Source organism: Pangasianodon hypophthalmus, chromosome 3 (assembly GCF_027358585.1).
Source record: "Pangasianodon hypophthalmus isolate fPanHyp1 chromosome 3, fPanHyp1.pri, whole genome shotgun sequence".
NCBI classification, from domain to species: domain Eukaryota; kingdom Metazoa; phylum Chordata; class Actinopteri; order Siluriformes; family Pangasiidae; genus Pangasianodon; species Pangasianodon hypophthalmus.
This window is the reverse complement of record NC_069712.1, coordinates 30,626,870-30,698,958: the sequence shown is the minus strand read 5'-3', so window position 1 is coordinate 30,698,958 and position 72,089 is coordinate 30,626,870. Positions and strand designations below refer to the sequence as shown.

General features: G+C 38.6%; 1 protein-coding gene and 1 long non-coding RNA gene across 2 annotated transcripts in view; one reads left to right on the top strand and one right to left on the bottom strand.

Annotated features, from left to right (window-relative positions):
• Positions 1–22,223: 22,223 nt before the first annotated feature.
• On the bottom strand, positions 22,224–50,336 carry LOC117596843 (uncharacterized). Its single transcript, XR_008301397.1, has 3 exons — positions 47,673–50,336; positions 46,798–46,874; positions 22,224–23,325 (listed from the first exon to the last, which is right to left on the bottom strand). It is a non-coding gene; the product is annotated as an uncharacterized LOC117596843 (long non-coding RNA).
• A 12,927-nt stretch (positions 50,337–63,263) lies between these two features.
• Positions 63,264–72,089, top strand: part of runx3 (RUNX family transcription factor 3) — a 53,286-nt gene continuing 44,460 nt past the window's right edge. Inside the window, exons 1-2 of the mRNA XM_026939142.3 lie at positions 63,264–63,697; positions 63,935–64,053. Coding sequence (XP_026794943.1) covers positions 63,999–64,053 — 55 coding nt within the window. The 5' untranslated portion in view covers positions 63,264–63,697; positions 63,935–63,998. The remainder of the gene's footprint in view (positions 63,698–63,934; positions 64,054–72,089) is intronic.

The following is a 72,089-nucleotide window of genomic DNA, read 5'->3' as shown; positions in this document are numbered from 1 at the left end:
TAAAAGATTTCTCCACTGACTTAACCATGAATCAATACATAAACTGAACCATAAGCCCAAACCAAAAAGGAAATTTCTTTTAGCTTTTTAAAGTAAAACCTCCATTACTGTGCATATAAAAATCACAGCCAAAATAGTCCATAAAGACATCAGGGCTGCTATTTTCATCCAGCATAATGGGTGGCTTTAATTTCCTCTTCCAGGCATGCATTATGATCATTTTCATATTTGCACAAACCTGCAATCCCTCACTGTGGACATATAATCATTGGCAGCCAGGCCAGAGGATACCTGGCTAATGTGGTTAACAGAAAAGTACCCGTTTAGCGCTGGACTCTGTTTGAGAATCAGAAAGTGCTGATGGTCAAAATCAATTTCCTCATGGCCAAATTACTCCCTCGCAGGCTTAAGGTTTCATCTAAATGGCCAAACCTGAAAACACTGATACTAATAACATTAGCTTAAAGCCCCAGTCATATAGTTCAAGTTATGCTTAATGCTATTTGGTTTATTTATTGATGTACCAGGGGAGGCCGGGAGGCAGAGTTTGTGTGTGTGTGTGTGTGTGTGTGTATCCTTTCAACAGACAAATGTGTCAGTACTTGCAGTGATAGCACCCTGCCTACAAGCTTCATTAGATATTAAGAAGTCTGCTTGGAATGGGAGAGATAGAGTTCATTACATATCGAGACAAGCTTCACTTACTCTTAAAAACACACAGAGGGATTTTTGCAGATAACTCAGGAAATTCAATCACATGAACTGCGTGAGAGCTTCTCTGCTGCTCCAAGAATTGTCGCTTTTCAGTCAAAATATTCCATTCACTTCTATGCAATTCATTACTATTCCTGTATAGTCTTTTTTTGTATAGATATTGACACCAACAAGACACTTAATTGACTGAAACCTTTTCTTAAGTTATAACAAAAACCGATTTAACTCAATCATTATGCTTTTGGGAATACACCATGGAAGGTAATGCACCATGTATACACACATTCACACACTCACTTACACTTAGGGGGATTTAGCTTAGCCAATCTACTGGCATGTTTTTGGAGGTGGCAGGAAACTGGAGAATCAGCAGGAAACCCACGCAGACACGAGGTGAACATGCAAAACTCTGTACAGAGTGTAAACCGAGCTCCGGATGAAACCAAGAACCATGAGCCATGGAGCTGTGAGATGGCACCACAGTGCTGTCCCTTTAATTTTCAGATTTGCCCAAATAAACTTCATATAAAGCACACACATTTATGCATTCAACTCCTGTTAAAGAGGGATAAAAACATATAGCAATCACTTTTCTGTAATTATAGAAATTAGGAAGCTTTTACTAAATAATCAAATGATTCAGCTTTAGATCATTAATGGTAATTGCTCCAGTAGTCCAGAGAAATAACTTGGTCTTGTTGTGTGTGACTCCACATTGGAAAGGAAGCTATAGATCTGTGGGAAATGTGGGCACTTTGCAGACCAACTGACCAGGCCACACTATAAACTACACACACGCCTGTCCCTTTAGCCTAAATGAATGACAGAGAAAGATAGCATGAAAGACACAAAGGAAAGGATTGGCTTGTCCTTTTAGACATACTGAGTATTCACATTCAGAATGCTCAGTATAGTTCATGTAAAAGAATGATCAGTATTTTTGATCGTATGCCTTTCCTGCAGCATCTGTGAACACCTCAGCGATAAGCTCGATTAAAGCCTGGCTCGATGGCCGACTGGTGAAACGATCTCTTCCCTGAGGAACGACTCCTGGGTCACTATAATCACCTCTGACAGCTCTTCAGGCGCGAAGAGGGTGTTGGGTGTCCAACGTGACTGGCTTTCCCGCTCTCCACTTCATGTACGCACACATGCACACACTCACACACACACGTGTGCTAAAGTGACATTAATGGGGCATCGATGACACAACGAGGTGAGCGCAGGGGACCACTTTCCCGCTTCTTCATGCTTAGCGCTGTCGCCTCGAGTTTCACCGTGCCCTCTATCTGCCATGGCCCGGCTGGGATCAGGATGTCCTGGCGCGGAAATGGTCACGTGATTTACTGTTGCTCCGCGCTCCAGGTGCTACAAGTGGCGGGGATAAAATGACGGAGGAGGCCCTGCACGCTCTGGATCTGCTCCTGCTCTGACAGGATTGGGGAATATGCCGTCACCTTATACTCTGGAAACACACTCTGGGCGGTGGTTAATTATTAATGGGAAAATTAGAGCCTGAAAGCCCAGTGATCATTACAGGGAGCATGAAAATCATCACAATCAGTGAGATATTTGAAAAAAAAAGTGAGTAGGTTAATTATGATTTATTTGGGTTATGTTTAGGAAGTATATTGGAGTGAAACATTTAACAAAAAAAAATTCTTAATCCCTTACACGTAGTGTGACATAGAATATTTGATATTTGATTTTAAAATTTTTAAGTACATAATTAGACCTTAAAGTCCACTGTTGTACCTGTAATTAGCAGACTAAATGCACCTTCACAGGTAAAAGGTACTGTATATACTGTATACACTAAAAGGTTATATATAACCCCAGAGACAGTTGAGGATTTTTTTCCTGAGCATGGACAGACCTCTTTGGTTTGTTTTGGCGTGCTATTTGCACATTATACATCATCTTTGGTTGTAGGCCATCACCATGACGACTGTTTCTGTTGTCCTCACAGTTCTTCAACGCTCACCATGATCATCCATTTACATTAATTCTGAGCCGTTCATTCAATTCATCAGCCTCAAGCCACATTGCATCATCTGATACACCGAAAAGGCCACTGTGGCCTTCATAATGAAACCAAATACCGATATGTCTTTCTCTCTCGTCCAAGCCTTTTGGTCAACCAGCGCAGTCCGAGACCCAACTCAAGCCAGACATAAGTGCTTCATTTGTGATGTGTGTGGCACCACGGCTTCTTGGATAAAGTCGAATGGTATTGGTAGACCAGAGTGTGGGTATATTTAACAGAACGAACCCACACAAACACAAACCTCATGGTACTGAGCCACCTCTCAGACAACATCGGAATTGTAGTATTAGTTTAGATTGTAGTTGGCAAGATTTCCAATGTCTAAAAATGTATTTACCAATTATTTTTAGACAGTGTCTTCACTCAGCCCTAGGAAGCCTCACAAATGGACAACAAATGCAGCCAAAACCTACTGCATCTATTGGTACATATTTTGAAAATTTACATGATGCTTTATTATGTTACATGACCATCTAAAAATGTATGCATTTAAACTATGCTGTTCTTTTTTATGTTTTGCCCAACATATCACTTATCCAATAATACACTGCAGCAGGGACTGTCTGCACAGTCAAATACATATTCAAATGGCTTCAGAGACATGAAATGGATCCTAGCTTTATTGGTATAAAAACATATGCAAAGCCAGAACCTTGGCGCTGCAGAAGACTCGCTTATGGAGATCTCAACATTGGTGTCATGGAACAAGTTTTCAATAAATCTGTTTATGTCCTAAGGCCTTCATTTGACTACAGTTGCACGATCAGACCTTCATTTTTCAGCCTTCTTTTGTTTATACATTATGGCATCAAAATGATATCCAAATATATCCTGATTCTCTTCTGGTAAAGATACATGATCCAGTAAAACTAGCAATAATAGTAAGTTAATAACGGCACTGACTCTTTTTTTTTTTTGCAAAAGAATTCATTTTATAATTATAATTCACTATTATATTTTGTTATGATTTACATGATTTCACTGAGCTGATTTGCTTTCTATATACACGTGTATAAATACCGAAGGTTTTGTTAGGTTTTGTTGAAAGATTACAGCTGTAACACTACAGGACAATATATCTTGTGTATGACTGAAACAAGTTCCTCTTTACAGAAAACTATTAAAAGGTCATGAAGAAGATGTAATTGACAGGGCATCCTGCTGGTGTGCCCTTTGACCCTAACCCTAACCCCAGTGCATGTCAGGGATAAGCAGTGGTTTCAAACAAGTTAAAAAATGTTCGCCGCTTGAGACACGCCAAATACAATACATTTAATGGATTCTGGATGATTGCACCAATACGTCTATTAATGCTGTGTCCAGGCAAAGATTGAAACTTCCTCTCTCTCTCTCTCTCTCTCTCTCACACACACACACACATACACACACATATCCATTCACATTGATCTTTAGCAGATTCATTTCAGATCCTTGTTACAATATATCTCATTGATCCTCACATCTCCTTTGATTAGACTTTTGAGCACAACACATGGACGACGTTGGTGGCCTTTAGATAAACATCCTCTGGAGGGAGAAATGAAGGAGGGAGTTTTTAAGGGTAGGTTATTTCCCATTTTACTTTTGGTACCCATTATAGTTTGGTTGCTACATTGCCTTAGATCTTGCCATACTCTTTCACCATGAACCTTTTTCAAATCATTTGTATTACTCACTTTTCCATGATTCCCTCAGGACCTTCTTCTTTTAGGATCGAATAGGCTGTTAATGGCAGCGGTTGGCCACCCCGGGGGCAGACAGAGTTCTGAGCCAGACCTGAAAACTGTTTTCATTTCAAGCACTGCCAGCAAGTGCATGTGCCAGGAGAAGCAGTATATAACACACACACACACACACACACACACACACACACACACGAGTACGTACCAAGTCCCTTAGTGCCTGGCTTCAAAATTCAATCAGCCAAGGCAGGAGGAAAATAAATAGAGGTCATGCATGAATTCAGAGTGAGTGGAAGCTTTATCACCCTGTCAAAGTTACAATGACAACACCTGCATCAATAGCAAACCAAAATACTTTGAAAATAAAAATACTTTAATTATATTAACCTCCAAATAATATCATATCTTGCTTCACAACCTGATCAAATCCCAGTTATAAAAAAAAGTTTAATAATTCATTATTTGGCAAAAGAAAATTACAATTTATTTACAAAATGTGTGTTAATGATCTTACGTCTTTAAGTAAACCATGTTTAACTCCTGCAGCCTGGACACTAAAGCAGAAATTTTTTAATAGTTTAAATATTTTTAAAATTAACATGTTAAATGTTAACAAATTGTTAACAAAATGTAAACAAAGTTTTATATAATTTATATTTACAGAGTTTATTTGTGGGCTATTTTGACAAGTTTATTAAGTGTATATTTTCAGATAGTGATCAATCATTGTCACATTGGAAAGTTGATAACTTTCTACACTTCCAGACCTGTACACCTTAAATAGGATGCTGCTGCTGAGAGGTATCACTCTCTCAAAAAGCGCAGTCTTCTTTTTTCTCACAATAACAGTGGCAGATGAGCCAATCGACTTGTGACTCTGGAATGATTGACAGCTGCAGGTTAAATAGAGAAAGTTTAGAGATGATCAATGTGAAATGAAATCTATCAACATGTTTGAAGTAGCTAAACATTAGACGAATATATAGTTAATATTAATTACCTATATTTTTTAGGGATAACACCGAAAAAGTTCAAAAATGACACTTTTTTCATCAAAAAAAGAGGAACTTTTTCAGCTGATAGAGAAAATAGATGAAACAAAAAACCCCAATTATGACTTACAATGAAGTGCACAATCTAATATTTTGTAAATAATTGATAATTAGAAAGTGATTCAAAACACTGGTCAGCATAGCCATGTTCAGACATACAGTATACCAGGTTTTGCTAATTTTTGTGATTATTATTGTAATAATTTATCTTTTCAAAAAGAGAAATACTATACTTTAAAAAATATATTTATACACTGTAGTACCTGGTTTTACAGGAATTTACTTGATAGCCAGTTTAAACAGCCTGAATAGTTATAATTCTCTTAATTAAATGAATTAATACTCAGATTACAAATGTATAAACAACAAGGCTCTGCTCAGACCACCATGCTCAGGACTAAATAATTTCAATTTAAAGAAACCGTAAAGAATCTACTGTTGACTTGGCTAGTCTAAAAATGGAAAACACACGAATGTGCACCTTCAGATGTGCTGAAACAACTTTCAGTGTTTTGGTAGGTGCATACACACACACACACACACACACACCACACACACTTGTAGGCAGTGTGTGAACACTGGTTTTGGGGGCGCCATCGTGGCCGTACAGAGAATAGTGCTCCTCTCAGCTCTTCTCTATGGGTGGGCCGTACTGTCTGGATGTGGGCATGAAAGATGGGCACTAGGCATACACACACACACACATGTTCCAAGTGACAGACACACACGCACACGGCGCACCCACAAATCCTCATAGATGCACACCTTATAATTTTAACTAAAATAAAAATATTTTTTCTTCCTCTTTCTCTCTCTCCTTCTCTTTGCTGTGGTTATTCGACTCCTGCAGTTCAGTAACGGTCACTGTGTGGACATTAAACAGATGCTGAGGGGATTTTTTTTCATCAGTTTGACCTTTAAGTTTGAGGTGATTGCAGGGTACAAAATGTCAGAGACCACTATTTAAGTATTATATCTTATTCATCTTATTTCATTGCACTATTCGTCACTTATTATCTTATAATTAATAATTGTTTTTCCTTCCTTACTTATACAGTCAAATCAGATTTGATAAGCCCCATACTGTATTTCCTACAACTGAAGTGCATTATGGGTATTCTGTATTGCTTAAGCTGCCTTTGCAATGCATTGTGGGACTTCATGGATGTGCATGTTTGCAAACAAGTCAAACATGTTAAACCTCCTAATATGCTAATAAAGTGCCCTATATAGTGACTACGGTGCGATTCCAGACACTGGAATGTAATCAGCTCGATTAATGATTATCAGCTAATCTATATTAGACTTTGATTAGCTCTTGGTTGTGGAGCCAGACTTTTGAATCTTTTTTACTGCTGAATATCAGCTCTGACTCACTGGCCAAATATTTTTGTCGCCTTGCATTTATTAAAAAGAGAAGTGATTTTTATACTATACCAAGCGGACTATTTATTTCTGTTTTGGAAAATGTTTTCAGGCAAGCTAGACAGGTTTTCTCTTTAACTTCTCTCCTGACTTTTGGGTTTGAGATGGTTTGGATGAAAAGGGCCATTGAGTGGCTGAGCATCAAACACACTGTAGCTGTGTTCAATGGGCCTCTATGGTAATGCAGGCCACCTCTGAAATTAGACTTCTACATTCCTCACATTCACCCACTTCCCTCTATGCTAATATTCAATATTAGCATATACTAAATACAAAGATATCTGTTTAAGAACAAGATCATATGAGTATTATAACGGGTGACATGTTGTAGTGTCCATCCGTCCATCCAGCTGTTTGTCAGTTTTCTTATCCACCCACTCAATCACTGATTCATTCATACATCAATAGGAGAAACTATCCTGCTTTCTTAATAGGTTAATGTTGCTCATGTGGTTGGTAATCTACACTACAAAGAGTTGCCAATTGGTGATTTTCCTACATCTACATACACTTAGCCAGAGCTGCTTTCATTACCATGTAAACTGTTGTCTTGGGTAAAAAAAAAAAAAAAAAAACTTTTCTCACCAATCACCAGCAGAAATTGATTGTCCCTCCCACACACCTTTATTAAGTGCACCTTTATTAAGTGCTGTGACTCGCCTCATCGAGTCTAGCAAGCAAAATCAAATTAGCAAGTGAAAGATAACCTGGCAACCTGGCTACTGTAATAACTCCAATATAAACTCACCAGATATTTGTATAAAAGGTTATAAAGGTTATGATTAGCTTCAGGGGCAAGGTATGGTAGGAATTATGTAAGGAATAAAACACTTGGGGTGTGTTATAGGAAAATAATCAAAAATGGAATGGTTTGATTAAGCGGAATTACTGTTACCACCTCAAAGATTATTATTTTCTGATGACAGTGCAGCATGCTTTATTAGTTTCCATAGTGCTATGATCCCCAGCCCCTAAGCCTAACTTTATCCCTTTATTCCTCTTATTTCTAACACAGCAATATGTCAATGATGCAAATTATTTATTTATTGAAGCACGTCACAACATCCTTTTATCCATTTATAGTAATGTTTGAAGTTTTACTAATGACTGTGTTGACAAAGTGCTGACACTGGAGACTCCTTCCATAAATGCTATATGTCTCCTTACTGGAAGCTTAATTATACCAACCTTTAAATAATACTTTTTGTAAAATCTGTTTATTGTTATTAGGCTTAAATTATACAAACGTCTGCCATACAGTCCTGTGTAAGTTGTTACTATAGAAATGATATCTTATTAGAACAAGCTCATTAATGTAAACCTGTGATCTGCAGCTGGAACTGCTGTAAGAGCTGCTGTTGTACAAAATTAATCAACACATTCTGACCAATCAGAGTTGAGAATTGAATAGCGCTCTATATGTAACTATTTAAGGGAGTAGGAATGATAATATGTGCAATTATATATGATGAAGAAGGAACACTATTTATATTCTGTCCATTATATGCTGTCCAAAATCTCCTATCAACAACTTTTGGAAGCTCATTTGAAAGCTCTGGAACAATTTCTGTCTTATTATTATTTGATTACATGTAATGACATTAAGCATCGCTTGAGTGGTATGTGTGAGAAACCAAACACAACGGCACTTCCATCAGAAGACGAAAGAGCTATTGGCCGTCTCCAAAAAGAATTGTGGGAAACCACCTTCTACAACCTCACCCACCACTCCACAGCAATCGTTACAGATGCTCCTGGTGACTTGAGTGTCTTTGCGTCTGCAGCCGGCACTCAGCTGTGGTTTTCTGAGGCACTTACACTCCTCCGAGTGGCCATAACTGCCCGAGATGATACAGTCCTCGGCCGCTTTCTTCTCTTTTACTGACTTCCTGCGATCGACAAGCCTGAAACCAAAGAGAACTGGGCAGGAATCGTGGCTAGAGAGACTAACCTCAAGGAGATCCTAATGCAGGAAAAGCTCTTCGCCAGATGCCTCGACTACCAATGGCACGCTCGCGTAAAAGGCAATGGCATCAATAATTAAGCGCTGATTGGGTTTAATATTTAATGGTGGCGACATGTAATTTACACTCACGGACCAGAAATCACAAGGTGCACACCCTGAAATAAACAAGCATGTTGGTGCATGTAACATGAAGCCTTTTCACTGATTTCCATTCATCCTCTCTCTGTCTCTCTCTCTCTTTTTCTGCACACATAGACGAAGGGATATTATTTAAAAAAGGGACATTTACATTTGCATGCATTTCCATTTATTCATTCGCCAGATGCTTTTATCCAAAGCAACTTAGAATTGAGAAAGAACAAATATAAACATGCAGGTGAGGTTTAAAGGCCTTGCTCAAGAGTCCAGCAGTGGAATTTGAATTTGAACTCACAACCTCCTGCTTACTAGCAAAATAACTGCCTTTAATTTCTGCATTATTCTACAAGATTATTAGAAACATCCAAATCAAACATTTAACATTATTATTTATTTTTTTCTATTGTGTCTAAAACCAGATGATGGACCAAATTTAACACAAATTCCAAAATGCAAATATGCAGTTCTACAAATTCCCTTCCAAAATTCCCCATCCATCTTTTGACCTACTTGTCCGATCTGTTTCAAACTGAAAGAGAAAGTATTTTAAAGCAGATGATGCATCTTCCTGTTACATGTTACACCTTCAAAATGTTTATCTGAAAGACTTTGAAAGCTTTTCATTTTTAAGTCTCCTTCAGGAGTAAAACTGTGGCATACTGAAGTGTTTTCTAAGGAACCACAAGAGGATGGTATTGAGTCTGCGATCAGCAAAGGCAGATTATCCTGCCATGTATAGGTTTGAAACTGGGAGAAGTAGAGAGTACGTTATTTTTAAATGTTCGGGTTAGTGCATGTTACTCTTATGTCTCAGCAGTTCAGTGTCTTATCTCTTTACACTTGTCTTATACATCTTTATCAGTTTGTCAAATGATTTTGTTTATGTGTCACCACAACCTTATCTTCAAGTTCTGTTTAGTTCACTCGGTTGAAATAATGCTGTCCTTTAGTTTAATACTTCCTTTGCAGACCACAGTGGACACACATTTCATGCAATTATGATAATAATATTGTTAGTAACACATGAACTTAATGCAAGTGTAAAAATAAAGTGACAGCACTGTGTATTCTTGGTATTAGTGACTTTAAAGATCGATGTCTGTAGCCATAGCTATGGTGACAAATGTGTGAATTGGAGTCCTGCCACCAAACCCAAATCGGCCATAGTCATAAAACATGAGGTTTCAAAGCATATTCTTTTTAAACACACTGGACAAATTAATCAATATTTCCTATTCTGGTGAAGCTATGTCATCTAAACCAGTGATCTGGGGCTGTACCTATATAAGTCTTTTTAAAAATTATTTTTAACTTAAGTAAAATGCGGCAGCAACATTTAAATAAAGTATAATGAAGTGTTAATTAAAATGAAATTCACAGCCATCCTGTCATGCCATCATGACAGCACCGTGTCTCTCATACATGCAGGTCAATAGCTGTGGATAAAGTTAACAAAATGGACAAGTGTCCTGTAAGAAAAAGTCCAGTCCTTCAAGTGAAGTCCAAAATCCTTGTGTGTATGTGTATGCACCTTCTCAGAAACAGAGCCCAATGTGTCAAATTTTAAATTTTGTTTGTGTTTGAGTTTTTTTTAGATGCTACTACAGTGGTTTTTAGTTTTTGGATATAATGCAAGAGAATAAGTCCAATGATAAGCTGGAAAAAAGAAGGCTGAAATCGAGAAAAAAACAGGGATCCAAGAAAGAAAGAACATGAGACGGCACCAGACATGGCAAATATAAAAAACAAAACTGAGGAGAAAAATAGATGTACAGAAAAAAAAGTGCAAAGGAGCGTGCATGAGTTATGGCTTTACTGTGTGTGTCTCTCGCGCACTCCACTTTAAGGTACTGTATACCACTTAAACCTAGAGATCTGCATTCAAAAGCCTCTGTTTCCCCAAAACTCAGTCCAGCTGTGAGAAATATTAAAGAAGACCAACGGGGAAGTTAAAGTCTGAGTAAAAAAAAAACAGGGTGGATCTCTGGAAACCTGCTTCATACACCTCTATTCATTTTGTGTCAAGTTTATCAGAAGGTCTGGAGTTGTCTAGGAAGATGTGGTATGAATAAAAGTTGAGTATATTCATGCTTAAAAATAAAGGGGCTTCAAAATGCACAAAAGCTGAAGGATTTTTGGGAAATTCAGCTGCAGATGGTCAAATAACAATTGAAGGTTACTTAACATTGTGTTTTCCTGAGAGACTTCCTTGTAATAAATCTGTAAATTGTCTGAAAGTGAAAGCACTTTAAAAAGTGACAATGGATGATTGTTATATTTGTACAAGACAAAGTTAAAGAGGGTAAAGTGGAAGATATTAAAGTAGGAAGTGAATATGGTTTAAAAACCACCCGATTCCCCATAAACCAGCCCAAAATTGTAAATTTGCTAAATTACTTCTACAGCCCAATGTCATTTCTTCCACTTCAATATGATTAAACATTTCCCAATTAGTAGGAAAATCCCAGTCTGGAAACAGATCAACAGATCTTTTGTTCAAAAGCCAGTATATGACAACCCTCTCATCTCAGGCCCAACATGTGAGTCACCTAGCCACCACTTTTTATTTTAACAATGACAATTTTGTCACATTATTTTCCCAAATACAATTCTTCACAAATACTAGTAAAAATAAAAGTGGTACATAGTGAATGGAAAGCTGATAGGGATGATAATACATAACACACAAATGACTGTATTAAACTGTGATCTCAAACTGCTGTAAAATAAACTGTGTAGAAAATGTGCAACAATGCTGTCTTAAAGGGCTAAAGTGTTAATTTTGCATTTGTATTCTATTAATTGGTGAAAAATAAAACGATCGTGCACTCAGACTGTATGACTGGGACAGGCCTGACTGGAATACTGATTGGGCATGATGCTTTTTTTTCCCCCAGAGTAATAACTATTGTTTAGAGAAACCAATGTGGCTGCTGAGGAGACAAACAGAATAGCAGTGTCCACTTTGGCCATATGAAAGCGACCAAACTCTAAACCCAAAAACCCCAGTAGCATTCTCAAAGCCATCTTCCTACTTCTGGTCACATGAACAAGGTCAACAGGAAGTCAAGTTGTGGGAAGCGGTGGTGTCCATATTGGCTTGGGGTTCTTCTCACTTGCATGTGATGTTCATTTACAACCACAAAGGCTTCACTTCCCGGGAGGAGCTTTTGTGTATGACATTGGATTGTAGGGTTTTGAGAGGCCGTAGCTGCTGGATTATAGGCTTTCTTTAAGATTATATGTTTATGTGCGGAACGTAATTTGGCCTTTGTTGTCTTAAAGAGTGAAAATTGACCAGTAATGAATAGCTTGGTATTGCCTAAATAAACTTGCAATCATTTTGCTGCTTTTGAAATCTGAATTCTGATAAGCCTGTAAACTGTTAAAAAATGCAGAGGCTAGCAGTTCAATAAACTATATTTCAGGGCAGTGGTGGGAACCAGGATGATGAAGGGTAGAAAGGAGAAAGGAGAAGATGATGAGGATGACAGGATGGAGAAAGAGATGAGAAAAAGAAAGTGGAGGAGAAATGAGGGATGGGCTTCAAAGCACACTAATAATGCTCCTAATCTCCCCATGGTTTCCTGAACATCAAGTCCAGAACCCCTACATTTCCTTTAAAGTCTCTCTCTTTTTCTCTCTCATAGGTTTGCCAGGTTCTAATAGGAGGTTGTGTGGTTAATGCAGCTGTTATGATGCTGCAGAAACTCTTGTATAATTTGTGTGTTTGTTTAGAGAGAGAGATGGAGAGAAATGGCGATTTAGAGAATGACAGAAGAGGCCTTCTCATTCAGCTCCTGTTTTATTTACTATAACCTAGGCTTCACAACACAACTGTTCTACTTTATAATTATAACCAGGAGAACACATGATGCTGTGTTGTCATCAGTGCTGTAGTCACTGCAAAGTCTGAGTGCAAAGTCTGTAAACTGTTAACCCAAGTCCCAAATCTAAGAGATACACTGCAACCATTCATGATTTTAATTTAAAGTTATCAGGGGTGCCGGTTTAGTAATTTCCAGTTGGGTATAGTTGCTTAGTTTGCATAAGTAAGGAAAAAAAAAACTTAGGAACATGATGTTATTGGAAAATTAACAACCATGGGGTGGTGTTATGCATCCCCATGTGAAACGGAGTGTTTTATTCCTCTTATACTACAGCAAATTTGCCAATAAAAATGTGTTTTATTTATTATAGAATGACTCAGATGATCATACGTTTCCATTGTTCCACAAGGAACTCTTAAGGAACCCTTTTTTTCTGTAAGTATACAAATAAAGGCAAATCCAGATACAAAACTGGGACAAAGTCCAAAATACAAGAAACCAAATACCAGGAGTTAGGGCACAAACATGCAGTGGCTTGGCAGTGGTATACATTTCATCCTAGGTGAAATCAATAATCAGGAGATATAGTGTACGTTAGATGATTTCTTGACTGTTTATGACCTGGAATATCCCTCTCATGTCACTATTCATCACATGGCAGAATACTGATATATAACATTTCTTGGAAGAAAAAAAAAACCCCTACAGAACCTTAAGGACAATGCTGAATAGCGATTTAACAAAAAGCCCCAACTACTGAGGTTAGGACTAAACACTGAGCAACCAGAATAGTTGGGGAATTCATACCAGCTGACTCTTTAATGCATTCATGTAGGTCTTTATGTGTATATTATATTCTTTTCTGATTTTCCTGTATTTTCTCTGTTAACTCAATGCTTTACAAGAGGACTCCTGAGGGTCAATCAGGCTCTGATTCAGATGCTGAGATTTGGATGTGATTTAGGTTTGGAAAATACGTTTGCAGTATGGAAAATCTCTAGTTGGCAAATCTCACACTTTTATTTAATTAAGTGAGAGATTGACAGTGTTTCCCCAGCATGCCAATCAGAGCGTACAGAACACAATGAGTTTACAGTGTGATGTTGAAAGATCAAAGATCAAGTATTCCTGGGTTTCTGGATATGACAGGAAAGTATACAAACCATCTGAGCATGGCTGCTGTGTACAGTGACTAACACACCAATCACACCAATCTCGTGAGAAATTTGTCTGAATTCGATTGAGTAAGAGGGAAACATTGAAACAAAAGCATGAGGAAAGGTATGAATGCTACATTCTTATACTACAGCTTATGGCACAGAAACAAAAACAAATCTGAACCTTTCCGTATGCCGTATGTCAATTTCGCATCACCACACCACACCTGCCACGCCATCCAGGGTGTATTCCCACCATGTCCCCAGTGTTCCTGAGCATGAGGCAGAGTGAATCAAAAGCATAAGGAGTTATACATTTTTTGTGGCTCCAGTGCCATTCTCTGAATGTAGGGCATTAGGTAGGGTGTTCTGTATCATTCTGTGATATCCAACGTAGAGCATAAACATAAAAAAGTAAACAAATTTTGAGATTTGGATTTATTTGAAAATGAGATAAACCAAACCCTAAATCAAGCAAAACCGAAGTAAAGTATCGTTCTACACAGAACCTTTATGGGTTCCCACCAAAGAACCTTCTCAGGTTAACCTTTCTTTCTAAAATGTAACCACTGACCCTAACCTTAACCTTTGTAATGGTTTACACAAACCAAGTTGTTCTTCCATTGTGCAGCTGTGAGGCCATGTTAAAGACTCACACCCTATTTTTGGCTTGTAATCCTTGTTTACTGGCCTGGAAAGTTCTTAGGGTCTGCAGGTAGGACAGATAGTACACTGGACAGGGTAGCCACACTTGTTAGGAACCTCTGTTGATCCCATGCTCAAAAATGAAACCACTCTATCGCTATGCCCTACAGTGGAGAATCAAGCACACTTTCTAGTGTACCATTAATTTGGAACTGAAAGATTAATCTCCTTACGGTGATGGAATAGTCACATCCTGTCCAAGAAACACCAATGCATCTGTCTCACCATCACCAGCCTATTATGGGTGTGTCCCAAATCACATCAATCCACTGTACAGGCAACAATGTGTCCCCAAATAGCACAGTATATGGGTGGGCACTGCAGGAGTTCACGATGCTTTTGGCTATGGCTATAAAATGACGCTTTTCTTTTTTACTGTATAATGAATTTGCCACAGATATTACTTTTGGACATACGGTTAGATGATAGCTGATATTACAGGTCAATTGCACATTTGGTCAGACATTACTGCTACTAATTATTGGCTCAAATGTCTGCTTAATAGTGTAGGCTGATGCTGAAAGTGTGACCCCTCTTTGGCCACTAGGGCAGAATAACAGGGAGACTCATTGTCTTCAATGATGTGTTTCCTCTCTCTAGCAGCTTGTCCATGCCACGTGTCTGACCGCAGGAGCATCAGGAAATAGGCACACATTGCTTTAGGACAAAAGCAGGGGTCATGACCTCACACTTGCCCAGACGGACCTGCGGTCTGCCCGGTAGACGTGGACACCCCTGCACAGCTGGGACCTTTTTCCCTGGAAATGGGACCTTCAACCCTTGACCTTGAACTTGACCTTGATGCATGTGTCTGAGCATTGCCGGACCTTTTCGCGACCCCAGAAGTGAAGATGCTGGACCTGGGGAAGAGTGTGGCAGTAATGGCATTGATTAGGACAGCGATTAGGGCGGCATGTCATTTGTTCTTTCTACTTTTTCCACTGCTGAAAAGATGAATGAAGCTGTGTGGAGAGGTGAAGGGCACAAAGTGGGCCTCTGAAGTGAAGGGGCAGGGTGTGAGGTGATGCTAATGATTTTTAAAGAGCAGCTTGAGCAGGAGCAGACTGCTTTAGGGTCTAATTTCTTTGGGTCTTGGGCGAAATGCATACAAACTCATATAGTATTGTAAAATTAGAAATTGCATGCATGTAATTTCATAGTTTATATTAGAATTCCTTGTTGTCAGTGTTGGCGGAAAAACTGCAAAAATGAGCATTGTCCTACTCCAAAATTCCTATTTAAGACCAGCAGGTCATTTCAAGCCTTGGTACACCTATATAAATCCATTTTTGTGGCTGTTCACTGGCTGATTTATAGTCAGTGCTTCCATTGTCCCTGATGGTTGACATATAAAGTAGATAAAGTAGTAAGAAATCTTTAATTGGTGCTGTCCAAAACATTTTAGCTATAATTTAACAGTTAATTTACCTGGATATTCATTTTTCATAGTACACCTGAGTATTATGATATAGTAAGCTGAATACATAATTTATGTCAACATTAAAGTAACAGTGGTTCTCATTTATTTAGCTGGATTTTAACTAATTTATCTGTAAATTGTTCACAGGAGCATTTACATAAGAAATGTGGTATTCATGAAAACACAATTAGTTGGGAAAGAAATTGTATCCTCCTGAGTTTACTGAGACTCAGTAATGTGAACCTAATGTGAATCAGCTTCTAATTGTATAACTGCTGATGAATTACTGAGATTTTATACATGGAATAGGCTGTCAAGTGTAAATCGTTTATTTATTTCAATTACACACAAAATACAGAAAAAAAATTGTGTAATCTAAAAGAAATCCACAGATTAAGACAAATAAACCTAGCTATTCAAATAGAACAAAAGCAGGAAGAGTTAGTGTGTATCTATGGTACCTGACACGCTGCAGTGGCTGAGCTGCGTTACTGGAAGATTTAGCACACATCATGCTCAGGTGGTGCTCTTTTACCTTATAGTCACCATTTTTTCAGCTTTTTGTGAGCTTTGCCTTTTATGGAGTTTTGCAGGTGTCACTAAATGCAAATCAGCTGTACAGTGAATGTGGATTCAAAATTCGGATCCTGGATCACTACCTGTTTGAAAATGGGCATCTTGAGGATGTAATGTCCATGCCAGTGTTTATTAGGAGTCGGGGGATACTGCAGCCTTCAAGCCTCATTGGATTGGATTGTCTGTCGCATTGGATAAAAGCACCTGCTAACTGAATAAATGTAAATGTACATGTAAGAGGACAACAGGGGTTCATAAACCATCTGAATCGTCCCGAAAGTGGGTGAACGATGGGTCGTAACGTCCCATACGCACTCTCCAGGGAGTTCCGCCTTAATTGGACAGTGCAGGACATTAGGCAGATGAGGACTGATGGCGTGCATTAATATTTAAAAGCACACGCTGGGATGAATGTGTTTATGACCTCTTTGGCAGAAATAAAATTGAATAGAAGTGAAACTAAGGCCTAAATAAGTACATAAATGCAATCGTCGCATTGTCGCATCGTCCAGAAATACACACTTGGGAATGCGCTTTTTTGTTTGCTTGACTATCCTTATGTTGGTTTATCTCAGAGTTCGATATATAAATCCTGATAATAATAATAATGTTTTATCTATCCTCACAATGCAGACGCTTTACTAGGCTAGATGCACCAATGTATGGTCAAGAAGAGAGAAAATGATGATGAACAAAATAAAAACAACAATCTAAATGCCTCAATGAAAAGTGGTGGACAAGTCATATGTGGTGTAGATATGATGACTCAGCTAACAAGCTTGTGTTTTGCCAAGACTGTTGGTGTTAATCGAAACAATAAGGTAAAATAAGCATGCTGTTTGTAGTTAATGTGGCAAACTTGTGGATATTTCACATTCAATTTACAAGAATTACACATTCACTCACATCCACCTTTCACACACTTGTGTACACACATGAGCTGTATTCAGAATTGAGTTAAGTGCTCACAGTAAAGATGCACAGTTGCTTGGGATTTTAGCACATGGAGTGGAGTTTGTGTCTCAGATGTGTGATTCTGACCTTGGACTTGCATTTTTAACATAATTCTTACAGTTAGATCTAGCTACAATACGTGATGTTGAAATTTACGTTTAATATTAAAGACATAAATATGACACTATTAATGAATTAGTAGTATCGTTCCTTTAAAATCATATGGAAGACACTGCACAGTTAACTGTAGCATATAAAAAAAAATAAAATGAACAATAATATGCTCAAACATCAAGTGCTATTTATAAGCTTCTGAATAATGAGAGTGGAAGCCATTTTGTTAAATTAAACCACATGTGCATTGATTAATGTGATCATTACCACTAGATTATTCATACAGCAAAATATCAGCAATACACTAGACTCTTATTAGAAGTTTATTTCAATTTCAATGTCATCTTCTCATTCATATTTCATTCTTTTATGATACGTCGTATTACATTTGACAACCCAGAAAAAAATATCTGCTTATAGAGTCCACATTTTCTATCTCTCAGTTGTTTTTGTTCTTAAAGGTAGTGGTTTAGCTTCTATTTGCCAAACCATGTCTTGGTCATTTCTACTCAGTAAACCTCAGAGATGTGAACTACACACAGGTGATGTGAATAATCTGAATTTAGACATGAGCGTAACCTGACTCTGAATATGGGAATACTCTGAAAAACTAAATTTGGAAAACCATTAAGTTAATTAAAAAAAAAAAAAAAAAGACTGGGCCCTATTCCACCATTGCTCTAGGTCATTGTTGGCACCCAGTGTAGATGTTGTCTAAGATGAACACACACACTTTGTTTTTTTTTTTTACCAGTTCTACCAAACATCGAGACAGCGGAACAGACGTTGCCGCTTCGTCTGTAGCGTCTAATCGTTTCCAGGAGTTCCGCTTGATGCAGGATTTAACAGCTGAACTTATTTTTCACTTTTTCACATCAGTGACATGCGTGCCCTCCCTCTAGAGAAAAGAAAAAGAGCATCACTTTTGATGCAATTAACACCATATGCCTGCAAGGGAAGATGAAATGAGGAAAAAAGGCAGGAAGTATATGTGTGTGTGTGTTTGTTTGTGCATGCGTGCATGTGCATGTGCCTCTTCTTCCTTGCATACTGCTTTGATCAGTCCAGCCCTTTCAGAGATCCAAGTATGCGTGTGTGTGTGTTTGTGTGTGTGTGTGAGATAGTAGTTGATTCCAGGCCCTTGTGCAGTGGTATTAGGGAAGAAAGCATTGTTTTTTTGAAAGCACGGCTTTTCACTAAAGAAGAAAGATGAGCTGTAACCTCACTACAGTAATCCGTCGATGCCTGGATCAGTTGCCTCGTGGACACGTTTATGGAGAATCAACAATACCAAAAACCGCAGAGTGTGCTCGCAAAATCCCACAGAACTTTTATTTCATTGTGGATTTTTTTCTCATCATAGTGGCTCCATATAAACTGCTTCATGGGTGAAAGTTTTTAAAACTCTGGTATCATGCCAAAATCCTTAGACAAGTTAACAAACTGCTGGCAGCGCAGAGAACGATCCAGGCAATTGAAACACAAGCCAAAAAAAAAAAGACCATGGCAATCAAGAAACAACCTAAACCACAACTTCTGTCAGAGGTAAAAAGGAGCAGGATCTGTTACTTATGTTGATTTAATCTTAAATCAAATCAGAGAGTAAAAAAGTGGAATGTGAACAAGCAAATGTAGATATCACACAGGTCGACCAGGCGATTCACCACACACACACAGTAACCCGAGCACAGGCCAGGAACCAGGGACTAGGAACGCTGTAGCTTTGAGGTGGCAACGATACTCAATGCACCAGTGAACTGCCTGAATTTGATCATTTGTATAGTGGAAAGTTTTACAGTACAGTAAATTGCTACCACGCAATTTCCATGTCATAGCCAATTGACACCCACTATTGTGTGGTAGCTACCAAGCTGGATGTTCATGGGCTAACCTGATACACATGAAGGGCAGCGTCATGGGCAGCTGAAAGTGCTTTGAAGAGAGCACTAACTGCCTCACGCAACATACATGAGCTAACAGATGTCCATAACTGATTACTGTCACTCTGATCAACATGAGTTGTTACAGATAGGAGAACATTCACATATAATTGTGGCATCACTAGGATGTAAACCTGGGATAATATCATTTGGGAATTGGCTCAGCCTCACAAGATATGAGGTCATTTATTTTTGTAAACTTTTCTGGCCACAAGCTTCGGGATCTTGAAGGTTGCAATCTTAATACACTACCATGTGTATGCATTTCCGTGTGCCAGTTTTGAACAGGCTGCTGGAAAAGGTCTGTGGATGGTCATCTCCTACACATCTTTCTGTCAAAGTAGGCAGCTTTTGGTTTTTTTACTGACTAAACATGCTAGAATCTCTAATCTAGCTACAGGTCTGGACTGCGAGACTAACGTAACTCACAACACAACACAGGAAGTTATGCACACTTCATGTCTTTGAACTTCTGGCCATATAAAATGACTGATAAATGAGACAGGACAGCTAGCCTGCTGATAAAGCACATCAGCACTGAGTTTGGTTTCAAGTCCTAATAAAAGGTTTCGTTATAAAGAATAGGTCATATGAATCAATACATTTGGGTTTATATAGACCATCCAGCAAAAATGAGATTATACCATTTTAAACTATATTTTAAACAATTGGCTGAAATATGTTTAGTCTCATGACAATGTTTGCTTCTTTGGTATTGTGCTGGAGCTACCAGGCTAATATAGCTAAAAGGTAATGAATGTCACACACACTTGCTAAACATGAACACAAATTTACAGTACAGATAAACTGTGTGACGCTATTGGACTAGACTCCACCTTCCAAAGTTTGGAGGCTGGTTTGTATGGGAAAGCAGGAAGTTGATCAAAAAAGATGCTTAAATACTGATTTTTCTAAGAAATTATGCAGCTTGCAGATTTTGGTTGAGTGACTTGTTCACTTTATTAGCCTCATAGCTCATTATCAAGTGTGGCATGTTAATACAACATGCTAGGTTGAGGCAGAAGTTATTTTAGAGATGCTACCAGCCAAACTAATGCACAAAGCCATGCTAGTGAGTCTGTAGACAGGGAAAATGCCCCATATCAAGCAGAGGCCCATCATCAGCCATCATCTTCATTGATTTATTAATGCCAGTGCAGCCTGCTCCGCTAATAGAGTTTAGATCCAGGAAGTGAGTTAATGTAGCTGACAGCGATACAGGAATGTAATATCCCTGGTGTGCGGAATTATGACTGCTTTCTATCTGTGCTGTCAGCGAGGCACAGAGTAAATCAATCGACGCTTGAACGCACCACGGATAGTGAAGTGACTCTTTATGAATTTATAATTAAATATTTCTAGAAAAATTTATGTTTGCTCATGTTACATTTAGATCTCTTTACCTGCTTTTTATTCTCTTTCTACTACAAATGCGACCTGCTCATGTGTCTCGTGACAGGATTTAAACAGTTTACTCTGCTAAGACGGTACAGATGTAGATCTGGTGTGTGTGTGCTGCAGCACATGGTGGATAGTATGTATACATTTGCTTGGATGTAAATGGCTGATGGTTGGTTGGTTGAAGAAAAGCAGAGATATGTTGTAGTGGCATTCAGAGTCCATTCATCAGAAAGCTTTTCAGCATTCACACTAGTGCACTGACCGCCACCCAGACATGCTGAGCAAAACCACCTCTCTAATATACACACACACACACACACACACACAAGTTATAGAGGGCTCTATTTTTACACCTGGGTGAACTTAATTTGCTGGTTAATGCCGGCATTTTGCTATTTGGTTGGGTGCCAATAAATTTGTATATCTACATTATCAATATTTTAATTCTGTCCACATTTTACATTTTATTATAATTATGCTGTGATATGTGAATCTAAATTTCTTTATGTCAAATCAATAAAGTTAGTATTGGTGTCTGGGAAATCAGGGTTGCCAGATTGGATTTACTTTTTCAGAAATCCACAATTGCTATAAATTAAATCTGTAAATTAAATTAAAACACAATCTGGCAACCCTTTAATCAGTATTGCAGGTGCAACCTTCAGAAAACGCAAACTATGCAGAATGAAAAAAATGTGTGCACTTTCTTGAAAAATAAAAAAAGAGATATGATAACTAGAGTTACCCAGTGACATACGTCTGGAGTAAATTTAAATATTTAATTATGGCATGTGGCATCATTGGCACCCACCTCCTCTTTTGAATTCTGTTTGATCACTGGAGACACATGCATGCAACACAAACAAGCAAAGTCGTACAGGGAAAAGGAAGGAAAAAAGTGAATATAAATTGAGTGGATTAAAATAGAGAGTAGGAAAAGGAAAGAGGGAGACTGAACAGGAGACATGAACACACACACAGACATGCTGTGCAACTAAATGGCCAGATTCATGTGGTTTGAGCAGGGGGAAAGCTTCTCCTTTTTGATGGTTCATAAATGCATGAGTTATACATTTATTTTTTGCCTCTTTCATCCTGAAATGCATTGCGCACATTGCCAAGGCCATCCACAAGTTTCCTACTGCCCCTGCCAAAGGACACGCGTGGCAAAATAAATACGGTGCTGCTAAAAACGTCCCTGCTTTAAACGACTTCCTCCTCTTAGCACAGCTGGAAGTGAGCAATTAGTGATAAATATTTTGTCTAAAACAGACCTTTGTCTAAAGGTTTGCACTGTGTCATCACGTCTGTGCTGAAACCACAGCAAAAAACAAGCTCTCTGAAGGAGACTGAAGCCGCCGCCATCTTTAAGGAAATGGATGGTGAGATGGACACTGCATTAGAGGACTAAGATTCGAGACCTGTGGTCTCTCTGCCTCTCTCTCTCTTCTGAGTGCTTAACTGGCCGAGGTAAAAGACCACACTGGCCGCAGTCAGAGTCCTTGTGCCCCGAAAACCACATCTGACCACCAGGACCTCAGGGAAACCACCGTCTGATGGAGGGGAAAAAAGCATGGAAAAGAAATAGAGAGAAAGCGAGAGTGAGAGAGGTGAGGGCACTGGCCCCATTGCAGACTGATGGAGGTATTAAGATATTAATTGCTTTTTGACATGATTTGGTTGTGGGAAAGAGGGGCAAGTTGCGGCTTTTACACTCATAGCCACAGAGATTATAAAAGCAGACTGCACATTAAGGTCAATGTACGGAAAACGAATATTTATTTATATAAAATTTAAAGCAAATTTGTGGAAAATGTGGGTCAGCAATCTGAAAGATATCACAGTCTAACCAGGCTAACTTATTAAGGTATGGGTGAACACACACACACACACACACACACACACAGAGTGAAAGAGAGAGAGAGAGAGAGAGAGATATCCCAGAACTGGTGATTAAGCATCTCCACTGCTCTGATCCCCCGGCTAAAGAGAAGGAACAGATGAAGAACACAAGTGTTTATACCCCTGAGGTGCACACGCACACACACACACACACACACACACACACACACACACAGAGTGAAACATTAAAGGATTAGCAGAAATCCATGTGTTATCTTCTGTATCCTCAGCATTACAGATGTCTCTAAATCCTGCAGATCTTCTAAACACTCAGCTGAAGCTTTTGGCCTTGAAGACATTTTCTGAAAAAAAAAAGAATTAATATTATAATTTCAGAATTTCAGGGCACACAAGGACACTGTACAGATACATTGCAGATCATAAAACCATGTAAATGAATAAATTGAATGACTGAATAAAAACAACAGTAATAATAAAATTAATACTAAAAGAAAAAACCCAAATACAGAATATGCAAATATTATATGCAAAAATGCAAATATTGAACCTGATATTAATTGATATTAATTTTATTATTAACATCATCATTTTCATACTATTTAACTTTCCCAGACCATTTCTAGTGTATGAATCAAAGATAAAAAATGTTTTCAAAGCAGCAAAATAAGTTAACACAAATGTGTTATAGAAGGAAGAAAAAATAATCAGTTTTGTAGGATCAACTATGAACCATCGTTATTACACATCAGAATGAAGCACAGAATAAAATTTGGCTGTAATGTTTACGGCTAACTAAAATCTCATCACATGGCAGTAACCCCTCCTAACATTTACTTGTCAGATGTTTCCAGCTGTTTATAGGATCATTCACAGTTTCACAAAACAGATGTTTTGCTCAATGTAACTGAAAGGTATTAGACATTTGCTGTTTATATCATCTAATTTCAAGGTTGTTTTTTTTTTAAATAAAAGTAGTTCAATCAAAGTCTTACTTTCTCCTCCATCTATCTTTCTGAGTGTACGAGATTCAGAGACAAGTTAATTAGGGCTTTCAGCTCATTTGATAGATTACACTCTGTCTCAATGCAGCCGCTGTGCCAGATGAATAGTGCACCTAAAAAGATGAAGTGGAGAAGACATATGCCTATGCTACTGGGAAAGACACAAGCCTTCTCTGACAGTCCTGTTCAAGTTAGAGAGGGCCAGCAAAAAAAAAAACAAAAAAAAACCACAAGTTTACATCATAGAGAAAAAAATCGTCACGAGCACATCACCGCCAAAACATGTGCAACTAGCAGAAATGTAATAAAAAAATGTTATCCATGTTATCCATTGAGGAAACAGTTTTGAGGGCTCAGTTCACACTTTTTAAAATTCATGCACTGAAACAGTGGGCCTGATTTCTCAAACTGGAGCAATTTATTAGTAAATTGTTCACATAAGCATTTATCCAAGAATGTGGTATTCATGAAAATCCACTTAGTTTGAAAAACCTTTTGAACTTACAAGAGTTGGTGAAACTCTGTCGTTTCATATTAATGATTTGAAAGAAAGTAATCCAAAACATTAATCCACAAATTAAGACAAATAAGACTAACCATACAATCAGGACAAACAAAATGTCGCCCTATAAAAGGAGAAAGAGTTTGTGTGTGTCTATGATAGCGGACATGCCGCAGTAGCTGAGCTACATTACTGGAAGATTTTGAGCTACATTACTGGAAGACACTCTTTCATTGTTTAGTCATTATTTTGTCATTTTCAGCTCCCTGTGACCTTTTTGCCTTTTAAGGAGTTTTGTGGGTGTCACTAAATTTTATTTCAATTTGGTCTGCGAAAACACTCACACACAACTTTACTAAAAGATTGACAAATGAGGCCTAATGTTTTTTCCTTTTAATTACAATATGAGCACATATTATTTCTGTTTCCATTCAAAAAAAGACATAAGATACCTGGCTTTGAGAGCATATTCTTTCCTCCCATGTATAATTCACCACTCTTATGAGCAAGCTGAGTTTCCTTGTACAGTCTGCTGCAAAGTCTATTGTCTCTCATTAAAAATAGAAGGAGCATTTACTGAGAGTAATAGTCATAATGTAAAATCTTTAGCAGAGGCTTAAGCACAGTACAGCGTAGGAGCTGCATTTTTGCTGACTTTGCGACTTCACTAAATTAGAAAACTATGACAGAGCAAGCTATGATGGCAGGCGTTTTTACTGCTTACTGGGGTTTCTTTTTCCTTCTCATTAAAAGTCATGGAAGTCATGGAAGAAAAACAAGGTAATTGCTGCTTCCTGTTTGGAGGCGACTGTGCTGTTTACTGGGGCAGAAGTTAAAAGCTTCGCTGTTTAAAAACCATTCGTGTGCGATCGCACATTAGAGTACAATGCTCTCCCAATCTTCCCCACCAGGCCTCTCTTCCTATTGGTAATAAAAAGCCTGAAAGTGCAAAATGTCCCCCAATAGGCAGCAGCACGCTACAAGTAACGCGTTAAAACGAGTTCCAGACTGTGCTGATTTCTGATCAAGGAGAGGGGCAGGATGGGGGAAAAAAACCCAAAGCAAAATAAATGATTTGCAAATGTACTGTAGAGCTCGCGTAGATGAAAAGACGAGAGTGACGGAAGAAAAGAGAACAGGGAGGAAAGGGAGGAAGAGCTGGAGGTCTGGTCCTGGTTAGGCTGCGATCGTGAGGGCTCCGGGTGGGCCAAGGAACATTGACAATGATGAAGGAGCTGGGAGATCGAGAGACAGTCGAGATCACTCAAACACCTGTGCCAAGCGCCGTATCGGTCAAACTGGTGAATATCAAAACAATATGGGCACGAATAGCAGGAGAACTGAGTGCAGTGTACCTTAAAAATCAACAAACCCAATATGGCTGATGATTCTATATTTTAATAGCCATGTACACCAATGATAAAGCCGGTCACAGAAAGCTGGTAGCTGATAGGCTGGTAGTTACATTTGCTTTGTGCCAAGTTAATTTGGTTGAACTTTAACCTTGTGAAGTTAGGAAATTTGGGAGCCAGTAGTAATAGTCTATTCTTTTCAAAAAAAGGGGTAAAAAACCCAAACCTGATAATTATTAAGTAGTGGTCACACTGAAATTAAATGTTGTCAGTGTATCAATGTGTGAGTGTATCAACTGTCTCTTGTACTGTAGATGTACATTTATTTTCTGTTAATTGTTCTCTAGCCTTCAGCAGGGTCAGCATCTGATTACAGCACCACTCTTAGCTGGATATTTTTGGTTCCTTAACCCAACAGTAAAATATTATTAAGGTGTTTAAAATGCCCAGTAAAGCTGCTGCACCTGATATACTCATACTAGCACCACATACACCACTAAGCATCACTCTAGATAATTATTTGGCTCTACCATCCAAATAATACCAAATAATATCTCAACAGTGGTATAGATATTTACTCCAGCTTGATTTAAAATGACCCAAGCAATCAGAGACTCAACCTCAACGAAGGCATGAATGTCGCCCTTGATTACAAGCATTCAGAAAATTTATCTGAAATCCAGCATCACTCCGCAAACAATGTCCTGGTTCCAAGGTCAATCTCATCCAGATGCTAGCTAGGGACCTAAAGAAATAGTGATAGCTATACCTGATGAAATGGCCAATGAGTACAAGGTAGATGGCAATTTAGTGAACACCCGGCAATAATCTGACCCTTTGGATTGGACAAGTGAATCTACTCCCAATGTACCATAAAACAAAAGCCAAAGCACATCTTTAAACAAAGTCCTTCAGTTCAAATGCTATAAACCTGATAAAGCTGTATGTTCACACCACATTCAGCAGTTCCTCAATAAGGCCAGCCAGTAAAGAAAAGAGGCTATATCACTCAGTGTGATGGAGCGAAGTCAACATCGTGTTTTAATATTCCCCCGCCTGGTGATTTCATATGATTGCAGGCCGTAAATCATCTTCAGATGATAGCTACTAAGGTTATGGACTCCAAGCGACGTTTCAAGCACCACTCTGCTAAGTTGTTGGCTTGTAGGAGGGTTTTGCTGAGCAATTTGTAAGTGCTGACTGATTATAAGTGACGTTTTTTGCCTGGTTCTTGTTAGACTCCAGCAGTGTGTCCTGAAGATGCTGCAGCACAGTAATTGGTGTAAAAAGTACAACTTCAGGGCAGCTGAACGTCCAGTTTTGACTGAGATTACGGTGATTCAAGCACCAGACATATTTCATGACTAGAACAATGAATAGCCTGGAGTACAATGGTAAAATCTCCATTTCTGCTTTCATTTTTCTTTATTAATTTTGTAATAAGCCAACATAACATGTTGCTAAGTGTGGATTTGTGAGTTCATAGTCCTGTGTAGTTGTGTAGTAGGTTAAGATCTATAAACCCAAATATAAATCCAAGTGATAATAAGAGAGAAGAAACACCCCAAACAACTGATGCATTGGACCCATTTACGACTGTAAGCATGCTTCAGTAACACACTCCCCTCGCTTCCCTCCTGATCTCTGATCTCTACAGACATAATCTGATCACTGTTGACAGCAAATATTTTTCTGTGTTGGAGAACGTTTTATGAGGGTGAAATTGAATCAAGTCTCAACCTGCAGTTCACTAATCTCCCAAGGGGAAAAGAATAAAGTAACAGCAGAGAGAGATATAAAAAGAGGGAGGGCGAGAGAGAGGAAACTGAGAGCGAAAGCAGGGCGAAAGTGGTATAATGGAGCCAGAAATCTAGGGGAATGGTGTCATTACTTAAATAGTGTATTTATTATTAAAATATATTACATTAAAATATATTCATACAGTTTGTATGAACTTAGGATAAAATTTCGATGACCTTTCATTTGGAAATATTCTCTAAAAGTCCAAAATTTGCTGCTTCCAAGGTTCCTCTAACTAACCCTTTTAAAAAAATTTTCTGTTTTTGTATATTTTGGATTTTTGTCTTTTTGGACACACCCACATTTAATTTTTAACTTCTTGGAATTCTTTTTTTTTATTTAAACCTATGCTAGATACAAACTTTATTCACTTAGGGATGTACAAATTGTCTTTATTACGATGTAGATTTCGCAGACAACAGCATTTGAGTGATTCTGCTGCTTGCACATAAACAGTTTGTATGATATACTATATATCTACTGATAGTCTTTATTATTACGCCGATAAATTTAGTGCTATTTTTCCTCAGGGGTGCTGATATAAAATGTGTCCAGTGTTTCAAATTGTTTGCAGCAAAAGAGTGTGCTTATGAATGATGATCTAAATAATAAATGGTGGAGAAAAAGGACTTTTTTGTATATTTATATTTGTATCTATATCTATATTATAAATATGAAATTCAGATAGCATCCATTTTTTTTACTCTAACAGTAAAAGTGGACTAATAGCTGTAAGTGTAAATTTATTAGCTGTGATTGATGTACAGGGTGTCCCAGACATGTCCACATGTATATTTTTAAAGCTTAATATATCTTCCTGACTGGTAGTTAAATAATTCATAAATTTGTCTAAAGGAAGCCACATATTTCTGTCTGTTCCATGCACTACTGGTAGATTTAAACTGTGTCTCAGAAGCAGACTTTGCTAGGAAACATGGAGGGGTTTGTTTAAGGAAAGCTTTAAAGCCACAATCCTTTGGAACTAATAAAGCTGTATTACATTATAGACATGTGTCAAGTGTCCCATGCCATTACTACCTGCCACATCCATCCTGTTTAAAAATAAATAAAATAAAATAAAATAAAATGAAGGAACCCTCTTTAGAGTTAATGATGTGGAATTTATAGGTAAGTTTTTTTTACTTTGTTTAAATGTAGTTCAACAGTAAAGGAGACTTTTACAACCACCAATTTGAAATTAAAATTAGACCAGGATTAGTTTTGGTTTAGCCAAAAGGTATGCAGAGTAGGAAAGTCATCTGAGCTGGCTTTTCTCTTCCCTCTCTTCTTTTGCAGAAGGATTAGTCTGTCTTTCATTCCCCACTCCACCACGGCTGGTGAACGCTGTATGTATCATAATTAGAAAATGTTATATATATTATACATGGCTTGGCATCGGCTCCTGAGGAATGTTTTCAAAGAAGTCCTTTTAGCAGTGATCTCCACACATCTCTCATTGAAATCTCCTCTTCTCCACCGGCCGGACACAGCACATTTCTGAGGGAAACCACTGACTAAAAATACTCAGCTTCTACAAACACAAGATCCCCTCTTCTCTCTCTCTCTCTCTCTCTCTCTCTCTCTCACTCACACACACACACACACACACACACACACACTGCATGGCCATGTATACCCTCAGTAGCAGCCACATTGGGAGTGTGAGACATCTTTTGCGGGCACACACACACACACAAACACACAAACACAAACACACACACTGATCAGGGGCCGGTGTTCTGCCACTCCAGTGGGTGGTCTAGCTTCTGTGGTTCTGGCAGTCTGCTCATCCGCCTCGCCGACGACTTCTACACTCTCTCTCTCTCTCTCTCTCTCTCTCTCTCTCTCTCATTATTCACATTCCTACATTTATTACTGAAGTACTGAATCTATCTATCTATCTATCTATCTATCTATCTATCTATCTAGCTATCTAGCTATCTATTTATCTGCCTGTCTGTCTGTCTGTATATATGTTTGTCTGTCTGTCTGTCTGTCTCATTATTCACATACCTATGTGTGTTAAAGAAGTATCTATCTATCTATCTATCTATCTATCTATTTTTAGCTTTGTATTGTCTGAGCGCTTGTTACTATATTACCTCTTCAACAGAGTTTTTGGACTGATTGTATTCTTAGTTTGTGACCTAGCAAACCAGTATCATAATGTATTTATTGATAGAGACTTCAAAGCACTTTTGTAAGTCGCTCTGGATAAGGGCGTCTGCCAAATGCCATAAATGTATCTCTATCTATCTATCTATCTATCTATCTAAATGACTATCTTCATGACTGCCTGCATTTGATGATTTTTTTCACATCAAATCTGCTGTAAACGAAACTCCCTAAACTTCTGCAGCTCACAGTTCTTCAGTTCACACACTGCAGAGCTCTTAGTGCTGGAGCAGGAAGTGTAGCAACAGGTGCTGAAACAAATTAAGACGAGAGACAGAGAGAGAGAGAGAGAGAGAGAGAGAGAGAGAGAGACTGCCCATCTGTTATGTGTTAGCCGCTTTTGCGGTCCGAGGGCCGAGGTTTTGCTCCCTATAAATGTGTGTTTGCACAGGTTTGTGTCACAATAGCTTGAGCAAAAGAGAAGCAACAGTTCCTTAAAAGTGAACACTGTATCTCCACCCCCTAACCACACACTACTCCACACTCCACCTTCCCTTTTTAGACCATCTGAACCTTCACAGCCTGTTATTGCTGCGAGCAGGTACAGTAACGAGACCCGAGTGCTTGATCACAGTTCCTGCTCGCTTTTGATGACGGAGACATGTGGAAGTGATCAGGTGATGCAGGCACTGGATATCTACACTTAGCATGACTACTGTGTGTACAGGGACATAGTTTGGCTTAAAGATTGCGGACAGCGATAGTTTACACATGTTACTGCAGGGAAAATGGGAAACTCCTGTGATCAAACATTTTTCCAGTTCTTTCTGCTTTATGGGTTTTACCTGGGTTTTCGTCTCTCCTCTCTATTTCTGTTTAACATAACTGGTTCTGTCTGCCATGCGTAACACCCAGGCTGGGGATAAAGCCTACAGAAACATTTTCAGTTACCCCCTCTTGATGCTGTTGCTGCCTACAACCACTAAGCCCTTGCACTAACATTACTCATTTGTACCTTTTCATATGAGGTGGCTCTCATATTTAGGTCACATGGTCAGTGAGAGACACTGACTTCCCAACTGGGGGTCTAGATGACATCACTTACTTAAGCATAATTAAGTAGAACACCTGCACTGTACAGTGTTAGAGTCTACCATCTTCATTTTTCTTTCGGTTTAGTTAAGTTTATTTGGATAGTGCTTTTAATAAGTAAGGAATTTCCAGTACTTTTAATAGGTAAGGCACTTCCAGTACTTCTAGAATCCACCACCAAACAGAAAACTGGAAACTCCATTGAAGAAGTTGTGCTAACTCTTAATTCTTTCCAATTTGACGCACCCGTATTTCTGACTTCCTTTCATTCCCCTACACTCCTTCTCCCCTCATCCTTGTCTCCTTTCTCCTGGCCATGTAGCTTAATGAGCTCTTCAGCCATTCAACTGTACTCTGGCCAAAGAAAACCATTCTCTCTCTCCGTCTCTCTCTCTCCCTCTCTCTCTCTCTCTCCGTCTCTCTCTCTCTCTCTCAGACCGCCTTATGCTGCTGGTCTGATTGCGGATGATTAAACTCATTAGTGGTCTTTAGCAGGCGTCTCTTTCGGCTGACGCTGCTTTGTGGGTGGGTGGGAGCATGAAGGTGGGTGGCATTACTAAGCATGTGGAAAGAGGGGCGATGTTAAGTCTCTCTCTCTGTCTCTCTCTCTCTCTCTGTCTTTCTCTCTGTCTCTTTCAATTCCACTAAAGCAAACCAATCCTGGATCGCATGATGATTTTTTACGAGGTTATGATGAATTTCCAGCCATAGTTCTACATACCAGGATGGGCATTTCTGCCTGCTCTCCTTGCTTCTCCTCTTTCTTACGAACCCTTCTCCTGCTCCCAATTTAGATTCTTCTCCCACAATTCTCCTTTGTTTCTGAAGTTTACTGACTGGTGACTGGAATAAATAAAGCTCTGTGCGTGCTCTGTAATTATGTGGATACTCGACCCGTCGCTAGATTGGACCAAATAGCATGTTTAACATGTTCAAGGCCGTTTCTCTGCTGATCTCATAACCATGCTTGACATCATGAAGCTCGGGTTTGGCTTTTCACCACTGTGCCTTCACACTGTTTTACTTTCGGCTCATTTCGGGAAGGAACAATAATGTTCGACAGCTTGCAACCGCAAACAAATGCAACGTGCACCGGCGCCCAGCACAGAGAGTGCCATTTTATAACATTAATTGACCTGGAAGTTAATTTTAGTCTGATTTGGGTAAATTACTAAGATTTGAGCGTGTACTCATTAGGAGTTAAAGGTGATGTCAGTGCATAAAAAGTTCTACAGAAAGAGAGTGTTCGCTTATAAGAAGAATGTGCGTTCAGGAGGAATCATTTTCGTTTCTTTTTAATTTTTATTTGTAACTCAAAAATTAACCAGCTTTCATCTCTGGTTTTTACATTTACCATTTTTTATTCCAAAACCTTAGGCCTTTATCTAAAGTGTTCAGTGTCCCAGCCAGCAGCAGGCACATTAGTACATCCCAGTGGATAGTCAGAAGTCCACAGAGGAATGTAATGGATTAAAAGTCAAACACCAGAGGACCTGAGCACGCATGACGCAGGCAGATGGGCTGAAAAGGCGACCATTGTACAGCAGCATTAACTTCGTTTTAATGAGGGCAGTGGTGAATAAGGGACAGAATACATTCGTGTTTGAGAGCAATAAAACCATGGAGAATGTATTTAATGCAGACACATGACATCATTCCCCTTGGGGGAAGTGGGATGGAAAGAGATGAAACGAGGGCAAAGTGTATGATATGATAAAAAAAATAAATGTGGAGGAACAAGAGTTCTTCCTATACACTACACGAGTAATGTAATGGTACACAGTGAGAAGATGAGCTGAAATAGATGTTAACATTAATGCTGTGCAGCAGAGAAGGGAAATATTATAGCCTATTATTAATAGAACAAACTACAAATTAGAGTAAATTTAAATTCTACATTGTTTTATTAAACTACTACTTAACAAGTGAGTTTTAAAAATTTTTTGTAAAAAACTTTTCTTGTCATCTGAACATGTAAGCACATGACATGGATTTAAAGGTTGTATAGTTCATACTGTATTTTTTTCCCACACTAAACACCAACACCTCTCTCTCTCTCTCTCTCTCTCTCTCTCACTCACTCTCACTTTTTTACTTTGGGCTTCGGGTTATGCAGTTAACGGAAACACCATGCTTTTTGAAATGGCTCATATCTATCAAAGCCCTGGGTGCATGTTGGCAACACACGCACGTAGTTTCAGTGATCAAAGACCTGCCAAATACCCCAAAAGCAACGCAGCTAAATGTTTCTCCAAGTAATTACATACAGGCTGGCCCTGAATATGATAGTAGGGTCTGAAAGTATATGTTTACAACCAAAAACAGTTTTTTATTTGTTGTGAAAAATGAATACGATATGTTATATCAACACACACGCACACACCCACCCACACACACACACACACACAACCATATATATGTTTGCAGATGTGATGTTTATTTGACATTTATGTAAGGAGTCTCCATTGTCAATGCTTGTTTAACAGTCAGTAAGTTTTCCACAAAAGGGAAAGTCTTCAGGACAGCAGACTTTCCAGTTTCGTGGTAACATGAGGAGCTTCTATTTTTGTCTTATTAACTTCTAGAGAAAGCAAAAAGAGAATGACTGTTTATAGCTGCTTTAACATAAGTAATAACAGGAACAGTTAGTTCCAGTTCCATAACAGTTTCACAGGCTATTCACAACATTAAATATAACTATAAATGGATAAAATGTATGATGTTTTTTTTTTTTTTATTTAAGAAAATGTAATCTCTGGCAAATTGCTGTGGTATAAGGGGAATAAAACACTTTGGGGTGTACTGTTAAAGGAAAATAAACAACTTTGTTTTTATAAAATTACAGAATAGTAATTCTGCTTTGCTTCAAGCCACATCACACCACCGTGTCTTTGCTTATTTTCCTATAAGAGATTGAATCATCATGTGTTCTTCATATATATTAAAGACATATTAAAGACATTGTCACTTGCTGTGTATCAGTTCAATATGAGTAAAGTTACTTCATATTAAGGTTAATACCTGATTACTGACATAACCTTTAATATACTGTACGTTTGAGGTGTAGTTGGTAAATGCTAGGTGCGGCAACGCTTAGAAAATTATGTTCCATGTGTAGTCCTTGTCTCAGGTTTATATAACATATCCAAGAATAATACATATCAACTAAGTAAAAGTTTCTATTCATTTTTGATCATGAATAAAATAAAAACTCTAAGCAAGGAGTCCTTGGGATTGGGACAATGCTTTGCTGGATGATATGGATTTACAGGATTATTTTAAGCATGTTACTGTATTTGTTACAGAGTGCATGGCCGGATGAAGAGATAGATTGATGAATGGATATGATGCTTTGACAGACTGGTCTTCCCGGTAAAGGGCTGCAGATCTGTTTGCAGCTGGTCGTGAATAATAGATGGTGTTTATGAGTGTATGTATTCAATCTGACCCCAGAGGTTACAGACTGAACGAGAGTAGCTATCCCTGAGGAGGGAAGAGAGGACCAAGCAGGAGAAGAGAGAGAGACAGAGAGGGATGACAGATGACGTTCATTTAGGGAGGTGATGAGTTGTCAGGTGGACAGGGACTCTCCGTCAACCTTTGGTGACAAGGCCAATCAGTCCAAGAGGTTACAAGTGGGGCTAATAGCTTCTTAATCACAGCATTGAGACTGACACACCAGGTGTAATTCAGAATGAAGGCTCCAGTGACAAACCAGACATTTGACATTTGTAGGAAAGTTACAAGCCAAGATGTTTGAAATGGAGACACTCATCAAGGCTCACACTTAAACAATGTTCTACTAGAAGTGTCCTTATTAAAAAAAGATCCCGTGGAGATATCTACAACAATTCACAAAAGTAGACGTTCCAAGCAGAACCTATTCAGGAACCTAAGAACCCTTAAACATTCAAGGAACCCCATGAGGAACCCTTTGTTTTAGGTGTGTAAGCTCCATCCTAATTACATTTATTCAAAGAGACTTACAACTGAGACATGATACAGTCTGAGCACAGAGTAGTTGAGGGTTAAAGGTCTTATACAACAGCAGCTCTCTGGCAGTCCTGGGATTTGAACTCAACCTTCTGATCACTAGTGCAGAACTTAAATATTCTCATGTAGTTAATTTTTAATTGAATTTAGAATTGACGATTGTAACTGAAATTATACATTTTTTGATGAGATCTTTTATTTGTATAAAATTGAACAAAATTATACCACATCACCATTAGTTGCTAAAATTCATACAAATTTTTAATAAGATCATTAAAGCGAGTTTAATATATAGAGGACAGTCTTCATGCAAACCTGACTGTAATGATGTAAAGTGGTTACTTTTATTCCTCTTACGTTGTTTTATTCCTCTTACGTTGTTTTATTCCTCTTATACCACAACAATTTGCCAACATTAACAACTTTTTATTAATTAATAGATGAAATATCATTTTTTTTTATCTATTTATAGTTACATTTGATGTTGTGGAACATCCCTGAAACAAGTTAGTTCTTGTTATCCCTTACATTATAGCAGCTTGTCCTTGTTTTTGTGCCAGCTTTTTACTGAGAAATCCTCTGTCCTGAAGACTTTGCTGTGTCAAAAAACTTAAGGTTACATCTTTACATCTGACTGTTACAAAGTGCTGAGACGGGAGACTCCTTCCAAAAAATCTCTTCACATAAAACATCACCAGTTAAACACTTTATATACAATGAATTGTGCTGTCCCTATGTAAGCTGTTACTAGAGAAACGCACATTGATATAGCCTGTGATTTGCCTTCATTTGGAAATCCTGTCAGAGCTGCTGTTATAGAAAATTAATCATAACCTCCAGACCAATCAGAATCCACAGAATCACTGTTGAACAGAGCTTTCTGTCAGCTACAGAATACCTTCTGCAGAGGTGTTGGAGATATTCAGCATACACACAGTTTACTCTTCTCTGCAGAACCATATGGAGCTCATCAGTGGCCTGAGCTGAGGAAGCAGCCGACATTAACACAATAATAAATGTTTACTGTGGCTCAAGATAACACATACGATTGAACTGACTATTATTTTCATCTATGCTCAACTTACCACTGGCAGAGAGCTCTGAACATGAAGGTTAAGGCCACAGATTGAAAGCAATTAGCAAGGCCTAGTGTGTGTCCAAGTGTGTGTGAGTGTGTGTTAATGAGAAAGGGGTGATCACAGATTTAGCCAGTTAAATAATTCATTTGGTTTGAGGCGTGCACTGACACTCACGGCACGGTCCATTAGGGATGTGTTTAGAGGGTGCCACAGACACATACACACACAGATGTGCAAACACACACACACACACACACACACACACCTCCTCTCTCCATATGAGATCACTCAAAAGCCAAGACTCTGATAGGCTTAGGGTCATAGGTTAGCATAGTGAAAACATTACCTTAAATGCTAATGCACTCAACACATTTAAAGCCCTTTAGCAGGTTAAAAACAGACATGTGTGGTTCTTCCATACCCCTTCCCTTCCATACACCCCTCTCTCTCTCACACACACACACATACATACATTCACACACACACACAATTTACACAAGAAAGCCGAACGTCAAGTGGAAGTGACATCACAAAATGATCATGCTTTTCTTTATTACTGTGCAAAATATCACTAATTTACAAGCCAACATCACATTATGCCACCGTTGATTATTTTCCTATGTCAGCAAACCTATTCAGCTTTATCAATAGCAGGTTTTTAGCTAAATTGCTATGTTTGTAAGCTAGCTAGGTTCTTAGGTGGTTGAGTTCCAGTAAGTTTTACCTGGAACTTCCTAGCTAGCCAGTTAATGTACAGTCTTGTTGATCTGTTTTGTTGAATTGCTTATGCCATATTCTTTTGAATATTAACCACCAAGCGCTTTTGTTGTATTTCATATGAAATGAACTCCTTAGGGCAGGATTGCTTTACATTTTTCCTTTCTGATCATGTTTTTGAAGTCTTCGGAAAGTCAGAATAGCACTTCTGAAGAAGTTTGGAAAGGTCACTGTAAGAAACCAGGGTTGCCATGTCTCAGCAAAATTTCCATCCAAACTACATCCCCAAAACCGTACAAAATGACCTGAAGAGACCCAAAAGGTCTTTGCATGGGAAAACACTGATTCTCAGTATCTGCAATATGCCTTTTTGTCATCACCTGGTATAGCATTATCTACCCCATAATCCCCCATTTCCTCTCCCAAACTTTGTAATATATCTTAAATAGAAATTGTTTTGTAGCTTGTAGGTACACTGCCTGTAGCTCCCTTTGTGTGCCATAGCCAATGTTTGCAGATATTGTGTAGCTTTAATTCTGATTGTTTGCTTTAAAACAAGATCTTGGTGAGCTTCTGTAATACCTCAATAAAACAAAAGAAAAAAAAAAGGAAAACGTCACCCACAGACTTGCTTTTACCACCCACAACCTTGTTCCAAAACTAACCTAATTTCACGAAAAATAAAAAATGCTCTAGCAACCTAGCAATCACAAGAGGTGAAAAAGGTCCTTTTTTAATCAAGTAGCTTAAGATGTGACCATTTTATTGGCACAATATATATTTTAATCCATCAAGATGTATATTTTTTTAAGCTGGTTGGAGCCACTTTGCTCTTTCTAATCAACACATTAGGGTTGTTTCTTTTACAGTCAGTGTTCACAGACTATTTTTGTGGAGGAACCCAGAATTCACGCTGGATGTGTCATGTAAGCAACTGTCCATCTAATCCACATTCACGTTTCCTTTCCGGCACTACAGCACACGTCATTATTATTATTAATATATATGTACAACATGAATAAAACATGTGGTTGGGATCAGTTAAAAAAGTTGGACCTTTTCAAGGGTTCTTTAGTCCCTCTTCACTTGAAATCTTAAAAACATATTAGGCAATCCTACAGCTCCATCAGTCCAGATCTAGTGATGACCCTGGGTTTGATATTTTGTCCATCATTGTTGAGATGGTAAGATTCTGTTTCAATGGCGTCCAATCTTATTCACATTGAGCCGGTGTGTACAGGTTTTCATTCTAATTAACCGGGAACCTCGCCTGATTCTCAGAGTTTCAATTACTGATGAGTTGATTCAGGTGTGAAAATCTGCAGCCACACAGATTGGCCTCCACCCCAGAGGAAAATTTCTTTGCTTAAAGGTTTCTCTTTGATATCTCAGGAGATTTAATTGGGATTTGACCTAGAATTCTTCCTTTGTCTCTCCAAAAAAAAAGACATGGGATTTTTTTGATTGTGCGTCAGCACAATGGGAACTTGTTAGGTGATGTTGTTAAATGACTTTTTTTTCTATCCTCCACTGTTTAGTTTACAGACTGAGTCAATTTTTTTTTTTTCAAATGTTGGCCAAAGAGCTGCATGGTAAAACCAAACTAAAATGATATTTGAGTAAAATGGAATTGAAAGACAAATTTTTTTCTTAACTTATTAGTAACTTGCTCACATAAATAACTTAATTCAACATAAATAATTTAATGTAGACAATAACTAGTATTGACAATAAATAACAATGAGTATTTAACACATGCTAATATTTTTATACTTGTATTAATACATCTGCAATTAAACTAATATCTGAAATACACACATTTCCTGGCCTATACTTACAGATGTATACTTACAAAAAGTACTTCAACTATCATATCAATAATATACTAGTGCACTTCTCTTTAAATACACTGAGACATGATAATATATCAAAAGTAAACTGTACATCCCTCTAAATATACAGCAGTACATTTGTACTAAACTTCATAGTATATCTGAATGAACTTACTGGGGTTTTTAATGTTAGGATAAAAAGGTGAGAGACTTAAAATGACGTCTCCCTTTATTTCCACTTGATCTCACTGCTGTCTAGAAAAGAAAAACTATAGAGATCTAATAATAATAATAATAATAATAATATCTGTTTCATATTTTTTCCCCCCTCTGTCCTATTCTGTATCTTGTTCCTCCCACACACAGTGGCTCAGTGTAAATTATAATAACATTCACAAACAGCTGCAGAGTAATTCTGCTTTCTTGGTGTTTTGTGCAATGGAGAAATCTATATTTCACTGCTTTTTGTTGTTTCAATAAAAATAGTTAATTATTTTAATTATGTAAGATCTCCAGCTGGTGTCAAACATACAACTGATTTCAGGTCAAACTCACTTAACGCACTGCTATAAACAGTAAGGATGTAGCGAGTCTGAGTGTAAGCCCCAGAGAAACCAGTTTGCAGCTGAAGCTAGAGCCGTGTGCACTTATACTAATGAACTGAGCTCTGTTACACATCTGATATAGCAGACTCGCTGATGTGTGTGTATATCATAAACCAGTGGCGTTCTCATAATTCGCCTCTCTCTCCGGGGTCCTGAAGCGCCGCTGCGACACCGGACACCACCTGAGTGGAGCGAGGGCCGTCTAACGCGCTGCCTGTCAGCAATTACCTCACGTTAAAATCCCCCCTTGAGTGGCAAATTGAATCAGGCCGGGCTATCACTGTCTGCCCTGTCTCCAAACTGCAGAGTTCTAAACTCGATTATAGGTTATAAACTCCGACTTCTTTAAGAACTAGATCTCTTAGCCTGCCGATCGATCGCTCTGTGTGTCTACTGAGGCCCGAAACTCAAAAAGGTCTTTTCTGTTCTTCAGGGCTAATCTGTATTTATTTGCTTTTATTTTAGCAAGGAGGCCCCAGCTGCAGATATGAAATGTCATAAAAAGGCATTGATCAACAAAAAGGACCTTTATTAATAACTTAAAATGGAAAAAGCAAATCCAATTGTAAATGAACACCACCATGAGCAAGCAAGCAGGAACAGAGGTAGGATAAACTGCCACTTATAAGCTAAAGAAGTTAGGGTCATTCTGTGATTTAAGTGTGTTGGCTGCTTAGGGCCCTCAAGGCTAAAATTGTGCCTCATGAGCATAGATCAATGCTGCCTTCACATGCTCACTGGATGGTCCTATTTCCTAGTCGCATTCGAGCGTACGGCTAACATTAGCTAGCCTGATCTATTGTAGTACTTTATGAATATTTTCCCCTAATGTAAAAATGTACATAATGTTGGTTAGAGATACAATATAAACCTGTGTCACTCCATCACTCTCAAAGGTTCTGTCAAATATTTCTAAAGCTGGTCTACTTGGAACATGTTGTAAAAGAGAAACCCATTCAATTTAAGCTCCCCTGAAAAAGTGGCCTAATCAGTGTGCATTTAAAGTAAGTTGCCTTTAAATAAAAATAAGGAATTTCCCTTCATTTCCCAGCAACAAGGATTGGTACATCAATTGGCATAGAAACCCAGTTATGGCTTATTTTTTTGTGATATTCATCTTGTTACAACTTACAATCGCCAATGCTGGTTTTTCTATTGTGGTGCTTTCATACTTTTTTCTGAACCACTATAGTTTTAGTTACGTTGGAGCTTCAAAAATTGGGAAACGTTCACCTTTTGGGAAAAAAAAAAACGCAGTGATGGGAAGCACCTTTTTTTTAAACCTCCTATTAGTCAGGTTGCAAGTTGTGAGGAAATTGAGAAAACGAAACTACAAAACTCCAAACAAGGCTACTTTATTTAACCTTATTAAAGATCATACTGCGGGCATGGTGGCTTAGTGGTTACCAGGTTTGCCTTGCACTTCTGGAGCTGGAGTTTCCATGTTCTCCTTGTACTTTGAGAGTTTCTTCCGGATAGATGATTTGTAGCGTCTAAAGCAGACGATCCTGATTAAGTGCTACCTTTTATTGTCCTAAGCCATAAACAATAAGTGATTATATGCTGCTCCATGTCCAGGCTCAATAATTAAAAGTTCAGCAAGAAGTGATGGTTAGTTTGGCACACACACACACACACACACACACACACAGAGAGAGAGAGAGAGAGAGAGAGAGAGAGAGAGGCAGGGAGGAAGTGGTCATAGGGTGGCGCTGTAGAGCTGCTTATGTTCCAGGATTGGCACACTGTGATGGGCAGCTGGCATATCTGTGTGTGTATGTGTGTTTTGTGTATTGTGTGTGGATGATGTGTAAAGTGCACACAATGGTCACTGCATATGACTGAAGTCTCTACATGTCATGGGTCATGACCACTCGAGACTGGAAAGACAAAATTGTGAAGTTAAATGGACGTGTGTGTGTGTGTGTGTGTGTGTGTGTGTGTGTGTATTTCTAAATGTATGTGGAGTGTGTGGTTAGCGTGGGGGTCCGTCTCTGACCATGGTGACTCTCTCAGCCTGTTTGCCAGTCCCGGTCTCTTTGATATCGCTGTACATTAGCATTTGTTAAGTGCTTTGGTCAGAAACACTTAACATGGCCTGTGGTCACTAACAGAAATCAGCAGGGTGAAATATTCGTCATGGACGATTGGTGGTTTTCCTTTAGGCCAGGACTAAAAGCTCAGCCTGGTTTTTTTGTGTATTAACTGAGGCCTTTAAAGCAGAGACACTACCACTTTTACTACGGACCTTATCGCGGCTGGCTTGTGCATGTTAGTTTCCTGTATATTTTGTAAATTTGGCTTTCTTTCACAAAAAGGCTTCAAAAATATGAGTTCATGACTATTAACTATTTTTAATCCATCAGTTATCAAAATCTAATGCAATCTAATGTAAGTGCATATTTATAATTTTTCAAGAATGCACATGAAGCTGAAATTTGAATATCCTTTTTGTACCTTATTTGTTTAATTAAATTAATTGCTGAATGTCAAACATTTCATCAAATAGTAACACATGTATATAAATATCATTTGGCAAATTTCACCATTGTTTATATACTATTTATTGCTAGTGTACCCAGATCTTACAGTCAAATCTCTGTGATTTTTACAAATTTACGAGAACCCCTGTTTCTGGAGAACACTCTGACTCATAGCCAGATGCTTGCGTGTATCTACGTGTTTCTGACACATGCTTTTTTTCAAAAGCATAATCACCCTCTGAGCCCCCCCTCCCTACTTTACAACGAACTGCTCTTCTCTGTTCTACTCTGGGTTTTTTTTTTTCCAGCGGTCTCCTTCTCTAAACCACACACCACATGTCATGAGTATGACCTTTAAAACAGCCTCGAGTTTCTGTCACTCTTTACTGGTGGCTCACTAAAAGGGGGTGTTGGAAAAAGAAGTAAAATAAAGGTGACCCAGAATAGAGATGCATTCTATCAGCCAGATGAGAAAGATAATTATCACACGAAAATATAGAACATTTCTGAACTTTCATAAAATTGAATATTTGAATTCTAACAGCAAAGTCTTCTACAAAAAGCAGGTACATGAGCTTTTATCTTATTTTATTTTATCATTTTACTCAGTTGATATTATTCAGGAATGCACTTTTTTCTTTTCTTTTTTTAACAGCTTTAGAAATTCTCATTTTGAAATCTACACACTGAAAGAAAAGTAATTGCAAAATAATAACAATATTATAACCTTATAACTGTGGTTATTTAGATTTACTCAATCCTGTTGAAAATGGGTCACGGCACCAACGGCTGGTAGTTGTAGTTATATGTTTGTTATAATTTAACAATTACTTCCCATAATCTACTTTCCTTTTGACATTCTTTCTATATATAATCGATATACAGAAACAAATTATGTTTCATGCATCCCAAATCTAACTGATTAGCAAAGATCTTTTTTTGGTGAGCCCATAGTTTGCTTCTTCAGTTTTGCACTGTAGCTACGAGGCTAATGTTGTTCACAAGTAGAGGAAAGTATAAAGCCATAAGATTAGCATCATGTAAACAGGCCTAAATCATCACATTTGACTCAACCAAATCAGTGACGTACAATTCAGCGTACATTTTAATCGAGGATTATGTGGTTTACACCGTCAAACAAAAACTGTGAACAGCAGAGTGAGAGTAGGAGGCTGCTGGCATGGGAAAAAAAGCATCACACTGTGGTTTAATGGTTTCTGTGTAGAAACTCACCTTTTACCAGAATCTGAGGCTTGTGCAGAGATACCATTCTAAGTGCACAGGAAGAAAGAGATTCAAGATGGCCGCTGCTGTTTTTAGAATTGCAACGTCCTTTTGTCCATTTTTATAGAAAACATTGTGTCACAGATGGTGAGAAACCACATTAGTAAATCTGTTTGAGATACTAAACTCCAGCTACGTAATGATGTAAGCATTTAGTTAAAATGGTGGCTATAAGCTTTCATTATCTGAAAGCTACATTAGTCTCATAGCTCCAGTGCAAATCTAAGTAACAAATGTCAGACATGATTATTGATTGAGTATATTTAGGAATTGACTTCACTCTTTCAGAGAAAAGCTTCTCAGGTATTTTTTTGATAGTTAATGGTACTAGGCAGAACTATTTCTACTTTTCTAAACAACATACGCTGCATCAATAAGTTGTGTTATCTGTGGTTTCTAATCGGAGTGCTTTCTAAACAGGCTGTACATGAAACATTTTATGAACTGGTTCTTCTTAGAACCCTCTGTTGGAGGACTCTACATAGGACTTTTATAAGATCCACCAGAGGATCCACCATAGTGCTACAATCTTAGATTTTTTTTTAAACTTATCTATCCAAAGAACCCCAAAGAAACCCGTTTGCTGAATGATTTGTGTGTCTTTTCTTGAGGTTGTAAGATTGTGTCTGTTTTAATATCACTTTAATAATGATTTAATAATTTTAAATTGATAAAAAAATAATTTATTCGATAATAATAATAATAATAATAATAATAATAATAATAATAGTAAAAATAATAATAAGCATTTAATATACATTTCTTATATTTTCACAGCATTTATTAATTAATTATAAAATACTTTTTGATACATTTACTTGACTTAGTCTGATGCTGTGAATGTGATGTAGAATGTAGGATGTGCATTTTTGCAGTTTTTCTTTCTCAACACAACATAGTAGGAGGCTGATGGCATGGGAAAAGAGCATCGCACTGTGGTTTACTGATCTCTGGGTAAATTCACACATCACTACATCACAAGCCTTTGTTGTAACTGTGGCTGGCGACAGATTTGCAGCCATACCACACCATCACACTAAAGAAGAGAGATAAACATCCTGAAGCCTTTTTGAGCATCTTGCTTGGCATCAGCCATTGAAACTAGTTTGCAGCATTAAACTAGTGCACTGTGTTCCTGAGTTAATCTGGACAGTTTTTGTGTTTTTAATAAGACCTAAAAGCCAGACCTAGGACAAAAGATCTCAGAGAGAGAGAGAGAGAATGTGAAAGAGTTCAGTGAAGAGGGGAAAAACACAGCCATCATGCCTGTATGAAATTCCATCTTGCTTTAAGATACATTGTGTCTATGAAACTCTGTACAAGGCAGATGACCGCGAACTGCTCCATAGTGGTGCGACAGCAGGACCGGATTTCTCTCTCGGTCTCTGTGTCTCCTCCTCTCCCTCTTTGACTCTCCCTCCCTTCCTGCTCGGGGTTCTAAAATTTGATAATCAATTGACATTAGTGTCCTCTGATGAGGGAAAACCGAGACTGGTTTGTCCAAACCATAAACCGAAGCTCTGTGACAACATGTCAGAACCTGAGAATAAAATACACTGGCTGTCCACGGAAACAAAAATCATTTAAAATATTTGGACGCTCACACTGACCGAAACCTCAATGGAAAATCAAACCAAGGCTCTGTAGTCGCACAAATACAGGTGCAGTAATGATCTGTAGTCTGGAGGGAAGGCCAACTCCCACGAGAAGGAGTCAAATATCCAAATCTGCCAGAGCTGATCTCAAAATAATAGTAAAAGTAATTACGAGCTCACTGGCTATCTGCACCTTCCACACAGTGTTCTTTATCAAAGATGATTATTCTCCTCTAGCGGCATGTCCTGATGAGTTTTATTTGTCTTATACCAGAACAATCTGCCAGCACTAACCTTTTTTTCATTTATTAAAGAAAAACGCATCATACTTTTTATTTTTATAGTTACATGTAATGTGAAACTTCTGCAAAATATTTTAGTTCCTATTATCATTTATATCAATTATAAACAGTCGTTCCTTCACCAGCCTCTTTTTAAAGTTAAAAATATCACTTGTCATGTTACTGAGAAACTCCAAACCTCTCAGTCCTGAAGATTTTCCTGTTTTGAAAAGTTGCAAAGGCTCCTTCCTTAAATGCTAAATGAACATCTCCTCATGGAAAACTTCACCACATCAACAATAACATGTTTTTAAATCTGTGTTTGTGGAATGTCTGGCATACAAGTCTCAGAAACGACAATGTAACTACTGTCAGAGCTGCAGTTATTAGCATTTCAGGTTGGGGAAAAAGAAAATCTGCAGTGCTTAGCATTCAGTACCTGGGACTGAAAAGCGCTTAGAGGCACCTGCTTACATCATGCTAACTGCACTTTTTCACTTTGCTGTAATAATTGTCTGCTTATAAAATGGCCACCCCTGGTCCAGGAGAGCTTGTGTCCTGAACAGCATTCTGAGACATCAGTCCTGATGCTGTATGAAGCTCATATTCACTTCTCCTGACAGAAATGAGTGAATGTGGGGAATGCGAGTGGCTTTTAATAACCAAACTACAGCGACCATACTGGGTTTTACCACATTGATTCAGCCACTGTGGGAAGCACAGGAGTGTGGCAAATCTTAGGTTAGTGTGGGTGATGGTGACAGGGCTTCACCACCACCGTAATATTACAATACTGTCTATTCACATGGGATGACAATGCTGCTCTTCTTTTAGTGTAAAGAAGTGAGTAGTGGACATGAGCTTCAACAGCAATGCATGATAATAGCATTTTTATGTGATATTTTTAATCGATTGCTTCTATGTTCACGCACAAGCACACACATACACAAATTCACATTAAGATGGCAATGTTCACCAAAAGTGTGGTATTCCACTGCAAATTAAATAGTCTCAGCCCTTTTTCCCACAGCAGCCATCTCTAATGAGAGAAGTGGCGAAACCACGTCAATAGCCATCAAAAAACCAAACGACTTCCTCCGTACGTGTTTCACTTCCTGCTTCTGCATCTGAGTAGCGCAAAAACGGCCAGGCCTTTGCGTGAGAGCCGCGTACACAGACAGGCCTCACCACAACATCCAGACCGGAAAAGGCAGCACTCACACTACTGAACCGTTTCTCACTTCTGCTGTCTCTGAAACACACACACACACACACACACACACACACACATATTGTCTGCGAGCTCTCTCGAAAATGGGATTGTTTTGCTGCTGATGCGAGACTGTGGAGTTTTTTAATGTCTGCAAAATTTGGCAGATGCCTCAGCAAAACAGGAATTGATACAGATCTGTCTCAGTCACACACATTCACACACTTTTACACAGACATGATTTTGTGCATAAGACTTGATACAGGAAGTAAAGAAGATCTGATGCAGTCTGTCTTAATCTCATTCGATTGTCAACAGGAAAATCACACAGACACTGTGGCTTTTATTTTAAGTCAGCTCTTTCCTTTTGCAGTCTTCGGCCTGAGATTCTCACTGATGCCCATCAGAGACAAGCAACTTATTTGTGAAGTGTGAAGTTTATTTTAATGATTAGTGCGAAATTTCAGTGGTGGTGTTGTGAGAGAGCAAGTAAACGTGTGAATGACCCTAATCATTTCGCAAAAGCCAAGAGAAAAAAATGATCAGTAAAAAGGATTGGTGGCAGGCCTCACACCAGACTAAGTGTAATGGTCAGTGTAAGGGACAGGTTTAAGCTTTAAGCTTTTAAGAGATTTCGTCTAATATTCAACAACTGTGTGTACAATTGTCTATGTGTGTTTGTGAGTGTGTGTGATGGATGTGCTGTTTTTCTCATTCTCAAACCAAGGGTCTATGAGGGAGCCACGCTGTTGGCTGCAGTCCTCAAACATACTGATTCATCTCTCTCTTTCTCTCGTTCTCTCCTCACCCCATCAGTGCATTAGTTTACTCACTTGCTCATTCGTTTTTTCATTATGTAAATCGTGACTCACCCATGCTCGCTGAGGGAGCCTCAGTGGATTCAATGTTCTCATGAAGTATCTGCGGGTTTTTCCATGAATCATTATATCTGTCAGACAGAGACATAGGTAAATGTCAGCTGGAAAAGATTCAAAAAACTGTTTTTTAATCATTGCTTTTCTAAATCAGGTATTACATTCTGCATTAGAAATAACAGTTAGTAGGCGATATGATAATGCCCAATACTATGATAATTACCCAATCGCTGACTTTTGCTGGACAGCCTTCTCACGGTTGTGCTATATGCGTTTCATATTTTAATAACGGATTTAATGGTGTTTAAAGTTTGGGATATTTTTTAGATTTTTTAAAAATACCTTTCCTGAACTGTCTCAGAATTGTTTTGATAGATTCTTGGTGTTTATGATGCTGTTTGTTTAGGTGTGTTCTCTAACAAACTCTGAGGGCTTCCTGGAACAGGAACTTTATATTGAGATCATGTGAGACCTTAATTGCACACACGTCCACTCTGTTCAGCTAATGATGTGAATTTAGTGGGTTGACGATACTGTAGGTGAATACTTTTACTTTTTTTGTAATTAATTTTGCAAACTATATAAATTTTTCATAATCAATATATTGATATTTCAGTATTATGGGTAATTTTGTGTAGATTCATGACATAATCCCAATTAAGTCCATTTCAGGTTCCAACACTACAGAATGAGGAAGTTCAAGGGAGGATCTATCTATCTATAGATAGATAGATAGATAGGTAGATAGATAGATAGATTCTTCAGGTCTGGGCTATAGGGTAGGGTGGCCCTTTTTGAACTTTTTTTGGTATCATTTTAAAAGATATTTTTGGCACAAAAACAATAAAAACAAAAAAGAACACCATACTCACAAGTGAAGCATGGTGGTGACAGCATCATGCTATGGGGCTGCTTCTCTTCAGCTGGGACTGGGGCTCTAGTCAAGGTCGAGGGAATCATGGATAGCTCCAAATACCAATCTATTTTGGCACAGTTGAAGATGAATAAAAATTTCACCTTCCAGCACGATGAAGACCCAAAGCACAAATCCAAGTCAGCAAAGGAGAGGCTTCAGAAGAAGATCAATGTTTTGGAATGGCCCACTCAGAGCCCAGAACAAAATCCTATTGTAAACCTGTGGAATGACTTGAAGAGGTCTGTGCATAGGAGATCCCCTGGCAATCTGGAGCATTTTTGCAAGGAAGAGTGGAATAAAATGACCAAATCAGGATGTGCTAAGATGGTAACATTATATCACATATTTACACTTATGGCATTTAGCAGGCACCCTTATCCCGAGCTACAACAGAGCAGTTGATGGTTGAGGGCCTTGCTCAAGGACCCAGCAGTGAAAATGAAAATGCTCTTCAATGACTTCAATTCAGCGTCACGCAACAGACACTGATAGGGAAATTCTTCCCCTAGAACTTTTTGACTGGCAGACCTTTTTTCACCACCAGCACCACCACAGTGAGCACTGGAGTCTCCCAGGGCCGTATACTTGGACCCCTTGCTGTTCACATGGCTGACTCACGACTGCTGAAAAGCATTGCTGGAATCACATCGTCGAGTTTTCTGATGACACATTGTGCAGCTAATTAGCAACAATGATGAGTCAGCATACAGATAAGAAATGGAGCAGCTTGCAGACTGATATAGACACAACAATTCTGCTTCTTAATGTGGTCAAAACAAAATATATTATTGTTGCCTTTACTCACAGCGGTCACTTTCCACTGCACATCAATGGCGCCACTGTAGAGACACTGATGTGCACAGACATCTGCTCTAAGTACGTTGGCTTGAATATTGAACAAGTCATCAGTGGGACCTTCAAGACTACCTGCCTTAACAAAAAAAGCCTTGATGTCTCCCTTTCCTGTGGTGACAGAGTGGAGCAAACCTCCCTGTCCTAGAAATAAAGGTACTGTTCAGGTACTGTAAAAACAAACAAAAGTACAAAAGCTGTCTTTTTGGTTCAGTTGTGTACCTTAATGATGTTCCTCCCTTTGGGTACCAACTCAGTGACAAGAGTTTGTACCTTTTTACCAAGAGCGTATGGGAATTGTAACATATTGCAAGGCCCTACAATGAAACAACAGAGAGCACCATTGGAGTCTACTTACCAAAATTGCTGCATCTGCAAAGCTACCAGAATTGTGTCATACCAAACAAAGTATATTGAATAGATACCAAACAAAGATATCACTACTACCAGGCTCGTCAACACCCTCCTGCCTCCCAACAATCACATGATCTGAATTTAACTAAACAAACCAAATAAAACACCAACCACCATTATTCACACCCAGACTTTATAGCGCAGCCTCATCATCTGGACTTTACCATTGTCCTTGGAAATTACTAGTTTTTGCATTTGCCTTCATATTAGGCATTTTTTTTCCTCAACTGTCAGCGTAGTTTCACATGCAATCAAAGGGGAACACTGCAGAAAACTTTACCTCTTAGCAAGTGGAAATATATTGTTAGACTTTGAATTTTTTTTTAGACTTTTACTCATTTTAAGCTTGAAGTAGTCTTCTTCTACTGGTAGATAGCAGTTATTTCTAGAAAATGTAAAGCTTGAAATTAGTAAAAAAAAAAAAAAGTCTAAAAATAGGTTTAATAATCTTATATTTGGTTTGGACTTTCTAGATAAATTTAACTATATTCAAGATATTTTCACTTGCAAAGATGTCAATTTTGCATACAATGACTAACTCAAGAAATACGACTTAACAGGAAATAGTCAAAACATAATGAAGCTTATGAATATCACTAACCAGGAAGTAATCATAAATATGCTAAATACACAACCTTTTCAAACTATGGAGTCAGAAATGCACTAAAAATTGACAGAAAGCTGAAATGGACAGACAAACCTCAGTGGAGAGACAAACAATGCTAATGCAAACTTAAAGTGGTTTTAACGTCCTTAAAGGTCCAGTTGTGTAACTTATAATGCAGAAATATTGTGCTAACCTTCATAGAACGTCTTGACCATTTTGATAATATTTTCTATTAACTGTATAAAACAACAATAACAACAACACTTCTTCACATTTTTTCTTCTAAAAGTCTGAGTATGTAGAGACTTTATGCCGATTTCAAGGATGCACTTTCCCTACTATAAGAAGATGCTTTTTTTGTATAAGTATATACACACACTGCAAAAGAAAGAGAGAGGGGGAGAGAGAGAGAGAGGGGGAGTGAGAGAGAGGTTCACAGACACCCACACATCTCACAGACGGAAACCAGATCTGAGCTTGTCACGAAAGTAGTGTCTGCGTGAATGTCAACCGATGCAGAATTCCGCACGTTGTACTCTGCAAAACTCTCTCTCTCTCTCTCTCTCTCTCAAACTCTCTCCCTCTCTCCCTCTCTGTCTCTCTCTCTTTCACACACACACATTCTCACACACATACACACAGTTCCCCTCATTCGCAGAGAAGAAGCAAAGCCTCCAACCACAACCACAGGGCCTCAGCAAAGCACCTGTCTCCATGACAGAGACACAGAGAAAGAGAAAGAGAGAGAGAGAGAGAGGGAGACAGAAAGTGTGTAGCTGCCATAGTTGACAACATTGTGTGAAAATATGTGTAAACAGCCCTGTTACAAGACTGGAAGGTCACGCAAGATGCAAAAAAATTTTTGTCAATTGTTGGTCTGGATATTTAGCGCTGGACTGCTACAGACTGTGAAACGGGGAGAAAATGGAGATCAACAGCTCAGAGCTGTGAGTCAAACTGTGAAAAAATTTAAACACAGGTGTGTTTACAGCAGCACAGTTCATAATAGCACACAGTGAATGAAAAAGAAGATTGATTTTCACTCCTGTAGTAAATATGAACGTGGTTTCCTATCACTGGAGACGTGTCAAAGTGCATGCAAGCTCATGATCAGTTGCTAAGCTAATAATTGTGTCTTGTTGTGCCTGTAACGTGAGACCTCATATTGTTTTGTATGTCTATGTCTGTAGCTGTGTATATGTATGTACGCAGGTTTACAAGCCTGTGTGCGCTGGTTGCACTTTTCTCAGGGCCTATTTGAAGCAGGCAGGAGGAAAGCGTGGGAACCAACATCAACACTGTGGTCAGAGAATGAAAGAGAAAGACAGAGCGATTCATCCGCACTGTTAAAGCAATAAAATCTAAGTAGCTTCAAAAATATGATGCTTCTAAGTGTAAGCGGCTAACCTGACACAAAGAGAAGACTACCACAGACATAAACTCTGCGAAATTCATTTTGTGAGCTCGACAGCTAAGTAGGTCTGAGCAATACAGCTCATTATCTGTTCATCAGGAGTTAGGAAGAGGTTCACAGTGGTATCTCAGCAGTTAGGGTTCTGTGCCAGTGATCAGAAGGTTAAGTCCATTTATCCTCAACTGCTCAACAATAGGCCTGGATTAGATTCAGCCTCACATGGAAATAGCTTCCAAATAAATACTTGAGTCTGTGCTACTTTGCAGATTATTAGGAGTCGACAGTTGGCATTGAGAAGCATGTAAGAGATACAGACTCTTAGATAACTATTGCAAATTATTCACACTCTCACACTAGCCTTAAAAAAAGTGCCAGGGAAAATTCCAACAGATCAGTTTGTATGAAAAGAGAGTCAGCATGTTAGGGGTCATACAATTTCTAACTTGATTTGTATAAAACTGAATGTAATCAATATTCAAACTTGTATGAAGTGCTCAAATTTGCAATCTGTCCTTGTTTATCAGTTCCTATACTGGCAAATGTTTACTTTTTTATCTGTTTATAGTTACAATTAATGTTGTGTAACATTGTGTACATCACTTGCTTTTGCAGTTCCCACGGTTCCCATCCTCTTGTCTTTCTCTTGAAGTTAACAAGATAAAAAAAAAGCAGCTTGTCATGTTACAGAGAAATCCCTCCATCCTGAAGACTTTCCCGTGTTAGAACCGTAAAGTTACAGCTTTACCTCTGACTGTTATAAAGAGCTGACACTGGAGACTCCTTCCAAGAATATTAAATAAACATCTCTTCTCTTCTTCACCATGTCTGTTTACGCACAAGTCCCTGTGTAAGTTGTCACTATAGAAAAATTAATATCAACCTGTGATTTGTCTGGCGCTATTGTTAGAGCTGCTGTTTTAGAAAATTAATCAACACCTTCTGACCAGTGCAGTGGTATAACAGTCATCAGTATCCCAGAAAATGTAGTAGTTTTGATATTTAAATGAATAAAAACAGTTCTTGCTTGCAGACTCAGCCTTTTAGACTGTAGCTGGGCAAGTATATAAGTTTTAACCTTCCGCAGTGATCTGCTCTGCTGTCCTTTGTGATACGAGTGTGTGAAAGATGAAAAGAGAAAAGTGAAGGGGGGAAACAGAAGAAAGAGAGAGTGAGAAATGAGGGGAGGTTTTACAGCTGGGGAACAGGAAGACTACGATATTTAACCCTGTCTCAATCTCACCTCATTCAACATGATAATGAACATGAGGTAGAGATGAAGAGAATTGCATGCACACACACACACACACACACACAGTTACCACATACCATATTATGTGCACTTCACAGATGATGGGTTTTGGTCTCTCTCTCTCTCTCTCTCTCAAACACAAACACAAACACACACACACTCACCAGAGCCTCACCTAGTCACTCATTCACTGAATCACTTTCTAAAGAGTTGGATTTTTTCCAATTGTGCTCTGACACATGATTTGTCATAACTACTGATGTTGTATATCAGCCTGACCTCACACACAAAAATATAACCACAGTGATTTTCTCGGATTTCATCTGAAGTTGTAAGCAAAGTCTTGACAGCAAACATGTGAGTGTGTAGAAAACTGTAATCACAAGGATCATAGAACAGCTACAAAGCCTGCATTCTCATTTTAAACAAAACATTGGCACATGCTTATCTGTTTCACTGCTTATTAGAACATTCAAATTGACCTTATCAGTAAAAAAATCAAACCAGGACTGTGTAAAAACCAGGTAGTTTCCTGTTCGTTCTCGCACTCATTCACCTTATTCTCACACACACAATCTCAGATTTTCCCTCTTCTCATCGTAGCTAAACTGAGACCAACCTTTGTGTTTGGAGATGAGAACATTGGGCAAATATGAAACCAGGTCACATCCACCGCATGCTTTACCATGGAACACACACATTTACACACAGACACATGCTTGTGGAACACTCGTCTCTCGAGCTGTGGTCTGATCACTACCCAGAATGCAATCTGCTTGTGGCTGGGCATCGAGTCATAGTTTTTCTTTTCTTAAAATGTTTTAAAAAATGATCTTAACTTCCACAGAACCCAAAGTTTAAGTGTGTGTATCGGAACTTGTGCACATTTGACTTACTGAGAATTGTTGATTTACAGTCTGTGTTGGTGTAATGTACAGATTGCTGTACGTACATTCAAGTGTATATACACTTCATCCGTGCACAAACTACACATTGTGTGCATCATCTTTTGAGATATTTTTAAGGACTTTGTCGGTCTGTATGTTCCCTCCGTGTGTCACATAATGGAGGGAAGCACAGATGCAGATGCAAGTAAAACAGTTTAATATACACACAGGCAAACAGATCCAAATGGACAGGCAGGTACAGAATCAGACAGCAGGCACTGGTCAGGCGATGGGCAAACAGACTGAATCAGGAAAACCAGAAATGAGAAATGACAAACAACAATCGAGGTCAAAACCAGACCAGCAAATACAAAACCAGACTTGGTAACGTCAGGTGTACAGGAACAATACTAAGTGTATACTTCACAAACTGTGAGTGAGATAAAGTCTCTTTTATAGAGTGAGTGTGAGAGTGTGTGATTAGCGACAGGTGAGCCTTATGAAAAGTCCAGTGATTGACAATGCAGAAGTGTGAGGGTTCTGGGAATTGAAGTCCATGGCAGCCATAGTTGTAGGCTGTGATGTCTGTTGGGAAATGCAGTTTGAGATTTCGGATGACCTGACACTGTATGCCTAGATTTACCTGCTACACTCAAAAAAAAAGTATAGTCTTCGGTTGTTCCTCTGGGAAAACCCATAAAGGTTCTATTTATAACCCTACAACGTCTCATGAGAGTTTCACGATCAGAAAGCGTTCCAAGTAGGATGTTAAAAACTCTTTAACTCGCTGTTAAACCCTTAATAAAACAAATGCTTCTTTTGTCTTAGAGACTCAGAATAACAGTGCTCAACAAGATCGTATTAGCTGCAAAATAATCATATCATGCTCGAATCAGGGCTGGGGCTATAATAAAATATTCCTGTAATATCTATCGTAGCAACTTCCAACAATAATAATGACATAGCCGAGGGACTATCACACTAGACTAGGCTAATATCTGGTGAATTATTAGAGTAGCCCTGTAATGGGCAGCTGAGAGTCGACAACATACAGTCATCCAGCGTACAGTCTAGCAGCTCATTTTGAGCGGTTTTAGATGTACCTTTGTTCAACTGTTGAGTTTCATACAACAGGTGTATTTCCCATGTGCAAGATGAACACAGTACAATATCAGTAACCGGGTTTGCCAGGTTTCAGCAAAATTTCCAACACAACTACATCACAAAAGCCACATAAAAGACCAGAAACTAGCCTATAAAATTTGGGCAATGGAAAAGGGAGACACATTTTTTCTTTCTTTTTTTTTTTTTTTTTTTTTTTTCTTTGTGTGGGCAAAAAAGCTCACCATGGATTTCTGATGTATGGACAAATCGCCCTTTCCCTCCCCCGATCTTTGCAATATACAGTATCTTAAAATAGAAATGGTTCTGTACATCATTTACACACTTTCTGCACTTTATTAGAGTTAATTTCATTTTATTGCTATAAAACAAGTATGATGCCACTAACTGTTCCAGTTCCTGGTCCTCCCCTGAGCATGGGACAGAGTGACTCTTTCCCCAATACTCTTAGTGTTTGTTGCATTTCCTACTATGGAGGTAAATGGGGCAGTGAGCTCGCTGACTCATGATTGTGCAACTAGAAATCTAGAAAGGTGCACAAATTAATGGAATATTGGCTTATATCTGTTAATTAGCAACATTTTTTAAATCATTAGTCACTAAGAGTTAATTAGTAATTCAATGACTTTTGAAGATTAACATTGGTTGAATGGCTGATATAAATGGTGGGGCTCTCTTTCACCTACCCCTATGGATGAGCTGCCACTGGTTCCAACCTATTAAGTCACACCTGATTCCACATGTTTAATCAGTTCATCTTGGCCTTTAATCAGCTATCAGATGTGGCTCCTGCTTGAAGTGAAACCTCCTGATCGTGTTAAGCTCCGCCCACTCCATACAAAAAGGGGAGATATTCTGGCATTGGTAACCGCAATTACTCATACAACGTTAACCTAATTAGAAAACAATCAGCATTTCAGTTCCATGGACCTTTAAAAAGTAGGCTACCCTCAGAATAATGGTTTAAAAATGCTGATATAAATAAATAAATAAAAAAAATATTAGCTTGAGATAAAGAGTAATGGCTTCTGTCATCAGTAAGCAGGAAGTGGAAAATTCCCCCAAATCTTTAAGGTTGGGCGTGAGGTAGAACTTTGGCTTTGCGGTAAGGTAAAAGCTGACAGCCAGTGAGTGGTGAACCAAAATGTTAGTGTGCCAAATGTGCCATATACTGAATTATCCTTCTGTGCCAGTCAGTAGGACCAGATGAAAACGCAAAGCTCTGTAGAGCTATGGCTAATAGCAGAATGCTGTTATAGTAAAATAGTAGAATTGAGAGTCACAATAATGAAAGCATTGCCAGAGTGCTAATATTTAATTAGCCATGTCTGAATTTGTTACATTCTAATGCACAGGTCATTAAGTTTCACTTGTTATAGTTTTATAATGTTGAATGTTTTAATCAGTGGAAAATACAAACCTAAGGCACATACTCAGGCAATGCTTATTTTTGATGCATGGACAATGTTTTGTATTGTATCACGGAGTATAAGTATTTCCTCATCATGAGTCACACAGATCTAACCAAGGACCAATGAGTATTATCTTTGGATTTCATTCAGTAGAGCTATTGCAGCTTCCTCAGCCTCTCGCTCTGTCCTTAACCACTAAAAACTTTGATACAAGTTGGCTCATGTGGATTGTTATGAATCTGTTATGTCTCGGTCAATGAGATCAGCAGAGAAACTGTGTCATGAAGAGACACAAATCAACACTTCAGTCAATATTCACCAGGAAACTCGAGCACATCCTCAGTGTTAATACAGTAAATACATCAGACAGACACACACGCGCTGTTATGGGGCTTATCTCTCATCCAGATGGTTACACATGTTCTGTCTGCTCATTTGGCCTAAACAGAGCCATATGTGTGTGTGTGTGTGTGTGTGTGTGTGTGTGTGTGTGTGCATGCAGGATACATCAACACGCACCTCTATATGTCTCTCTTTTTCCATTTCATTTTTTCTTGCTTTCATTGCTTTTTGTTCTTCTCTATGTTACTCTTTCTTTTACTCTCGGTCTCTCGTTCAGCAGAGATGACTTCAACACGTGACGTTAATCAGAAACGATCTGATAAAGATGCTTGAGGTTTTCACACCAGAATGTTGCCGCACAAAAAAAAAAACATCAATAAAACAAAAGAAAGTGAGTAAAGCCCACATGAAACCTCAGTATACCTCCTCCCCGACTCCCTCTCTCTTCTTTCTTTCTTCCTTCATCCAGCTAGTTAGTCTCGACATGCTGCTTTAGCTCAGCGTTCTGTCCTGTGTTACACTTTCTCACAGTGTTCTCTGTTATCAGTGTGTGAGAATCTGATCAGAACACACTGCACCTTCACTTCTGGAAACAATGGCATCAGATAAACCAGAGCTCTGAATGGTAATTTGCGTGCATGCACACTTGTATAATATCTTTCTGCATTCTGCAGAAAAAAAAAGTGCTGTTACAGCATTGTTTAAGAGAAACAGAAAACAGAGAGGAAACTATTTCAAGATATATTTGATATTATGCATGCATCATCAAAAATCTCATCCTGATGTTCACGCTCCATAACGTTTCCCCCTCCCCTTTATACACACACCAAGCTATGCATGCACGCACTCTCAAAACACACAGGTGCATATAAATGCGTGCGTGCAATCATGCTGCATTTAAGCTGATACAGTGCACGAGAGACAGCACACTTCAACATCCTGTCCTATGCTAGCGTTTACCCATATGTCTGGCACATACAAAACCTCTGTCTGAACCACAGGAAATCAACAGGGAACAGGGCAATCACACACACGCACTTGTGCACACACACATTCTCATGCTCTACACACCAGACATATTCGCAGCCATCAAACATGCATATTTATGCAAATAAAAAAAAAAAAATATATATATATATATATATATATATATATATATATATATATATATATATATATTTCTTTGTGTGAATAACTGCATGAGATAGAAGCACAAGCATGACAGCTTGTGTAAAAACACCTCCCTCAGTCAAACTCTCAAAAACAACATTTGTGACAGAGCAAACCTCATCCAGATTCTCTCAGAGAAGTGCCAGCCTGCTTTTCTTTGTTTCACACACATGCAAAACTGAGAAAACCCACGCACACATGGCTATACAAACGTGACAAAAGGGGAAAAGAAAGCTAAATGAGTGGAATATCAAAAAACGTCAGGTACAGTGCCTTGGTGCAACAACAACAAAAAATAAAAATAAAAGAAAAAATGTTCCCACTGTGTGCTACAATGCATGTTTGAAGTGTGTTTGCTGGCAGCGTGGAGGTTGGAGGTTGGCGGTGGCGGATGGCTTTTTGGGTTTCTGGCTCAGATCTGGTCTGATCTGGTCTGGTTTTGGGGAAACGTGTGCTGGTGAGGGCTGAGGTCGGCCCTGCAGAGAGCTGAAACCAACACGAGAGGAATTTGCATGAGCCAACTCGTATGAAAAGTTAGAAATGGTTAAGGTTAAAGCGAGGGGTGTGGTTAATGTGGTATCTTTTTTGTACGTGAAAAATCACACAAAATCATTCTGGCTTATAATTTTTAGAAAGTTGGTGTTAAATTCTTTGTAGTCTCTTTTTTTGTACTGAGACCTTGAGTGTGATCAGTGGGTTGCTACTTTTGGAAAGTACATGTAGGAAGGAATGGATGATGTCAGATTAAAATTAGTGTGCACATTTAAGTTTTTTTTTTAACTTGTATACTGTAGAAGTCCTGTTACAGATAAGCATTTGTTCTCTTGAAGTTATCATATTAATTCAGTAGCATGACTGAAGTGATTGTGTTTTTCACTTATAGAGAACATTTTCTCATACTGATGTAGACCCACAACCCCTAGTTTGAAAACTAATACCATCAATGACAAAAAATACTTTTTTTCAAAAGAGCTTTTGGTGTTCATTGCAAGCAGGCCATGAGAATAAAAGTCCTTCTTCTAGTATACTACATATATATATATATGTGTGTATATATATATACACACACACACACACACACACATACATATATGCTGCTCAAAAAAAAAAAAAGGGATCATTACAGTATAACACCAAGTCAATTAAACTTTAGGGATATCAGTGATTGTATAAGTGATTGTGAATCAGTTTCACCTGCGTTGGTGCATTAGTGTGTCTCCCAGCGCAGTTTCAAGAGCATGGAGGAGATACCAGGAAACAGGCCAGTAAAGGGGCAACAACCCAGCAGCAGGACCGGTATCTGCTCTTTTGTGCAGAGTCCTACAAAATGACCTCCAGCAGGCTACTGGTGTGCATGTTTCTGAACAAACTGTCAGAAACAGACTCCATGAGGGTGGCATGAGGGCCCAATGTCCTTTTAGTGGGACCTGTGCTCACAGACCAGCATCGTGCAGCTCTATTGGCATTTGCCAGAGAACACCAGAATTGGCAGGTCCGCCATTGGTGCCTGTTCTCTTCACGGATGAGAGCAGGTTCACACTGAGCATATGTGACGGATGTGAAAGAGTCTGAAGATGCCGTGAGGAACGTCATGCTGCCTGGAACATCAGCCAGCATGACCGGTTTGGCGGTGGTTCAGTGACGGTCTGGCGGAGGAATATCCTTGGAGGGTCGCACACACCTCCAAGTGCTAGCCAACGGTACCCTTACTGTGGTTAGGTACCGGGATGAAATCCTCAGAGCCATTGTCAGACCTTACGCTGGTGTAGTGCGCCCTTGGTTTCTCCTGGTGCATGACAATACCCGGCCTTGTGTGGCCAGAGTGTGTAGGCAGTTTCTGGATGATGAAGGCACTGATGCCATTGACTGGCCCTCACGTTCCCCAGACCTGAATCCAATTGAGAACCTCTGGGATGTTATGTATGGGACCATCCGAAGCTGCCAAGTAGCACCACAGACTGTCCGGGAGCTCACTGATGCCCTGATCCAGGTCTGGGAGAATTGAGTTGGATCAGCCTGTAATTTCATTTTTTTTACTTTGATTTTCAGTGTGATTTTGAATACAGCCCTCAATGTGCTGATGACTTTGGCTTCCACTGACCATTGTGACATCATTCTGTTCTCAACAAATTATACAATGTATATAAGTAAAGATTTTATTGGAATATTTCATTCGTCGAGATCCAATGTGTGATTTAACTGTTCACTTAGTTTTTTGAGCTGTGTATAAAAATTCATATATATGTGTGTATATATATATATATGTGTATATATATATATATATATATATATATATATTTATTTATTTATTTATATATTTATATATATATAAATATATAAATAATGTATGAAGGCTTTGTCGCCTAACCTGCTTTATGATTTAATTAAAAAAATAAATTAAATCAGCGGGATTAGTGCTTCAAGCAGAAATTCAAAGTGGGACTCTCGCATGTAGGCTGTCGTGCGAAGGACACGCAGCGAGTGTGAGAAAGAGGAAGGACGATGGTTTGGGTGCAACTCTGTGGAAAGGGGAGGGGGAAGGTGGTAAACATGTCTAGCTGTCTCTCTATTTCTTTTTTCTCTCGCTCAGTCTGTGAGATGTTCAAAAATGACGAGACTCTCTTTGTCTACTGTTAAAAATATAGACTTGTGCCAAAATAGTAGCTGACATAAAAAAGAATTGCTTTAATCATTATTCATAGTTAATATTTTACTAGGTAAATGATACCTTTTTTTATACCTGTGAAAGAAAGAGGATGCACCACTTTTTAGATGATTGACAAGCCAAAAGTTCATGTCTGCAACCACTGAGGCTGAAATAGAACAGGGACCGTCCTGGTCATGGCCTAATTCTGCTGATGTGGTCTAAGCGTGCATCCATTTTGCATCATGACTAAAAAAACACGGTGTCAAAAAAGAACACTCATTACTTTATAACAAAAAGTATAATGTCAAGGAAAATAGAATTCTTCACACAAAAGACTAAAATGAGACATTCTGACACATAAAAACATATTTAAGGGTGTTGTTATAGCAGAATTTGGGTTAGAAATGAAATGTTTCAGCAAAAAAGCCGTGCCAAACCATTAGCATAGGGTACATTTAGAACTTTGCAATAACTAAAATAAAAATAAGTTCACATAAGACACATAACTGAAGTACACAAGGTTATAAAACTGCACAGTCCACTCATCTGTTCTCCCCTGGACACTCTGACTCCTCTGATTTCTCCCATTAGTGTCAGTAGTGCTGATTTAGCCATTAGCATCATCACCTCTTAGTCAAATGTCTTTTTCCCTGGGCTAAAACGTGTCAAACGAGGACGGCCACTGAACCTCAGCGTCCCTCGTCCACCCCTTCACTGCATTCCCGTCTTTATGAGTTGCACATGGGGAAGCCTGCAATTTTTACACCACAAAATAAGCCCCTGCGCAGCTGTGCTAGCAACCGCACACGCTAGCCACCGCCCGGCGCAGCTCCACCCGTGGGGCGGAGGGTCACTGGAGTTATATTAAGCTTAAATACAGGGGCTCGATAAACAAGGGCACGAAAAATTCTTTTCCCTAACCCCAGTGTTGCTTTTGACCATTCTTGATGGTGGTTAGTGAGTGACGCTGCTAAGAAACAAACTTGCAAAATACAGAGCAGATGGTGTTTGTCCCAGTCCCCATCTTCACACAGGGTTCATAAGCTCATAAACAGCTAAAGCTATGCCTGACCTGGTCTCATAAAGCATTCAAATGAACAGACATGCAAAAGATGAAAGTGGAGAAATCATGAACAAGGTCTATTTTCAAAACTTTATGAAAACTTGATCAGGTGAATTGACCTTAATCTTGGGTAACATTCATATGACAACTCATTTGCACAAATTTCAATCGTGAGATCTTGTTTACGCTTTGAGAAGGACTGCACCATGGTCTGAATTTTCCCCCCATTTTCTCCCCAACTACCACCTACTAGCTTGCTCTCCCCTAACACACGAGAGGGTGAGGTCTAACACGTGCTTCCTCCGAGACATGTAAAGCCAACTATCCCATCTTTTCAACCTGCTGCTTATGCTGCATCACAGGGCAGTATAACACTTTGCTCCCAGTGTGTTACCCTGCCCTGGGTGAAAGGGAGTATTCCATCCCTTTCACCCAGAGAGCATGGTCAATTTTGGCTCCTTTGGACTCCCAGCCACGAGTAGCTGTGGCATGATCAAGATTCAAACTCACGATAAACTGAAAATAAGCCAGTTACTTTTCTGTTGTGCTACTCTGGAGTTGGATTTGATTTTTTGAAACTTTTTTATTTGGTTTGTTTGATCACATTATCATGATTATCAAGCACACCAAAGTATTTGTACACTCGTGCTCCTTGACTGATTAGGATAAATTCCGGGGGGTGTCTTGATTGAGCCTTGTTGATTTTCACAGATGTTGTTTTACCTCTACAGGTCATGCAGAAAGCATTTTATTATAAAGAATATCTAGTGCACTGTACTCTGTAACTGTCTATTGGCTAATCCAGTTTGTTCAAAGCCTATTAGCCAAAAAGACGAATGCTGAAAATGAAACAATCATGATCACGATGTCATTTTGTTGCTGATTGTTTAAAAGTGTTCCCACAGTAACTTCCTGAATCACTGTTAGTTGGACAAGGACGTGCATAGTTCAGTAGTTTGGTGTGCAACCAAGTACAGGTAATCTGTCAAAATGATCCAAACTATAAACTATGTTGGTAACACTTTAATTTAGGCCAAAAAGGTTCACTGATCCAGACAAGGTAGGCATGAAATATCATCACACGTTTATTGTGGGCAGGACTGTGGTGCTTCAGAGTACATGTATTATGTGGTGTCATGGTTGATTCAGTCGGTCCCACCTCAAAGAAACAAGGAGATTTGAGATGTGTGTGTGCATGAGGTTAGCCTGGGACACTGCTGATAAGCATTCAAGCCACTCTGTGGGCTCGGCCATCGGCCGCATTGGCTGGGAGCATGTCATTTCCATACCGACACACGAACACACACACAACACACACACACACACATTTGGGATCATGTCATTTGGCCTGTGCTGCCACCCAACTGACACACAAGTGCTCATTAGCAGGGCAGTGAGGGTGCGAAGTGGTATGTCCAACATTATACAAACACACACGCACGCTGTCTCAAGAACACGCACCCAGGGTAGTTCTAGTTTTGTATTTTTTTATGTGGGGGGCAAGGGAGGTACAAAGGCATTAACAGGTTGCCGTTGTTGAGGATATACATGTACCATGAGCTCATGCAGCCCACCAGGATGTAGCCCAGGATTCTGAAAGAGCTTTGTGGTGTTAGCCTTTGCCTTTCCTTTCTGTCTTTTAAGAGAACATTAATACTTTCATTAGTAAACCATATTTGATACTTTAAATAGAATTGCTAAAAGTGAATGCATGAAAAGGGTTTACTCTGAAAGTGGTACCTGGAAGTGGGGGACCGGGGTTGATGCGGCACCAGGGTGGCCAGTCATATGTTAAGGGGATCCAAGCCCCCCTGTCGCCATCTCTAGATCCACCAAAGCAAATAAACAACAAAAACAACAACAACAACAACAACAACAACACACACACAGTCAGTACATCAGTACAAGACAAATACACTTGCAAAATGCATATTCACAGATGACCACATATTGTGTCAGCTGACTGTCCAGACATGTGGTAAGGATTCCTGTCCAGTGGCTAGACATGATGGGAGTGTCTAAGCATGAAGAGAAAATGATTAGCAGACAGACATACAAATATATATAGCAGAAAGAAAGCAGAAGAAACTGTTGCAAAACTGTAAAACATATATCATTTCCACTTTTCAAAAAATCAGGTCAGTGTGAATATTCTGGAAAAATTGAGTCATCACAATCAGGTCAAACAGAGAGAGTGAGAATGTGAGAGCTTCTAATGAGGCTAGGATTATGATACTATCAAGTGGTAAGTGAGGGTGGAGGGTTGGTTTAGCAGGCCCCAAACCACCAGTGCGCACAAACATACACACACGGCTCACACACGCTGTGCCTCGTCTCTGAGAGCTTATTCTGCTCTTTGCTCTCTCGTGCTTTCTCTCTCAGAGCACTTCATTTTCCACCCTAGGCATCTCTTGGTATGTTTCTGCCTTCTGCACTTTGGGCTATTTTTTTTAGCTAGTTCCATTCATTGAACACTGTGGGCCAGGATCAAGCAAGCTTCAGGTGAGGAAGGGGAAATCATTTAAAAGCATCTGACAACCAATCAGACAGAAGGAAGAAAGAGAAGTACAGAGGACCGGGTGTAATTGAAAGAAAGGGAGGGAACAGATCTGTGACCTCATGTGACATGTGACCTGGACTCCACCAATGGAACGGTGGGTTGGGTGAGAAGCAGAATCGCCGCGGGAGCTGTGACCAGACGTGAGACTGACAGTCCATCACCACGCCGATTACCACGACAAGAGAGACACACACCTGAACGTCCAAAACCTGAAACCGACAGCGTCTGCCATACTGTCACAGGTATGTTCACCTCCTAACTTTCATCCACGTCCTGTTTTTTTCCTTTAGCACTTTCTATTTAAGCCACTACTCTGCGTGTCTCTCCACACTCATGCATACACTGTTCTGTTAGCAAGCTTGTGGCTACAGATTCCTGTGGTGCTCACCAACCCCAAATTCTTGGTTGCAAGCAGGCTATGCGGTCCGAGAAACTCTTTCAACCACCCCTTTTCTCGCATCTGTTGTTACTTTCAATAGGCTGTAGCTGCAGTGGTTCAGAGGGCAGCGCTGGTGCAGGATCTGGCCCTTGTGGACATCACACATGGCTTCAAACAGCATCTTTGACTCTTTCACTAATTACTCCACTTTACTCAGAGGTAGGTCCCTCGTTTTCATCCATGGCTAAGTGTAATGTAAATGTTCATTTCAGTACCAGGTGAGAAATGGAAATGGAAACAGTATCACAGTTGGAACACAAGCAAGCATCATTCAAACTCAGTGTACATTTGGAAATGTCAGAGTAGATCTATTTGTGTTAAAGCTGCCTCTGCAGGTGCAGCCTTGTTTCATTCAACACGTCAGAACTACCGTATGTTCACCTTCCTTTTACAAAAACTATATATATTAAAGGACTAGTTAAATAATTATGGAGCATGCAATATGCTCTTTATCAATCATGTGTTTTTGAATGCTGGCGTGCTGTAATGGCTTCTCTGCCGCCTGGTGCATTATCAGCGCACTTTGTATCAGCGCACTTTCGTGTAGACCAACCTTTACTGGAATTCAGAAACCATAAAACAAAACCAGTGTACTTCTCATCCATTTATTCCCCTGAGTGAGGATACACTCTTTGCCTTTTTGTGGTCAGTGGGCCTTCAGGGTGTGTGTGTGTGTGTGTAGCCATCTACTCCATTCCTTAAGAAGGAATGGCCTTTTGCTGCAAAACATAATGGATCCCAGGTCACGTGTAGAGTGTTACTAGCTGATAGTGTTTTTGCATGATGACCTTTGTACCATACGAGACACAACTGATGTTTTTTTTTTTTTATTGTAAAATACAAACATGCTGTGGGACTATGATCAAAGTAGTTTCAGTTTTGGACTACAGAGTGCTCTGATGATATGACTCGATAAATGAAGGCAGACAAATTAAATTCATGAATTGGCAGCACTGAAATTCTATCAGCAGTGAGTTATTGGGAAAATAATTTAGAGCAGAGCTTCGTTTGTGGTCTCTGGGTAAATACCTTTTGAATTACTACTTGATTCAGAGATTTTTTTTTATTTGGATATTCGTACCTCATTTTCGTAACGCATTTTGTTTTATTGGGTAGTTAAAGTTCATAGTGTCATTAAACAGAAGCCTGATGTCATTCTAGCATGTGGCAGCAGCTGATAAAAAATAAAATAAAATAAATAGATAACAGTGTTTACATGTGTGACCTGCTGATAAACTGACATTAATCTCATTCAGGTGTTGCTTCCAGCTTCATTTTCGAGCATGCAGTAACATCCACACTGGGAAAAATAAAAATTAACTAGAAGATAAGGGAGGCCAAAAAATAAGAAGAATTATGGAAGAAAAGAGGGAGAAAAGTTGAAAAATCCCCCACTTGACTGTGGCTTGCGCGAGTTAATAAGAGACAGATACGGGACCAACCCTAAATTGTTTGCAGAGTGTTTTTTCGTGGAGCTTCCAAGTACTTACCCACTCACACACTCTGTCTCTAACACTCACATACACACTTACACAGGCAGTGGTTTACATAAAAACATATCTGATTGGATGAGTGACAGTAATATGCGTTCGCTGGAGCCACTTCAAAAAATTTCGTCTCATTCTTTCTCCCCTTCCTCCACCTCTGTCCTCTTCCTCATCTGCCTTATTATTATCAGCAGCTTCGGATTAATTCCCAAAGAAATGCCACTCAGAATTTTTTTTTTTTTTGAAGGCTGACATTTTAGTGTGTAATCTTTCCGTGGAGGACGGAGAACTGGCAGGCATAATATCTGTGGTGCTTAAATGAGGAACTTAAATGCCTGCCATAATCACTATTGGAAATCATTAGCGAGAGTACAATATCCTTTTTCAATTCTTCGGTCGTGAAAATTAAACCAGGGAAAGCATTTGATGGAGAAGCCAAGAGGCCAATAAAAAGCTTTTCTCATATAAATTAGTTCAAGGAAGGAAAACTCCCTCAGGGGTTTGACAGTTTCATTCACTAAAGTAAAAGACTAATCTTTGAAATGGACTTATATTCTGTAGCTATTTGAATACAAGGGCTTGTAACACAAAAATTTGTAAATGACAGTTAAATCACCAAATGTGCACTTATTTAATAAATAATAATAAATTGCATTGGCATGTCATTATGCAGAACATTTTATTCTATATACTTTTACACACTGTTCATGAGCATCTCAGCTTTAAAACAGTTTCTTAACCACTTAAATAAATCATTTTTAAAGCACATTATTCATTAACTACTATGAATTATTAAGTAATTACAGTGAAACTAATAGCAAATGTGTGAGAGAATGAACACTATATAACTCTATGAGTGATCCATATTGTTCTTATGGCACTGAATACAGTGGTTATAATGTATACTTTCACACACTTAAACAAAAAATCAAATAAATTTGATTTATAGATAAAGATACCACAAGATTGTAGTATTGTTTTTTTAATGCACTGGCAAGAACATAGTTTTTAAAATATTTGTTACGCTCCATACAATGGTGCAAAACAAATATTTTAAAAACTATGTTCTTGCCAGTGCATTAAAAAAACAATACTACAATCTTGTGGTATCTTTATCTTTATCTCTAATTCTGCTCTGTCTACAATCTCCTGTTCTGCATGTCTTAAAATGTGCAAACAACCAGAAGCTTGGTCATGCATGATAGACGCATATATACCTTTTTGTTTATAATAATGGAAGAACAGAATAGGAGAGAAGTGTATGATTCAGATTTCAGTAATGTATTTGTATTTATACAAAAAAATGTGGATTTTAGATTTGGGCTGAAGTATGAAATCTTTACATTTGACAAGCGCTTTTATCCAAAACGATTTATAAGCAGGGGTTAAATTGTGTACATTTTAATTGAATGAGAATGTTAAAATGTAAAATATTTTACTTCAGGCAAAGCACTTAGCTGGTGTGTATATACATTTTGCTGTTTTAAAGGACTTACTATATTATCTGTATTTGACAAAAAAAAAAAAAAACAATATTTTTAAATATCATTTTGATACCGAAATTAACAAATGAGCAATCCATTAGGACAGAATTTTTTTTTTTTTTTTTTTTTTTTTAAATAAAATCCAATCCAAGCTTAAAGTTGCTCTAAAGCGCCTGTAGATTCTACCACTACAAACCAAAACGAATGCAAGATAGCTGACAGTGGACAAAAAGAGCCACAATTAAACATAAGGGTTGGAATACTCAGAAGTGCTGCTTACATGAGTCACAATGCAGACAAAGTTTGTCATAATAAGAGTAATGTACATAACTGTGAGGTATATGTGTCGTCATCAATAACTTCGATGATAACAGCAAAAAAAAAACAAAAAAAAAACACGTGTTGTTCTGCCTGCGCAGAAAAACCCCACAAATAATTCTCACTTTACAGTACAGCGCAATTCTCACTTTACAGTACAGCACTGATGCATAGTGTTGATGATCACTTTCTCTTAAACAAAACTGCAGATACTAGATGGTTTGTTTTATGCTGTTTAGATGCAAAAATGTAATCACCTTATACAATACAGTGTGTGTGTGTGTGTGTGTGAGTGTGTGTGTATTCATAACTCATCTGAGTGCTAGTTGAATATTAGTAGATGATATTCAAATTTTTACTAAGAGAAAATGTCACATTCCAGATTAAGATTTGTAATGAACGCAAAGCATAAATAACGTGTGCTATAATATAATACCTTTAATAAATAATTTATCTGGTTATTTGGTTATTTATCGTTCCGTGTCAGTTGAAAATAAAGATGAACACAGAGTGTGCTACTGGTGGAGCAGCAGGTAGGAATATAAATACATGTTGATATATTCACATGTGTGTGTGTTTTAACGTGCTAATCTGATGCAGACTCTGTTTGCTTCTGTTGCTCACCAGTAACCACAATGAGGTCACACCTGCTGCTCTGGAACTGCAGTTTATTAATGCTCCATGCACACACACACACACACACACACACAGAGAGAGAGAAAGAGAGCGAGAGAGAGAGAGATAAACCGGGATACTGCTTTGTAAAACTAAAATACAGGACAGCTGACAGGTCTCTAACAGCCGCAGTGTATAACCCAGTGTGGGAGCCTCTAGCGGTTATGTGCTATAGCAGCCCTCAATACGCTGTATTATATCACTGCATTCCTCTTTCAAGCATCTATTAATGTGTTTCAAGGTCAAAATAAATTCAACATACTGAGATTCTTCAAAAACGGACCAGTGGGTTTTTTTCAGCGTCAGTTTTTTCTTTGTTTTCTCCTTAATTTCTTAGAGACCTCGCATTTTAGCCTGTACTCATATTTTATCTATCAAAATAATATAAGTAATGACATCCAATGTGTTTGGTAATTGGGATTTTTTTCAGTGTAAACAGTTAAAAAACATATACGTTACATCTTAGATATAAGATTCATATACCGATTGGCTTATTTGCCCTGGTAACTGGGGGAAAAGAAGACTGCACTTTTAGTGTCTTTTTGAGTGATAACTTGTACCAGCACACTCCGATGTTAAAATGTCTCGCTTCTATGCAAAAAATGTGTGAAAGTTGGCAGGTTACATTTATTCCTGTGGAACGTCCATGAGACAAGTTAGTTCCTGTTCTCATTTTTGTTACAGCAACTATAGACAGTCATTCCCTCACAAGCCTCTTATTTGTCTCACTTGTGATGTTAATAAGCCAAAAAAAAAAATGCAGCTTAAAAATGTTAACAAGAAACCACAAAGCCCTCCACCCTCTAAGACTTAGGTACCTTGACTGTTACAAAACCCTGACACTAGACACTCCTTCACTAAATGCTAAATAAGCATCGCCTCACAGAAAATGTCACCATATCAGCAACTGCGCACAGTTTATCTGGAGCCATACAAATCTCTGTGTAAACTATTACTATAGGAACAATAACATATTCAAAAAATTTATATCAAAGTAATATAAACATTGCATATAATCCACGCAGTGCTATGGTATAAATAGATGTATCTTATGCGTCTCAGGTGAAATCATCAGGCACTGGTTATAGATTTCACATGCTGAGTTGAGGGTGATAAGGTTGTTCAGTGGGTGTGGAAATTGTAGGCCTTGGAGTGCTTTCTTCATGCTCATTTCCCTGATGTCCACAAGGAAAATTATCTATCTATCTATCTATCTATCTATCTATCTGTCTGTCTGTCTGTCTGTCTGTAGTCCCGAGTTATAGCTGTATCTCAATAGAGCTGGCTAATTGGGGTCAGCACGAGTAAAAGACTTTATTAGGGGTTGGAAAAGTTTTATGACTCATGCTGTTCATGCTCTTTAGGTGAAAGAATGGATGGATTCTTAGTGAGAATGACCATAGCATGGGGTCAACAAGCTATAAATAATTCGACTGAGTTAAACCGGTCAAACCAATTCATGCTTGAATGTATGAAGACACAATGGCACTAATGAACTGTCTTACTATTGCCAATGTTTACAAATATGTACAAGCTGACTTGTGTAAAACCTATACCGTATAAAAGAGGTTAGGGTGAGGTTGTAGCAGTCCTATGAATTTTGCGTGGGATCACTTTTTCAGAATAGTAGTTATAGCCAAGTTTTTGAAGTTAAGAACCATTTTCACAATGCATACTGAAAGCGAACACGTCAGAAAACTGGCGTGCCCTTTTGCCTGTACTGGAAGCAGTTTACCCACTGTAAAACTACACTGCCTTCAGTTTATTAATCTCATAAACACATGGTTCGTGCTCCTCTAAATTGACGCATCGGTTTGCTGGATCCGATTCAAAGGCTTTCCGCTGCTCCTTTCCTTGCCTCTTGCCCCAGAAACATCAAGAGCCGAGATGTGTAACTGTATATTAAGAGTTTTCGATATTGCACCAAAAGGGAACTAATAAAAAGCGCATGAGACTGACGGCGGAGGGTCCCGCTCCTGCGTCTCATTTGGCTCAAAAGCGTTGTGATTTAAAAAGCACTGTGCTGGCCCATGGTGACGGATGATCTGGACATGATTAGCAATTGTAAACGTTTGGGGAGCGGGGGCGTATTTACTGGGCTCAGACTGTTTGCTCGTTTTCAAGTTCTGCTCCAGTTTCAAACCATAGAAACGTTTATCATTTAGGAGCTACTTATTAAGATAAAGGGGCTGGTGGGCGATGATGAGATGTGTCTCAGGAAGGAGACAAGAAAAAATGGTGTCTAAAAACATGTCTTCGTAGTTCATGTCCTGTTTTTATACAACTTGTCTTTGCATTGATATTGCTGTGTAGTATTCTTTTGACAAATGACAAAAGGTTAAGGTTAAAATTCTTGCTCATTAAAATATCCCATGCTGTAGAATACAGGATTTCCTCAATTCTACCGATTATAAAGAAGGTGCATGTGCAATGGAAATAGTGGGCAATTGTCAGAACCTACAATTCTTGAAATGAAAAGTCTTCACTTTTATTACATCAAAAACACATCATGACTATATACTGCTTCTATAACATCGAGCAGGCTAACTTAAATTAATTATAATAAAGCTCGCCGCATAAGCTAAGATGTGAAGTTGCATTATGTTAGCTAGTTAGGTCACTCATGGCAGAGCTAGGAGTACAGTACATTGTAGGGGAAAAATCAATTAGAAATCCTTTCCAAGTTTACTAAGTTATTATTATTATTATTCTTATTATTTTACTAAATATTAACACCTAGCTAAATATCTACACTATTGAAGAGTCAAGAAAATCTACTGATGTAACATACGTGCCAAGTTAGCCAGCCATCTAGGGACCACATAGGGGAAAAATACATTACTGGGAAAGCATCCAATATCAAAGCTTTAATGAGTTTCTGAGAGTGATTTGTGGGTGGTGTGCCCAGTAAAATGAAAGAAAATAAGTTCAACAAATGCCAGAGAGTTCATCTAAAGGTATCCTGCTTGTTAAACACATTGGCGGGTGATTTTTTTTTTTTTTTTTTTTTTTATGACAACAGTAAAGAAACTCTGAAGGTGTGTACTAAGCATATTACAAATACTGACTTATACACAAACACTTTGAGCATAAAGCACAGAAAAAGACTCTTGTAATTATTATGAATGTAATTACTGCTATGCTGAAAGACAAAAATGTCTAAATCTGTCGTGACACAATGATGCAAATGTCAAGAAGATTTATGGTGTCTAGACGAGCCATTTCAGAAAGACCCTCTTCTCTGGCTGGAAAGTATGCTGAGAAACTAATCCAAGGACATTATAACAATATAATTTTGTCCCAAATTTTAAACTAACACATATAAATTCAGTATTGGTCAAATTCATACATCATGATGAGTCTTTATTTGCTGATTGAAGCAGTTGAATAGTTTCCACGGCCAATCTCTTAGCAGCCAACGATTCCTGACATTAATTAAACCCATACGCTGCTGTTAGCGAGGCCTCCCTCCGTGACCTCACTGGCTTTGTTTCATATTCAGATAAACACGTTTATGATCAAACAGTGTGTGCCGTTGCTTTGGTTTTAGCAAAATAGCAGAATACACCAAATGAATGCAAAACAGTAGCCACAACAAAAACTGCAAAGCACACACACGCACCCTGTGCATTTCTGTTTTCCTGCAAAATCAGCTAAATATTCCTAACAAACAGCTTGCTCTGAGCAGATTGACATAAAAGCAATGCTCAAATAACAACTCGATTTGCTGTTCAATGAGTAAAACTGTTATTACTTTTTCTGATTTGGGATGAGATTAGAGATCACTGAGAGTTATTGGTCTGCTAGATCAACTGAAACATGGTTTCACATTCACAAATTTGTTAGAGAAAACTAAGTAATTAACGGTTAAGTTTAGGGTTTAGGTCAAAGCTCAAACAAACATCACTTTTCGTAGGAGTTTATTCATATCAAATTTTGTCCTTAAGAATAGCTACGATTGTGGTGTGAGATCGAAATTGGATGTTTAATTGGTTTGGAGAAAGCATTGTTGATCTTGCATACAAATATATTAAATTCAAAATATGACATTTAATGGTGGACAAACGCTGCTTCACAAAATGTTTTACATATAAAACAGCATCTACTAAACTTTTAATAAAGTATACTGCCCTTCTTAAAGCTTACTTACTTAATGTTTTTGGCTTTACCAATAGCTTTAGTTGCATCATGTCGTTTCAATAATAAAGAAATCATTTATGTACTGATGATT